The following is a 72,089-nucleotide window of genomic DNA, read 5'->3' as shown; positions in this document are numbered from 1 at the left end:
CCACATAAAAATCTGCCTCTGGGGACGGTTCAAACTAATGACTAATGTGGCAGGGGGACGGGGACCGATGCAGGAAATCGGAGGGAAATAAAGTTAATTTAGAAACAAAGGGAAAAGTGAAAGGTAGAGAAACCAATGTCAAAAATCAAAAAGTGCCACAGTACAGAGCACAAAGGCTGTGGAGAACTCAGTGAATGGGTCCAGTAAGGCTCAGAAATAAAACACAGAGTGTACAAAACACGGCCGGACAGATGGTCTGAGAAAGCAGGGCAGGCAGCAAGGGAAGTCTAGATTAAACTGCATTTATTTCAATGCAAGAGGCCTGATAGGAAAGGCAGATGATCTCAGGGCATGGATGGGTACATGGGACTGGGATATTAAAGCCATAACTGAAACATGGCTAAAGGAGGGGCAGGACTGGCAGCTCAATGTTCCAGGGTACAGATGCTAAAGAAAAGATAAAACAGGAGGTAAGAGAGGAGGGGAGTCGTGTTTTTGGTTTGGGAAAATATCACGGCAGTACTGAGAGTGGATATATCAGAGGGTCGGCCCACTGAGTCTATATGTGTAGAACTGAAAAATAAGAAGGGAGAGATCACTTTGATAGGATTGTACTGTCGGTCCCAAATGTTCAGTGAGAAATTGAGTAGCAAATATGTAAGGAGATTACAGACAGCTACAAGAAAAATAGGGTGGCAATAGTTGGGGACTTTAACTTTCCCAACATTGACTGGGGCAGCCATAGCATTAGGGTGTTGGATGGTGAGATATTTGTTGAGTGTATTCTGGAGGAATTTCTCACTCAGCATGTGGATGGTCCGACTAGAGAGGGGGCAAAACCTGACCTGCTCTTGGGAAATAAGAAAGGGCAATTTTGATGGTATTAGACAAAACTTTCAAAAGTCGATTGGTAGAGTTTATTGGGAGGTAAAGACTCAGCTGGTAAGTGGGAGGCTTTCAAAAGTGTGTTAACCAGGGTTCAGGGTAACCTTGTTCCTTTTAGAGTGAAGGGAAAGGCTGGTAGAAGTAGGGAACTCTGGATGACTCGGGATATTGAGGCCCTGGTCAAAAAGAAGAAGGGATAAGACATGCATTGCCATGATCGAGTGGATCCCTTGAAGAGATTAGAGGTTGTCGGAGTAGAGTTAATAGAGAAATCAGGAGGGCAGAAAGGGGACATGAGATTGCTTTGGCAGATAAGGCAAAGGAGAATCCAAAGAACTTCTACAAATACATAATTGGATTGGATTCGATTTGTTTATTGTCATGTAGATAGAGATAGAACAGTACAGCACAGAACAGGCCCTTCGGCCCTCGATGTTGTGCCGAGCCATGATCACCCTACTCAGACCCACGTATCCACCCTATACCCGTAACCCAACAACCCCCCCCCTTAACCTTACTTTTTAGGACACTACGGGCAATTTAGCATGGCCAATCCACCTAACCCGCACATCTTTGGACTGTGGGAGGAAACCGGAGCACCCGGAGGAAACCCACGCACACACGGGGAGGACGTGCAGACTCCGCACAGACAGTGACCCAGCCGGGAATCAAACCTGGGACCCTGGAGTTGTGAAGCATTTATGCTAACCACCATGCTACCGTGCTGTGTACCGCAGTACAGTGAAAAGTATTTTTCTGTGAGCAGCTCAACAGATCATTAAGTACATAGGAGGAAAAGGGAATAAAAGAAAATACATAATAGGGCAACACAAGATATTCAATGTAACTACATAAGCACCAGCATTGGATGAAGCATACAGGGTTTAGTGTTAAGGAGGTCAGTCCATAAAAGGGTCATTTAGGAGTCTGGTAATAGCGAGGAAGAAGCTGTTTTTGAGTCTGTTCGTGCGTGTTCTCAGACTTCTGTATCTCCTGCCCGATGGAAGAAGTTGGAAGAATGAGTAAGCCGGGTGGGAGGGATCTCTGATTACGCTGCCCGCATTCCCCAGGCAGCGGGAGGTGTAGATGGAGTCAATGGATGGGAGGCAGGTTCGTGTGATGAACTGGGCTGTGTTCACGACTCTCTGAGGTTTCTTGCTACTGTAGTCAGAAAATCGAGGATCCAGTTGCAGAGTGGAGAGCCAAGTCCTATGGTTTGGAGCTTTGATATGAGCTTGGCTGGGATTATGGTGTTGAAGGCGGAGCTGTAGTCAATAAATAGGAGTCTGATTTAGGAGTCCTTGTTTTCGAGATGCTCTAGGGATGAGTGTCGGGCCAGGGAAATGGGTGTGCAACGGTATGCGAATTGCAGTGGATCAAGGCGTTCTGGGAGTATGGAGGTGATGCGCTTCATGATCAACCTCTCGAAGCACTTCATTACAACTGAAGTCAGGGCCATCGGACGGTAGTCATTGAGGCACGTTGCCTGGTTCTTCTTTGGTACCGGTACGATGGTGGTTTTCTTGAAGCAGGTGGGACCCTCGGAGTGGAGTAGGGATAGGTTAAAGATGTCTGTGAATACCTCTGTCAGCTGGTCTGCGCAGGCTCTGAGTGCACGACCGGGGATCCCGTCCGGGCCCGTCGCCTTCCGCGGGTTCACTTTCAGGATGGCCGATCTGGCTTCGGAAGCTGTGATGGTGGGTATGGGTGAATTATGGGCTGCTGGGGCACTCGACAATGGATTGTTGGTTACCTGCTCGAACCGAGCATAGAATGCATTGAGTAAAGGGCGTAAAAGGACATAAAGGGCAAGGATCTACAAGGTCATCTTTGTGCAAATCCAAAAGAGATGGGCGAGATCCTAAATGAATATTTCTCATTGGTATTTACTGTTGAGAAAGGCATGTATGTTAGGAAACTGGGAAATAAATAGTGATGTCTTGAGGAGTGAACACCTTACAGGGAAGAAGGTACTGGAAGTCTTAAGACCATCAGACATAGGAGCAGAATTAAGCCACCTGGCCTATCGAGTCTGCTCCGCCATTCAATCATGGCTAATATTTTTCTCATCCCTGTCGTGTTATGTACTCTGGGATAACACAGGCTGCAACCGGATACAGCTTTAACCAAAAGATACTCCAGACCTTGAAGTTAGTTCAATCTGATTTATTGACCTAGTAGCACAGTTCTCTAGGAGTTCAACTCTCTGCTAACCTAAGTGTGGTTACTCTGTCTGACTAAATCAGACTAGCTCTTAGCCACGTGCTGGAGGTGTGATACTGTAAATACACCCTCACTCTGTAGATGTTCATCAGTAGAAAGATGCGAAGTGTGAGTGTCTCGTGCCTTTTATAGTGAGATACCACCCCTGAATGTCCTGCCTGCTCATTGGTCATGTCCTGTTCTCAGTGTTCATTAGCTGCTTGTCTGTATGTCATTATCTGCATATCTGCATATCAGGACAATCCCCATTCCCCTGCCTTTTCCCCATAACCCCAGATTCCCTTATTGATCAAAACTCTATCTATCTGTCTTAAAGACTTAAAGTGCATCAAGGTAGATAAATCCATGGGATCGATGAAATCTATCCTAGGCTGTTGTGGGAGGCTAGGGAGGAAATTGTGGGTCCCCTAGCAGAGATATCTGAGTCTTCGACAGCCGCAGGTGAGGTGTCTGAAGAGTGGAGGGTAGCAAATGTTGTGCCTTTGTTTAAGAAGAGCCGCAGGGAAAAGCCTGGGAACTACAGACTGGTGAGCAAGTTGTTGGAAGGTATTCTGAGAGACAGGATCTACAGACATTTAGAGAAGCAAGAACTGATTAGGGACAGTCAGCATGGCTTTGTGAGTGGAAAATCATTTCTCATGAATTTGATTTGAGTTTTTTGAAGGGGTAATCAAGGTAGATGCAGGTAGTGCAGTCAAAATGTCTACATGGTCTTTAGAAAGGACTTTGACAAGGTACCGCATGATAGGTTGTTGCATAAGGTTAAATAAGGGAGGCACGGTAGCACAATGGTTAGCACAGTTGCTTCACAGCTCCAGGGTCTCTTCTCAAGTTCAATTCCTGGCTTGGGTCACTGTTTGTGCGGAATCTGCACGTTCTCCCTGTGTCTGTGTGGGTTTCCTCCGCGTGCTCCGGTTTCCTCCCACAGTCCAAAGATGTGCAGGTTAGGTGGATTGGCCATGCTAAAATTGCCCTTCAGTTAGGTGGGGTTACTGGGTTACGGGGATAGGGTGGAGGTGTGGCCTTAAGTGGGGTGCTCTTTCCAAGACTCGATGGACCGAGTGGCCTCCTTCTTCACTGTAAGTTCCATGATTCTTTGATCTCATGGGATCCAGGGTGAGGTAACCAATTGAATACAAATTGGGTGTTGACAGAAGACAAAGGGTAGTTGTAGAAGGTTATTTTTCAAACTGGAAGCCTGTGACCAGCGGTGTGCCTCAGGGATCAGTGCTGAGTCCACTGTTATTTGTTATTTATATTAATGATTTGGATGAGAATTTAGGAGGCATGGTTAGTAAGTTTGCCAGAATTAGTGGCATAGTGGACAGTTAAGAAGGTTATCCAGGATTCCAACGGGATCGTGATCAATTGGACCAGTGGAACAATATGGAACAATGAATGGCAGATGGAGTTTAATTTAGATAAATGTGAGGTGATGCATTTTGGTAGATTGAATCGGGGCAGGACCTACTCGGTTAATGGTAGGGAGTTGGGAAGAGTTATAGAACAAAGAGATCTCGGAGTACAGATTCATAGCTCCTTGAAAGGGGAGTCACAGGTGGACAGGGTGGAGAAGAAGGCATTCGGCATGCTTGGTTTTATTGGTCAGAACACTGAATACAGGAGTTGGGACGTCTTGTACAAGACATGAGTGAGGCCGAACTTATAAAGGTCTATAAAATAACGAGGGGCATAGATAAAGCAGAGGGTCAACATCTTTCCCCAAAGGTAGAGGAGTCTAAAACTAGAGGGCATAGATTTAAGGTGAGAGGGGAGAGATACAAAAGGGTCCAGAGGGGCAATATTTTCACACAAAGGTTGATGAGTGTCTGGAATGAGCTGCCAGGGGCAGTAGTAGAGGCAGGTACAATTTTGTCTTTTAAAAAGCAATTTCAACAGTTATATGTGGAAGATGGGTAAAGAGGGATATGGGCCAAATTCAGGTAATTGGGACTAGCTTAGTGATAAAAACTGGGCAGCATAGACAAGTTGGGCCGAAGGGCCTGTTTCCATGCTGTAAACATCTATAACTCTATGACCTCTATGAGGTTAGGATGGATGATCATACGCCATGATCACAGTCACGGACAACATTTTATGGCTTGTTGTTTCAGTGCTGTGACGGGGATCAAAACCTGATTCAACAGGTTCAAATATGAAGTTACTGGGAACATCTGCACAGATTTGGGATGTAGCGACATCTTCAAAGACTTTGGAGAGAAAAATGAGACTAAGAAATGAAGCAATCCTTTACTAGGACACAGAGGATCAAAACTTTTTTTTGGTACTGTTCAAGTGGACAATTTTTCCTGGAGGATGGATGGGAGATTTAGCCATGGTGCAAATAAAATCAGTTGCCTGTGATAAACCACACCTGAACATCCTTTCCATCGGCTTCAACTACACGTGAACTTCCAATTATTCTCTCTTTGGCACTCCATTCACAACAACATTTCTGCGGCAGTTGATCTGCCCAATTATCTCCTTCATGGTGCCCTTGGCACCATTAAAATCCTCAAGGGGCCAAATGCGTAATGCTATTGACTGCACCACAAGCTTCATCCCCCACTTACTTCCCATCACAGTAGCCACATCTCTCACCTACTAACAATCTTTATCAATCAGAACTCATTTAAGGCCATTCGTATGCTTTACCTCACCTTCACGCATTTAGCACTATTGCAAGGCAACCCACATCTCAAAGCTTGCACACAACTGTTCATGATGACCATACCAACCAAACTTATTGCAACAGCACCCATGGAGACACTTTGCTCTTTATTTCAGTTGCAAGTGGCACACTACAGAATTCAGCAGCAACTAAAAGAGGGGGAGGATACGGACTTGCATGTTTTAATCCTCATTAAAGGAAGATGCTGCCATGACGGGAACGGTCATTGCTGAGGTGTGGTCATCAGCAAGGGTCACGAAGCAAGCTGATGTTATTTACGGGGGTATCCCAACTGGGAACTTTGGTTTGTGGGGATGTATCGTTGTGCATTGGTGTAAGGAGACAAGTAAAACCCCACTGAGAATAAATAGCCCAGTTGTCATGCAGCAATTACTTTGAAACATAAATAAAAACTAGAAGCAAAAAGCTGCCATTCGGCCCTTATAGCCTTCTCCGCCATTCATTGCAATCATGGCTGATCATCAAGGTTATTACCTCGATGCCGCCTTGCCCCCATATTCCTTGATCCCTTTAGCAAGAGCTGTATCTATGTATTGTTCTTGCTCTTTGTTCTAATTCCTTCTTGAAATTACACAAAGTTTTGGACTCAACAACTTTTTGTGGTCGTGAATTCCACAGATTTACCACTCTCTGGCTGAAGGAATTTCTCCTCACCTCAGTACTGAGAGGTTTACAACAAGGACCCCCGAAATCGCAAGACGTGCCGGGAACCCTGCCAGGTGCAACCACTTACCTTCCACAAGAACATGGATTCTCCCATCGGATCCCTGGACCACCCAGAAGCAGTCGTTGACCTGGGAAGCGAGGGAAACACGGCGGTGTGCAGGTGAGACTAAAACAATGCGATTTCAAGTCACCTCTACCAACATACTCCTGCCAAACATACTCCAAGTGATCGAAAACAAGCTGGACGAGTTTAACGCTAGACTTACCTCTCAGAGGGAAGTAAGAGACTGCTGTATGCTCTGTTTCACAGAGACATAGCTCACTGGACTGTGCAATACAATCTGACGACTTCTCAATACACCAGGTGGACCGCACGGCTTCATCGGGCAAAGCAACGAGTGGAGGGGTTTTCCTCCTCATCAACTCCTAGTGCTCGGACGTGGTGACCCTGGTGAACTACTGCTCCCCAGACCTGGAATACTTGACTGTAAAGTACCACCCATACTACCTTCCACGGAGTTTCACTTCTGGCATCATCAAGGCGGTCTACATCCCACCCCAGACGGAAGTGAAGACGACATTGGATGACTTGTACACTGCTATAAATAACAATGAAACAGAATACCCAGAGGCCTGGTTCATCATGGTCAGGGACTTCAACCAGGCCACCCTCAAAGAGTGTAGTATCAAAGTTCCACCAACGCATATCCTGTCCGACCAGGGGCCCCAACATCCTTGACCACTGCTACACAAACATCAAGGGCACCTACTGATCAATCCCCCGACTGCAATTCGGAAAATTGGACCACAAGATTTGCACCTTCTCCCGGCATATAAGCAGAAACTTAAGTGGGTGAATACAGTTAAGAAGGTTATGCAATGCTGGTCTGAGACAACAGAAGAGTTCCTACATGACTGCTTGGAGTCAGTGGACTGGTCCATATTCAAGAACTCAGAAGCCAACCTAAAAGAGTATGCCACCTCCGTCACAGACTTCATCAGTAAGTGTGTAGAAGATTAGGGGCAGCAGGGTAGCATGGTGGTTAGCATAAATGCTTCACAGCTCCAGGGTCCCAGGTTCGATTCCCGGCTGGGTCACTGTCTGTGTGGAGTCTGCACGTCCTCCCCCTGTGTGCGTGGGTTTCCTCCGGGTGCTCCGGTTTCCTCCCACAGTCCAAAGATGTGCGGGTTAGGTGGATTGGCCATGCTAAATTGCCCGTAGTGTCCTAATAAAAGTAAGGTTAAGGGGGGGGGGGTGTTGTTGGGTTACGGGTATAGGGTGGATACGTGGGTTTGAGTAGGGTGATCATGGCTCGGCACAACATTGAGGGCCGAAGGGCCTGTTCTGTGCTGTACTGTTCTATTACATGCCAAAGAAGGTAGTACATACTTTCCCAACCGGAAACATAGTTTAACCGGGAGATTCCCTCCCTACTGAAGACCAGGTCTGAGGTGTTAACCCTGACCCATACAAGAAATCTAGGTATGATCTCCACAAAGCCATCAGGGATGTCAAGAGACAATACAAGACTAAGCTAGAATCACAGACTAACGACAAAGACTCTCGTCGTTTGTGGCAAAGTTTAAACAATATAACGAGCAACAAAGCAAAGTCAAGTAGAATCTCTGGCAGCTAAGTACCCCTCCTTGATGAACTCAATGCATTTTACGCTTGTTTCAAGCATGAAATCAACAAACCATTGTCAACTGCCCCAACAACGTCGAATACCACCCATGACTACAGTCACAGCCTCAGAAGTCAGATTGGAAAGCAATGGGTCCTGACGCAATCCCTGGACGTGCACTCAAATCCTGTGCGGGCCAACTGGGGGCTGTGTTTGTGGACATCTTCAACCTCTCCCTACTCTGTTCTGAGGTTCCCAACTGCTTCAAGAAGACTACGATCATACCGGTGCCAACGATGTACCAGGCAATGTGACTCAACGACTACCATCCTGTGGCTTTGACATCGATCATTATGAAGTGCTTCAACAGGTTGGTCATGAGACACATCAACTCCATACTCCCAGAATGTCTTGATCCACTGCAATTTGCATGCCGCCACAACTGATGAAACTGGATTATCGACTTCCTGACCCATAGATCACAATCAGTAAGAATAAACAACAACACTTCCTCCACGATAGTTCTCAATACTAGGGCCCCATAAGGCTGCATACTTAGCCCCCTATTATACTCTCTATACACACATGATGTTGTAGCAACATTAAGCTCTAACTCCATCTACAAGTTGCTGATGACACAGCCGTAGTGGGTCGGATCTCAAACAACGATGAGTGATATCAGAATATCACCCTTCTCTATCAGGAAGTTGATAGAGAACCTAGTGGCATGGTGCAATGACAACAATCTTTTCCTCAATGTCAGCAAATCTAAGAAACTGGCCATTGACTTCTGGAAGCATAGTGTCGTACACGCCCCTGTCTGCATCAATGGGGCCGAGGTGGAGATGGTTGACAGCTTCAAATTCCTAGGTGTACTCATCACCAAAAATCTGTCCTGTTCTACCCATGTCAACGCTACAATCAAGAAAGCAAAACAGTGCCTATACTTCCTCAGGAAACTAAGAAAATTCGGCATGTCCACACTGACTCTTACTAATTTTTACAGATGCACCATAGAAATCATCCGATTTGACTGCATTACAGCCTGGTATGGCAACTGCTCAGCCCAAGATCATAAGAAACTACAGAGAATCGTGAACACAGCCCAGTCCATCATGCGAACACGCCTCCCATCTATTGACTGTGTCTACACCAGTGTTCTTCAAACTTTTGTTCCGGGGACCCATTTTTACCAACCGGCCAACCTTCGGGACCCAACCAGCCGACCTTCGCGACCCACGCCGGCCGCCCTGAGCAACCCACAAATTTCTCTTACCTTGTTTGCTGCTGACAAAAATGGAGGAAATGGTTTTGGGTCGCTTTGGCCCTCGTCCAATGGAACCCGTTGGATGAAGGTGAAGTCTTCCGGAGTCGGAAAGTATGGAGTCTCCATCTGTCCAAAGTTCTGCATTTCTCCCGTAAAATTTTATTGAATAAACCCCCCCCCCCGCCAAACTTGTAAAAAAAAATGAAAAAAATAAATATTAAATGAATAAAATAAATGAATAAAATGAATACCCCCCCCCCCGAACTTGTTAAAAATTTTTTTTTTTTTTTTTTTAAATTAAACGAATAAAATAAATGAATAAAAATGGTTACAGAGGTACAGTACACAGATGATCATGGAAATAACATTGTGAAAAAGGTAATGCAAGAATGAGTATGACTAATCATGATTTGCATTCCTTTTATTCTAATGTAGATGGAGACAGGAACATTACACACAAACTACTTACTTCATTGCACCTATTAAAATTACTCCACGTAATCAAGGAATTTAGAATTTAGAACAGTACAGCACAGAACAGGCCCTTCGGCCCTCGATGTTGTGCCGAGCAATGATCGCCCTACTCAAACTCACGTATCCACCCTATACCCGTTACCCAACAACCCCCCCCTGAACCTTACGTTTTAGGACACTACGGGCAATTTAGCATGGCCAATCCACCTAACCCGCACATCTTTGGACTGTGGGAGGAAACCGGAGCACCCGGAGGAAACCCACGCACACACGGGGAGGACGTGCAGACTCCAGACAGACAGTGACCCAGCCGGGAATCGAACCTGGGACCCTGGAGCTGTGAAGCATTGATGCTAACCACTATGCTACCGTGCTGCCCACGGAACAATGAAGTGAAATGATAAATTTTGCATGCACAAGTAAGCGATTAAGCTGAGACCATTTTTAAAAATAGAGGCTGCACTGCGCATATGTGCCCGATCATGGGCACACATGCGCATAGTTTTGCGCATGCGCGCCGATGATTGTGCGGCATGCGCAATGCGGCTGAATTTTCTTTACATGTTCGCGGCCATTTTAAAGGCCGCTTGCAGCCGGCGTTATGAAAAGCTGGCTGCTGCACGGGAATTTGCGCGATCTGGAGCTCACAGATCCGGGACACATCCGTGGCAGGGGGTCCACTCGAACTATATCAGGCAGCGCCTGCTGGAAAACGGGACCTCCGACCTGCGGGAAACGATAAAGTTAGCGACCTTGCTAGAGGTGCCCTACCAGAACCTCAGCGCGTTCCACGTGGGCCTGGCGAACCCCTCACGGACACCCTCATCGCGGCCCCCGTTGGACCCGACCACGTCGTAGGCCTGTGCCACGCGTCTGCCAGCCCAGCCCAGGGAACCGCAGTGCTACTTCTGCAGTCAGGGACAACACCCCCGGCAGCGCTGCCCAGCCCGCACAGCGACGTGTAGCGATTGTGGGAAAAAGGGGCACTTCACTAGAGTCTGTCTGGGCCGGCCTAAGGCCCAGAAATCGAAAACGCACCAGGCCCAACCCATGCACACTCAGCCCCGCTGACCCCACAATGTGGCTGAGTGCCTGCCCGGACCGCCCCCGTCAGATGCCTCATCGGCATTGTGCAACTCGTGGGGGCCGCCATCTTGGTCACCGGCCCCAATACTGACTGATATGTGCGACTCATGAGGGCCGCCATCTTGGCTGCCGGCCCCGACCAACACGTATGACCGATGGGGTGGCCATCTTGGTCACCAACTTCGCCCCAGCCCGACACGTGCAACTCATGGGGGCCACCATCTTGTGACTCCACCAACCACACAGACTACCCGCAGCTGGGCTCAGTCACCCTCGACCAGTCGCAGCCAAAACAGCTGAAGAACTCCATGATGGTCGACAGGGTCAATGGGCACGAGGCCTCCTATCTTTTCGACTCTGGGAGCACAGAGAGCTTTGTCCACTGCGACACGGTAAGGCGCTGCTCCCTCCACACCTACCCAACCTCCCAAACAATCTCCCTTGCCTCCGGGTCCCATTCGGTTCAGAACCGGGGGTACTGTATCTCGCGATGCAGGGCGCAGAGTATGCTCGTTTTAAGCTCTACGTCCTCCCCCACCACTGTTCCCCCTACTGCTCAGATTGGACTTTCAATGTAACCACCGAAGTCTGACCCTACAGTTCGGCGGGCCCTTGTCCCGCCCCACCTCATGGTGTGCAGCCTCGCGACCCTCAAGGTCTCCCCCCCTTCATTCTTTGCGAATCTCACTCCTAACTGTAAGAGTTCCTCAGAGTCCCCTTCGGCGTCACGAATGGAGTGTCGGTCTTTCAGAGAACGATGGACCGAATGATGGACCAGTATGGTTTGCGGGCTACATACCCGTACTTGTACAATGTGACTATCTGCGGCGTGACCAGCAGGACCATGTCGCCAACCTCCAGAGGTTCCTCCAGGCTGCCCAATCCCTCAATCTCACATACAACAAAGAAAAATGTGTCTTCCGTACTACCCGACTAGCCATCCTCGGCTATGTTGTTGAGAAAGGAGTCCTAGGGCCCAACCCCGACTGTCTGCGACCCCTCACAGAACCCCCCTCCCAGCCTCAAGGCCCTAAAACGATGCCTGGGGCTGTTCTCCTACTACACCCAGTGGGTCCCCAACTATGCGGACAAAGCCTGCTCACTTATTCAAACAACCAATTTTCCCCTGACGGATGAGGCCCGGGCGGCCTTCAGCCGCATCAAGGCTGATATCACCAAGGCCGCAATGCACGCAGGTGGATGAGTCCATCCCTTTTCAGGTAGAGAGCGACGCGTCAGACGTCGCACTGGGCTCCACACTCAACCAGGCGGCAGGCCAGTAGCATTCTTCTCTAGGACCCTCCACGCTTCCGAAATTCGACACCCATCAGTCGAGAAGGAAGCACAAGCCATAGGTCAAGGAGGTCAGGGACTGCCAAGTCTGTGCGGAGTGCAAACTGCACTTCTACCGGCCATGCAAGGCCCACCTGGTAAAGGCCTCCTGACCCTTTGAGCGCCTAAGCATTGACTTCAAAGGGCCCCTCCCCTCCACCAACCGGAATATATACTTTTGCACCGCCATTGATGAGTACTCCCACTTCCCATTCGCCGTCACCTGCCCCGACATGACCTCAGCCACCGTAATAAAGGCACTGCACAGCATCTTCACACTGTTCGGTTTCCCTGCCTACGTCCACAGCGACCAGGGCACATCGTTCATGAGTGATGAGCTGTGTCAGTACCTGCTCAACAAAGGCATCACCTCGCGCAGGACTAAGAGCTATAACCCGCAGGGAAACGGGCAGGTGGAGAGGGAGAACACAACGGTATGGAAGGCCGTTCTTCTGGCCCTTAGGCCGAGAAGTCTCCCAATCCCCCGTTGGTAGGAGGTCCTCCCTGACGCCCTCCACTCCATCAGATCGCTTCTCTGCACAGCCACGAACGAGACCCCTCACGATCGTTTGTTTATCTTCCCCAGGAAGTCCATCTCCGGGGACTCGCTTCCATCTTGGCCGATAACTCCGGGACCTGCCCTTCTCTGGAGGCGCATGAGGAGCCATAAGACTGACCCCCTGGTCGAGAGGGTCCAGCTGCTCCACGCTGACCCCCAGTAGGCCTACATCGCGCACCAGGACGGACGGCAAGATACGGTTTCCCTACGGGACCTGGCGCCAGCTGGTACCCCTGCCAACACGCCCCCCCCCACCCGTCTACATCCCCTCCTCCCCGCTGCCCGCCGCCACCCACAGTGCCCCGTACACTACCCATGGTCTCCTGTATTGTCCCGTGCCGACACTGCTGCCACCCATCCCCCCCCCCCCCCTACTCCCGCACCCGAACTGTCTCCGACAATCCGGACTGAGGCTCAAGCTCCAGACACAACGCCCCTGGAATCACCACCTGCGACAACTGTGCCCGCCGCACCGCCAGAGCTGAAGAGAACGATCCGGCCTCCAGATAGACTGAATATGTAATGACCCCACGTCACCCCCGCTGGACTTGATTTTTTTTTAACAGGGGGTGAATGTGGTGAATATATTGACCATAATGCATGCATGATACCATAACCTGTGACCTATGACCTGGAAGTGGTGATATGAACTGCTTTCAGGTACTGTACTGTACTGTAACCCCAGTGTAGCTCCCCTTCTGGCTCGGCCCATATATAGGCCGGCCTCTTGTGGGCAGCATTCTCTGTACTACTGACTCTGGTTAGGCAAGTTAGCCTACTGTTCACTCGCGCTCTCTGCCTCACTCTGAATTGAAGGTATATCACAGGGTTATATCAGTTACCCTCCAATCTGTAGCAACCATTCCAGAGTCCAACGAAGTTTGGAAAATGACCACCAAACTGGCAACTAAACTGCCATTCTTACCCCATTACTGGGAGAGACAAATACCAATTGAGGCCCTTTGACTACTGTCTGCTGCTGTCTCCCTGCAGAGTCATGACAAAAGGATGAAGATGAGGCTGTGTACCTGATCCTCCTTCTGTCAACCCTCCTCTTTCATCCCTTAATCTCTTCTGACTTCTAAGCTACAGTGAATTGGAAGCATCCACTTCTTATTTTCATCTCTTCCTTCATGACTATCCACCTCTTGACAGTTTGTTTTTATAACGATCAATGATAGTTTCATCATCACCATTACGGAGGCGAGCTTTACATTTCAAATCTTTTATTAATTCCATTTAAATTCCACCAGCTGCCTGGGCCTCTGGGTTACTAGTTCAGTGACAATAACCTTCTCCCACCATCTCCCTAAAGAATTGCACGCAAGCTTAGGGAGTCTATAGTTCCCCATTGCTTTCTCCATGCCAATGTCTCAGCCAATCAGACTTGCCAACCAATTAGCACCCTTTTCGCTTCTAGTATAAATTGTTCTGACTTCTAACTCTTAAGACTGTGAACCTGGCTGCTGTGACCTGGATCCCATGGAAATATAATGGATCCCGCTTGCCTCCTGCTTGGAAAAATAACAACTCGCTGGCAATTTGCAACTTTCTTTTTCTGCCATTTCCATAATTGTGGTCTCATTCTAGGCTTTCCACATCAGCTTACTACCTTTACTCAAAAGATCTTTCTGGATTTTATTGTTCTTGTGGCCTCCAACAAAACTGGCCCTAAGGTGGATTTCTAAGTTCTCACTGTACAAAATTTCTCCAACTTCGGGCAGGCCCAGAACATATGAACCATCCCCTCAAACAGTCGGCTCATCCTGACCTGCAGAACAAGTTAAGAATTAACAATTAACAATTTAAACTATGTGGAATTTTGATATTATTAGGGAAAATATTTCCGCATGTCAGTTAATAGGCAATTCAGAATACCTATATTTATGATTATCAGCAAAAGAACAAAGGGACAGGTTTTGAGAAATGTTTTTGCACAAGAGTTGTTAGTATATGGAATACTCTTACCAGAAACTATAGTGGAAACAGAATGCGCTTTGAAATAAAAGGATAAATATTTGAAAAAGTTAGAGCGCCTTGAAATCTCTTGCAATTTTATTTTTGTTTATCAATCAGTATCCTGCTGGACTAATTAGAGATGGCGGTTAATTACTGGGATTAGTTAATTCCATCATTATGGAATCATGTGACAATGGTAGGTGGCGAACAAGAGACACGCCTTGGACTAACAATGCTTTGTCCACTCCCAATTTGGGCTTTTGTTCAGTGCTATGGTTACTATGTTTCTAAATCTAAACTCAATCTATAAACCATTCTGCTGCTACTCCTAAATTACATCAACTGTGACAACATTTCTGTCGCCAAATACAATAGCCTCAATTTATTGAAGTTTTCTTCTTTTTTTTTAAAAAGGGACCATTCCCCCAGAAAAGGTCGCCACCTTGGGCAGCACGGTAGCATTGTGGATAGCACAATCGCTTCACAGCTCCAGAGTCCCAGGTTCGATTCCGGCTTGGGTCACTGTCTGTGCGGAGTCTGCACATCCTCCCCGTGTGTGCGTGGGTTTCCTCCGGGTGCTCCGGTTTCCTCCCACAGTCCAAAGATGTGCGGGTTAGGTGGATTGGCCATGATAAATTGCCCTTAGTATCCAAAATTGCCCTTAGTGTTGGGTGGGGTTACTGGGTAATGGGGATAGGGTGGAGGTGTTGACCTTGGATAGGGGGTAGGGTGCTCTTTCCAAGAGCCGGTGCAGACTCGATGGGCCGAATGGCCTCCTTCTGCACTGTAAATTCTATATCTATCTATGTAACCTGTTCAGGGTTTAAAGTGAGTAGGCTGATATTTTGAATGGGTGCTGGAATGTGTAAAGTTAACCATTTACAGTCTGACAAAATAGAAGTCGATGTTTTTTTAACGCCATTATCACAGTTACCCTCCTTGTCTACATTTTCCGGGGAGGAGATGAGCTGCCGTCTTTGGAAGTAGACAGTGGGTTAAATGATGATTACACTCGCGGGTTCCCGGGTGGAAAGTGTTAAAAGTGAAACTGCACAGCAGTGAGTGAGAGAGAGAGAGACCTGCAGTGTGCTGAGAGGCACTCACTCGCCTGGAGTGGCTCACTGGAGCCTTACCCTCCCCACCCAGGGCTATCCAAATGCGAAAGAAAGATAAGCACAGAGGGGGCTCCCTGGCCATCCATCGCCGCTCGGGTTCACTAGGCAGCAGCTGAAAGTAAAAGGAGAGTATTTTCTTTGCGGGAATGGAGACAAGGCAGAGCATCCAGGTTTGTTTCGTGACGCTGCTGCTGTTGATGGTGGCGGTGAGTTCCTACTGGTTTTATCGGATTCAATCCAATGGGAGTTGGTATAGATTCAAGATTCCCGACAGATCACTCCTTCCAGGAGACTCACCTGTCTGTGATTCCTTCTTCCAAGGGCAGAGGGTCTTCCTTTGGAAAGGGGCGCCCTCAGCAGCCCCCTTCCCGCCGGAGGGGGATTATTGCGGCCACTTGCGGGCGCTGCTTCACTACACCCGGAGCCCGCTGCTGGCTGAGGAGACCAGCTTCCCCCTGGCCTTCATCGTCACCGTGCACAAGGAGTTCGAGACCTTCGAGAGCCTCTTCAAGGCCATTTACCGACCGCACAACCTCTACTGCATCCATGTGGATGGCAAATCGCCCGCGCCCTTCCACGGCAAGCTGCAGCGGCTGCAGAGCTGCTTCGGCAACGTCTTCCTCGCCTCCAGGATGGAGCCCATCATCTACGGCGGCATGTCCCGGCTGGAGGCGGACATCAGCTGCCTGACCGACCTCTTCAAGCTCCGGAGCAGCTGGAAGTACGTTCTCAACCTCTGCGGCCAGGACTACCCCCTCAAGACCAACCTGGAGATCATTCGACACCTCAAGACGTTCAAAGGGAAGAACATTACCCCTGGCGTGTTGCCCCCAGCACATGCCAGAGACCGCACCAGGTTCGCGTACAAGCAGGTTTTGTCCGCCAGCCGATCCCACGTGGCCAGAACTAAGAAGCAGAAATCGCCCCCTCCCCACAACCTAACCATCTATTTTGGGTCCGCTTACTATGCTTTGACAATCGGATTCGTCGAATTTATTTTGAAAGACCAGCGGGCTTTGGATTTGTTAAACTGGTCTAAAGACACATACAGTCCTGATGAACACTACTGGGTAACATTAAACAGAATACCAGGTATGTGCAACATCTGCTATCTCCCAGGGAGAATGGAACTGTGCCTTCGATTCCAGCTTTCAAATTGTTTAATAATCTTTGGTATTGTTTAATAATCTTTGGCTCCAGCGAGAAGCCACCAATGTAGGTTGAGAGGCGGAAGATTTAGAACTGAGATGAGGAGGAACTACTTCTCGCAGAGGGTAGTGCATGTGTGGAACTCGCAGCCCCGTAGTGCAGTGGAGTCTGGGTCATTAAATGGTTTCAAGGAAGGATAGATACAGTTCTGATTTTTAAAAAATGCATTAAAGTGATATGGGAGGGCGGTGGATTTGAGACCAGGAAGCGATCAGCCATGATCTGATTGAATGGCGCAACCGGCTCGCGAGGCTGGTGGAGCAGGTCTGGCAGCATCTGTGGCGAAAGGAGTGAGTTCATATTTTGAGTCCATCTGGTGGCCCTTCAGAAATGAAGAGGGGTAGACATGTAATGGATTGTAACTGAGAGTGGGGTGGAGGAGATGGGATAGAGTAGTTGGTGGAGGAGGTAAGGAGAGATTGACAAAGATGTCATGGATACAAGGCAAGGGAGTGTTAATGGTAGCATTAAGGACTAAAGAAGTGCTGAGAGTGGGACAAAGGCGAGATCACAATGTGTTGTAGCAAAAATTGATGCCCAGTGAAAGCAAAACTGAAGAATAAATGACAGCTGGCCATGCAGGGAAGGGGTGGTGATGTATGTAATCTGCCCCTCTTCAGTTCTGAAGAATCAACTGAAATGTTAATCCTGTTTCTCTACAGATGCTGCCAGACCTGCTGAGTTTATCCAGCATTTTCTGTTTTATTTCAGATGTACAGTATCGGCACTATTTTGCTTTTATTTGACGTTTTTTGGGGGAAGTAGGTTCCAATTTAGGTTCTGTCACTCAGGCTTTAGGCAGGTCATCACATGGGCAGACTGATAGAAATTGAAGAGCCTATGGCATCCAAGGGCAAGTGGCAAAGTAGACCCAAAATTGGCTCAAGTGGTGGCAAGCAAAGAGGAGAGGTTGACAAGTGTTTTTGTGATTGGAAGGCTGTTTTCAGACCTATTCCTCAGAGTTCAGTAGTAGGTCCCTTGCTTGGGAGGCATGATTAAGAAGTTTGCAGATGATCGAGAAATTGGTTTTGTGATTGACATTAAGAAAAAAAAATACACCCAAGGAAGATATCAATGGACTGGGTCAGGTGAACAGCACAGTGGTTAGCACTGTTGCATCACAGCGCCAAGGTCCCAGGTTTGATTCCTGGCTTGGGTCTGTGTGGAGTCTCCACCTTCTCCTTGTGTCTATGTGGGTTTCTTCCGAGTGCTCCGGGTTCCTCCAACAAGTCTCAAGACTTGCTGTTAGGTGAATTGGACATTCTGAATTCTCCCGCTGTGTACCCGAACAGGCGTGTGGTGACCAGGAGCTTTTCACACCAACTTCATTGCAGAGTTAATGTAAGCCTACTTGTGACACTAATAATAATAATAATAATAATTATTATTATTATTATTATTATTATTATCATCATTATCAAGACAAGTAAATAAGTTGGTTAAGAAGACACATGGGACACTTCTTTACTAACTGAGGCATAAAGTGTGAGCAGGAAGATTATGATAGAACTGTAAAAAGTGCAAAGGGTGGATAGGATGCAGCTGGAGCAATAGTATGTTGAAGACCAAATGCCTAGGGGGTATCTATGTTCATGGAACTATAGTTTTCTTAAATTTAGAGTACCCAATTCATTTTTTCTAATTAAGGGGCAATTTAGCGTGGCCAATCCACCTACCCTGCACATCTTTCAGGGTTGTGGGAGCGAAACCCACGCAAACACTGGGAGAATGTGCAAAGTCCACACAGACAGTGACCCAGAGCCGGGATCGAACCTGGGACCTCGGCGCCGTGAGACAGCATTTGACTTGTGATCACCAACATGGTTACTGACAAATAACCTGGAAGTGGGGTTAGGCTCAGTAGCTCTTTTTTCAGTAGCAGGAAACCATAGACTTCCTTCTGCACTGTAATTTTGTTTCAAAAAGTGGCTACACTTCACAGCTGCTTGTGTCCCTTTTTAATGTTTCAGGATGTCTCGGGCTGTGAAAGTGCTATGCAAAAAGCTGCTTTATTTTGCCATCCGTTAATAGCTGGAACTTTAGAGGAATTTGCTTCTGAATCTATTGATGAGTGGTAAACACAAATTAATATGGCCCCTGAAGGGTAATTTGGCCCACAAGCTGTGGGGGTGGGTTAAAATGTGTTTCATCGATTAGCAAATCTTTGGATGAGGATTTACTGAATAAATTGAATCATTGCAGTTTTCAATGCAACCTCACAAGGTCTTACAATGTGCCCAGTATTCGAGATGATTGCTACTCTCTGGGGAAAGAGAACTACCTAACCTTTAGTCAATTCCTACGCTTATGTAGTTTAAATTTGTGCCTGCTGCTGAACCCTCATTCTCTCAAATTCTGCCTCGGTATATTTTTATTATGGGCAAAGCTTCCTTCTCATGTGTTCGGAAATTCCAATTTTGCCTGTTGCTTAGTTGTGAATCATTCTTTAACAGAAAGCTCCCAAGTATAAAATAAACAGAGCACTATACTGCGGGAGGACCATAATCTTACTGAGTTAGAAAAATATTAAAGGTCGCTTATTCTGTACACTGGGCCCTTTCCAAAAAAATGAATTACAGGTATCAATTGAATTTGAACACCAATAGCACCAGGTTTGTGTGTGTGTGGGGTGGGTGGGGGTGGGGGTGGGGGGGGGGACGGGACAATGTCTATTCATAAGGCACCAATCACAAATGTCTGGAGATTAGCAATGACACTTCATCCTGTATATTTGTAGCAGCATGCTTTGTTACTGCCTGGGCTTTATGTCTGTGATGCAGGGAGAGCATGCTCATTCTAGGGTGGAGTTTGTGATAAATTTCCTTACAGGCTTTATGCCTGGGCCACAGAACTAAATTCAGGCTTTATGCCTGGGCCACAGAAGTAAATTTGGGCTTTATTCCTCTGATGCAGGCTCAATTCGGGCTTTACGTGTGGGGCGCCGGCTCAATTCTGGCTTTATGCCTGATGTTCAGAAATGTGGAATTCAGTGCCTTAAAAATCCCAGATAGAGAGGCGATGGCCCAAGCCGGAACGAATCTTCAGATGAGCAATTTCATTCTCGTGTTCGCCAAGGGTAATTCTAACTAGTCTCCTATACATGTTAAAAGCAGCTAGCTAGCAAATTAAAATCCAATATCCTGGGTATGCGAGAACACTACTTTCAATCCAGCCTACAAAAGGTAAAAAGTACCTCCTATCCACGCACAGAATCTTGTCCACCAGCCTTGCCATCTCCGCTAGTTTCACCTTGTCCCTATGTGCCCGGATCAATATAAACTCCCCGCTGAGCACTGCCTTAAGCGCCTACCAGAGAGTGGCGGCAGAAACCTCACCCATATCATTCAGTTCCTCATACCCCCGGATAATGGCCCTCACCCACTCACACAACACCTCGTCTGCCAACAACCCCACATCCAACCTCCGCTGTGGGTGTTTGCCCCCCCCCCCCCCCACCCCACCGCCCAGTTCCACCTGCAAGTCCACCTAGTGCGGCGCGTGGTCAGAGACCACAATCGCTGAATACCACGAGTTGACCACCACTGCCAGCAGCATCTTGTCCATCACAGAATAATCGATCCGCAAGTACACCCTATGCTCGTGGAAGAAACGTCTTCGCCCTCAGCCTCATAAACCTCCATGGGTCCGCCCTCCCTGCGCTCTATGAACCCCTTCAGTTCCTTCGCCACTGCGGGCTCGGCCAGTCCCAACCTGGTTCAATGACCGTGTTAAAATCCCCTCCCATAATCAACCGGTGCGAGTCCAGGTCTGGGATGTTCCCCAGCACCCGCTTCATGAATTCTATATCTTCTCAGTTTGGGGCATAGACATTCACCAAGACCATTGGCATCCATAATACCATAAGACATAGGAGCAGAATTAGGCCACTTGGCCCATTGAGTCTGCGCCACCATTCAGTCATGGCTGATAATTTTTTTCATCCCCATTCTCCTGCCGTCTCCCCATAACTCCAGATCCCCTTATTAATCAAAAACCTATCTATCTCTGTCTTAAAGATACTCGGCATCCACAACCTTCTGCGGCAAAGAGTTCCACAGATTCACCACCCTCTGGCTGAAGAAATTCCTCCTCATCTCTGTTTTAAAGGTTCGATCCTTTAGTCTGAGATGGTGTCCTCTGATTCTAGTTTTTCCTGCCAGTGAAAACATCCTCTCCATGTCCTACTAGTGGAAACATCCTCTCCACATCCACTCTATCCAGGTCACGCAGTATCTTGTAAGTTTCAATAAGATTCCCCCCATATCCTTCTAAACTCCAATGAGTACAGCCGCAGAGTCCTCAACCGTTCCTCATACGACAAGCTGTTCATTCCAGGGATCATTCTTGTGAACCTCCTCTGGACCCGTTCCAAGGCCAGCACATCCATCCTTGGATACAGGGCCCAAAACTGCTCACAATACTCCAAATGGGGTCTGCCCAGAGCCTTGTATAGCCTCAGAAGTACATCCCTGTCTTTTATTCTAGCCCTCTTGACATGAATGCTAACATTGCATTTGCCTTCCTAACTGCCGACTGAACCTGCACGTTAACCTTAAGCGAATTGTGAACAAGGACTCCCAGGTCCCGTTGTGCTTCTGATTTCTGAAGCATCTTCCCATTTAGAGAATGTGCAGACTCCGCACAGACAGTGATCCAAGTGGGAACCGGTGAGAAAGGAAGGGGTGCCAACAACAACACCCTCGAGCTGGTTCCCCTACACGAAGCCGCCTCCACACCAACCCCGTTTCCTAACCATTGCGACGTTTGCAACCCAGTAGTAATTCAACAAGCTTGGCAAAGCCAGCTCTCTTTCCTCCTCCTCTATTTCTCCCCTCTCTTCCCCCCCCCCCCCAACTCGTTGATCCCTCTCCAGAAACATCACCCTCTCCCACAGAGCCTTTTCACCCAAGCAAACCTCAAATCAGCCCATTCACCTTTATAAAGAAGGACTTGCGAACAAAAATGGGGAGATTCTGAAATACAAACAAACTTTGGAAGCACCGTCATTTTCACTGTCTGTCACGGTAGCACCGTGGTTACTACTGTTGCTTCACAGCATTCGATTCCCACTTGGATCACTGTCTGTGCGGAGTCCACATGTTCTCCCCGTGTCTGCGTGGGTTACCTCCGGGTGCTCCGGTTTCCTCCCACAAGTCCCGAAAGATGTGCTTGTTAGGTGAATTTGGACATTCTGAATTCCCCCTCGGTGTACCCGAACAGGCGCCGGAATGTGGCGACTAAAGGTTCGTTGCAGTGTTAATGTGAGTCTACTTGTGATACTAATAAAGATATTAGGGCGGCACGGTGGCCCAGTGCTTAGCACTGCTGCCTCACGGCGCCGAGGTCCCAGGTTCGTGTCCGTGTGGAATTTGCACATTCTCCCCGTGTCTGCGTGGGTCTCAACCCCACAACCCTGAAAGATGTGCAGGTTAGGTGGATCGGCCACGCTAAATTGACCCTAATTTGGAACAAAAAATAATCGGATAGTCTAAATTTAAAAAATAAAGTTTAAAAATGTTTTTTTTTTAAAAATTCATTATTATGTGTGTGTCTCACCAAAGATGATGGTAGCACATCCCACCTCCTGAAATCCTGCTTCATTCCCTCCACCAACCAGCCAAGTACAGTTCATGCAACTGGGCCCAACTCCACGCCACCTGTATCCCAAGATAGTGAAAGCTCGCCTCCACCACCCAAAATGGCAATTCTCCCCGCTGCCGCCTGTCCTCGAGCATTAATTGGGAATATCTTGCTTTTCCCCATATCCCAGAAACCACTAAATCCACCCGGGATCCCAATGGTCCTATCAAAACTCCCAACTGGGTCTCCCAGTGTAGCCCTAAGTACTCGTGAACTAATCTTGTTTGTCCGAACATTAGCCTTGGGCGCCTTGTACAGCAGCTCAACCCAATCCACAAACCCGAACTGATCCAACACGTCGAACACATACGCCCATTCAACCCGATCGGGACGCCTTATCCGCATCCATTGCCACCACCACTTCCACTTCCCAACTCTTCGAGGACGTCATAATGACATTAAGCAGCCTCTGTACATTCACCGACAGCTGCCGTCCCTTCACAAACCCCGTCTGGTCCTCTCCTATCACTCCCCAGCACAGAATTCTCTATCCATGACGGCAACACCTTTGCATTCATATTCAACAGTGAAATAGGGCGGTTTGATCCGTGCTACTCCGGGGCCGGGATTCTACCCTACCAGGCGTCCCGGCGTGTTGGAGTGGCGGGAAGCACTCCGGCGTGGGCCTAGCCCCTCAATGTGAGGGCTTGGGGCCCTAAGGGTGCGGAAGTCTCCACACCTTTAGGGGCCAAGCCCTCACATTGAAGGACTAGGCCCATGCCGGAGTGTTTCCCGCTCCACCAGCTGGCGTGAACGGCCTTTGGCGCCACGCCAGCTGACCGAAAGGACTTCGCCGGCCGGCGTAAGTCCGCGCATGCGCCGGAGCGTCAGCGGCTGCTGACATCATCCCGGCGCATGTGCAGGGGAGGGGGTCACTTCCGCCTCCCCCATGGCGAAGGCGGAAGAAAAAGAATGCCCCCATGGCACAGGCCCGCCCGCCGATCGGTGGGCCCCGATCGCGGGCCAGGCCACCGTGGGGGCACCCCCCCGGGATCGGATCGCCCCGCGCACATCCGCGCCGCCTGCTCCCGCCGGTAAGGTAGGTGGTTTGATCCACGCCGGCGGGAGAAGCATGACAGCGGCGGGACTTCGGCCCATCGTTGGCCGGAGAATCGCCGCGGGGGGCCCGCTGATCGGCGCGGTGCGATTCCCGCCCCCGCCGAATCTTTGGTGGCGGAGAATTCGGGACACAGCGGGGGCGGGATTGACGCCGGACCCGGGCGATTCTCCGACCCGGCGGGGGATCGGAGAATCCCGCCCCAGGTCTTTATACTCCTTTAAAATGAGCGATATAGAGGCCTGCGACATCTTGTTTGGGGGGGGGGGGGGGGGGGGGGGGGGGCTGTAAATTTTCAACTGTCTCGCCCATTTCATTATCTTCTCCTTGTCGAGAAAACGATACAACCTACCCACCATCGCCCTCGACGGATCCCCGCCTTTGGCCTCCTCCTGCGTGTCAATGACCCCGTCCCCTACCAACTTCTCCATAATATTTGCCACATACTTTGTGGCCTGCGTTCCTTCAGTCCCCTCGGGCAGCCCCACGATCCTGAGATTCTGCCACCTGAAACGGCTTTCGAGGTTCTCCACCTTCTCCATCCACCTCTTTTGGCTGTTCGCACAAGCACCATCTCCACCTCTAACAAGGCTAGCCGGTCCCCATGCTCCCTCATTGACTCCTCCACCTTCTAGACTGCCAGACCTGCGCCTCCAGCCTCTGCTCCACTCTCTCGATAGCCGCCCAAAGCGGCCCCACCACCTTTGCCAGGACTTCTTGAGGCCTCCTTCCTCTGCTCGAATGTAGAGTTCACAGGCTGTTCGGTAGACCACTGGGCGGGCAATGACCCCCAAGCACCCTTCGCCATCTTTTCCTGTGTCGCACCTCTTTGTCAATCTGCTGCCATTTACTTGTTACACTCCTCGTCTAGCAAGCCATAAACTGGCCCACCGGTGGAGTAGAGCTCATGCACCTCACACCAGCAAACACCCCCTCAATTGGGTGGGGTAAGGACTAAAAACCTGCAACTCAACCTCGACCTGCTGCCAGAATGGTGGGACCAACAAATCCAGTCAACCCTGGATGTCAAGGGATATACAGCATTGGATAAAGGGGGAAAAAAGGGGAGGCTTAAGGCAGATATCGAGGGCTCAAGGGCTCAAAAAGCAGAAGCCCTAGAGGCGTATAGAAAGTTGAAGAGGGAACTTAGAAAGGAAATTAGGAGTACATAAAGGGGGATATAAAAAGATTTTCTCTTAGTTGTTTTACAAGTACATTAAGGGTAAATAGATGACGAGTGAATGAGTAGGGTCCATTAAGAACCACAGTGGTAATTTGTGTGGAGCTGGAGGATGGAGGTAGGGATTGATGTTGCTGTATAATAATGTTGGTGAACCACAAGCCTTCCCTTATATCGATCAAATGACCACACAACCAGTTAGTTCATTCAAAAGATTATTTACATAAGAGTTATCTGGACATGAAAACACAATCTACTACGAGTTAAACTACACCTATCAGCTACAATAACCTATACTTCTTCAGGGCGACTGGCACTGTGCAAATGGATACGTCATTTATCTAGATTTCACTTGGCTGGTTCGAAGAAAGTGACTCTGTGTCTGCCGGGCTCATCCATCAGGTAGCGATCGTTGGTCTTGAACTTGGCTGGCTGTTCCTGCTACAATTGGGTTGGCAATGGCCGGATCCAATAAGAGACAGAACACATGGCTGTGCTCTCTTTTATCCCTCTGACATTTCGTGCTCTTTATGACGGTCCTTAACCTTGGACCCAATAGTTTGACAGGGCTCTGATCACTGTCTTTGATTTCGGCCAATAAATGGGCGGGTCCTTAGCAGTCATTGATCTTGGCAGTTGTGCTTTCTGAGTAAGGGGAGTGGCACCGATCAGTCTGTGGCTGTACCGGTTGCTTGATTGGAGTTCTATTGTCCTGGGAAAATGGGCCATTAAAATACAAACGAGCGGGCGGGGTTTTCGATCAGGTCTGGTTACCTGTGTTGCAGATACACATAGGCTTTGTATCTGTCTGAGTCCTGGGTTGGCCATAATTCCCATGGTCCTTTGCAGGTGGCCATCTTAGATGGCTACATCTAAATGAATACTTAGTATCAATGTTCACTTGTGAGAGGGACAGTGTGGATATAGAAATCAGGGATAAGGACTGTAATAGAGGTGGTTCTGAGTTGCTTAAAAGTAGACAAATTTCCAGGGCCAGATGAAATTTATCCTCGGCTTCTGAGTGAGGCAAGGGAGGAAATGGAGGCACTGGCAATAATTTTCAATTCCTCTCTGGCCACAGGAGTGCTGGCAGAGAACTGGAGGATAGCCCATGTGGTACCATTATTCAAGAAGGGCACTGTCTACAGGCCAGTCAGTCTAATCTCTGTGGTGGGGAAACCAATGAAAGCAATTCTGAGTGTCAGAATTAACCTGCATTCGTAGAGGCAGGGATTAATCCAAATAAGTCAGCATGGCTTTATTAAGGGGAGGTCATGTCTGACCAACTTGATTGAATTTTCGAAGAGGTGACAATTTGTGTCGATGAGGGAAATGCATTTAATGTAGTCTACTTGGATTTCAGCAAGGCTTTTAATCGGGTCCCAAATGGGAGACTGACAGTGGAAGGTAAAAGGCCATGGGATCCAAGGAGATTTGGCAAATTAGATCCAAATTGACTGAGTGGCAGGAAGCAGAGGGTGATAGTCGAGGGGTGTTTCTCTGATTGGAAGTCTATGTCCAGTGGGGCCCTGCAGTTGGGGTGGTAAACAGTGAGGGGGAGAGCCTTACATTACAGGGAGATATAGGTGGGCTAGTCAGATGGGTTGCTCAGTGGCAAATGGAATTCAATCTGGATAAGTGTTGAGGTGATGCCCTTGGACAGGACAAACAAGGCAAGGGAATACATGATGAGCAACAGGGCACTGAAAAGCACAAAGGATCAGCGGGATCTTGACGTACATGTACACTGGTCCCTTAAGGTAGCAGAGCAGGTAAGTACAGTGGTTAAGAAGACATTTGGTATACTTTAAAAAAAATAAAATAATATATTCAGGCATTTAAATAGACAACAAACAAAAATAGAGAAGAAGCAAAATTGCACAACATAATAAATAACCAACACCCACTCTTATTTTTATTTCGCCCCCCCGCCTTTCCGTCTGCTAAGTCAATGAACGGCTTCCACCTCTAAGCGAACCCAACGACCGACCCCCTTAAGGCAAAGTTGATTTTTTTTTTCCAACCTCAGGAATTCTGCCAGGTCACTCACCTACCCCTCTTCTTCAACCCCCCCCCCCAGCTCCTCCCTACCACTTTTGTTTAACGTCTCCCTTTAGGGCTCCCTCCCAGTCCATCACCTTGTAAACCTCGGACTCCTTCCCCACCCTGCTCCCTCCCTCGATAATACCTTTTCTTGCAGCCACAGAGGGGGTAACACAGGGAAGGAAGGCACCTATCGCCTCTCGCAATCCCGCACCTGGAAGTACCTAAAACCATTCCTCTGGGCAGCTCCTATTCCTCCTCCAGGTCCTCTAATTTCGCAAAGCTGCCCCCTATGAACAGATCCCCAAACCGCTCAATCCCCGCCTGCTGCCACTCCCGAAAGCTCGCATTCAGCCCCCTCTGGCACAAACCACATGGTTATCACAAATTGGTGCCCACAGCGAGCACCCTCCAGTCTCAAATGCTGCTGCACTGCCCCCATACCTTCAAGGCCAGCACCACCACTGGGCTCAGAGTACCTGGCAGACGAGAAGTCAACAATGCCCCTAAACGCGTTCCCCTGCAAGAATCCGCCTCTATCCGCCCCTAGACTGACCACCTCCCCCACTATCCATTTCCTGACCATAAAGATGTTAACCGCCCAGTAGTATTTCATTATATTTGGCAATGCCAACCCTACCCGCTCAAAGAAAACCGCCTTGACCCACAGGGTCTTCCCCACCCGAAACCCCCCCAAATCAACGCATTGACCTTTTTTAAAGAATAACTTCAGAACGAAGATCGGGAGGTTCTGAAATATAATCAGGAACCTTGGCAGCACCATTACATTCACTGTCTGCACCCATCCCGCTAATGATAGTGGCAGCACATCCCACCTCTTAAAATCCCCCTTCATCAGCTCCACCTACCGAGCTAAATTAAACTAATGCAGCTGTGCCCAATCCCGTGCCACCTGGATGCCCAAGTACCTGAAACTCATCTCCTCCATCTTAAATGCAGCTCCCCCAACCTCCTGTCCTGCCCTCTGGTCTCATTTGGGAACACCTCGCTCTTTCCTTATCCAGCTTGGATCCGGAGAACTGACCAAACTCCGCCAAAACCCCACCACCGATCTGCACTCCCTCAGGAAACAAAGGAACAGAAAAAGGTGCCCTCGCCCTTAATGCTCCCCAAGCACTCCTCCACCAAGCCCAACAAACCATCTTAACGGAGAAACAACTCGCCAACAACCACCAAATGGAAACACCTCCACCAAAGTTCAATGTCCTCCTTTTCTTGCCAGTCCGTTGTCTCTCAAAAATTCCGTCACCCTCTCTTGCAGACCAAAATGATATTCTCTGTTCTGGAAAGTCATCCAGAGACAGGCTGGATACATCACTCCAAACTTCACCCCCCCCCCGCCCCCATCTTCGCCAGCTCCGCGCCCAGGTCCTGGTACATCCGCAGCTCGTTCCACTCCCAGTTGCACTTCCTCATCTGCTTTGCCCGCCGCAGAATCTTCTCCTTGTCCAAGAAGCAGTGCAATCGCACCACCATTGCCCTTGGCGACTCACCTGTCTGCAGCCTCATCAGCACCCTGTGAACTCGGTCGACCTTCGGGCATCCCACGATGCGCATGTTTTGCCCGCTGTAGCGATTCTCCAGATACTCCACCTGCTCCTTCAACCTCTTTTGTATTTCCCGCATCATCCCCATCTCGGCTGCTAACGAGGCGAGCTGGTCCTTGTGTTTCCCCCCATCGCCTCCTCCATTTTATGGATCACCTGGCCCTGGGACTCCAGCCACTGCTTCACACGATCAATCCCTGTCTTGAGCAGCTCTACCACCCTGGCTAGGTCCTCCAGGGCTTTCCTTCCCTGCTGGATGAACTTCTCATTTAAGAAGTCCACCAGCTGTTCCGTTGACCACTTGGTGTGCAGAACAGGCCCTTTGCCTCTGCCATCTTGACCTGTGGCACAGAGATTCTCTTGCTCCACCAGCTCTCTTCTTGACCCACTCCTGGTCCACTCCAGCCACGCCAGAGGAGTCACGCCTTCTCCTAGCACTCCTACACCTCTTTCCATCTGAACTTCCACCTTGCGAATGGGGAAAGGACTGAAACAATCCACCTTGAGCGGGAGCTACCAAATGTGTGACCGCCACCAGAAATCCTCGGCATTTGGTATGCTTGCCTTTATTAGCCAAGGCATAAGAGCAGGTGATGCTGGAACTGTATAAAACGTTGGTTAGGCCACAGCTGGAGTATTGCTGGAATCCACAATACAAGAGGGATGTAATAGCACTGGAAAGGGTGCAGAGGAGATTAATCAGGACGTTGCCTGGGCTGGAGAGTGTTAGTTATGAAGAGAGATTGAATAGACTTGGATTGTTTTCCTTGGAGCAGAGGAGACTGAGGGGGGAGGGGGCACGATTGAGATATATAAAATTGAGGGGGTATCGATAGGGTAGACGGGAACAAAGATTTCCCTTTCGTGGTGGGGTCAATGACCAGGGGACATAAACTTAAGGTAAAGGAAAGGAAGTTTAGAGGGGCTGTGAGGAAAAACCTTTTTGCCCAGAGGGTGGTAGGAGTAGGAATTTGCTGTTTGAAAGGGTGGTGGATGCAGCGACCCTCATCATATTTAAGTATTTAGATGTGCAAGGCTATGGGTCAAGTGCTGGAAAATGGGATTAGAATGGTTAGGTGGTTGTTTTTGACCAGCGCTGATTGCTGGGTTCTTTGTGCTGTATGATTCTAATTACATTCCACCCACCCCCTCCATCCCAGAGGTTGCAAGATCTTTGTGGGTAGCTTCCTTCGAAATCGACAGCAAGTACCCTTGCCTCACCACGACCTGCAGAATCTGGAGTTCAATGGTTCGAAACCATTCCTTGAGAGACATTTGGAAGATTTCCAATTCATTTATCAACATTGCACAATTATAGGCTACTATGCCCATCATTAAACTGAATGGAAATTAAGCAAAGAATTAAGCAGCTTTGCTGTATTATTGATTAAAGCATGAAACGCAAGGTTCTTTTTAAACACAGGTTCATTTAAATTATTTTGTTATCGGTGTTAATGCTAGATATCCATCTTTCAGGTGTACCTGGTTCAATGCCATCAGCAGCCTGGGAAGGGAACTTGCGTGCCATAAAATGGAGTGATCAGAAAGACCATGATGGTTGCCACGGTAATTTATTTAAATTTAAGCTTTGAACCCTACTGCACGCAGTTTGACTATTTGGGCAAAATTTACTTTTAAATGTTATTCTCGTACTGTATTGTTGGTAATATCGCTCTGCTTCACAGTGTAACTGCATCTGTTGATTGTATTGAACACTATCTCACTTAGGGGCTGTTTAGCACAGGGCTAAATCGCTGGCTTTGACAGCAGACCAAGGCAGGCCAGCAGATAGGTTCAATTCCCGTACCAGCCTCCCCGAACAGGCGCCGGAATATGGCGACTAGGGGCTTTTCACAGTAACTTCATTGAAGCCTACTCGTGACAATAAGCGATTTTCTTTTCATTTCATTTCATTTCATTTCTTTGAGTGATGTTTTTTCCTGTTGGTTGCGTTATGGTAGTGAAAACTGTCGTTTCCTTTTGTATTGATTTGCACATGACACCTGCTTTCCTACACCTGCCTTTTATTATGAAACATATAAAAAGTAACAGGGTGAGCTATCGAGAGCTGGGTCAGAATGCTCAATAATTGCAGGAAATTCTAGTGTAGTTTCTGATCAGACATGGGAAACAATGGCCTAGTGGTAGTCACTGGACAAGAAAGGGCCCAGGTTAATAATATTCTGGAGCCAAAGATTTAACTTCCATTATGGCAGATGGTGGAGTTTAAATTCAATTAAGTCTTAAAGTCCAGTCTTTACATTGAGGGTACCCTTCATTATGTTGTGTGGTACTAGCACCCAGCCGGGGGGCCGGTTTAGCTCAATTGGCTGCACAGTGGATGCAGAACAAGGCCAACTTGAAGTGTGGATTCAATTCCTGTACTGGCTGAGGTTATTCATGAAGGCCCCACCTTCTCAACCTTGCCCCTCGCCTGAGAAGCAGTGATCCGCAGGTCAAATCACCGCAGGTCAAATCACCGCAGGTCAGCTCTCCTCCTCAACTAGGAATGCAGCCTGTGGTCATCTGGGACTATGGCTACTTTACCATGCCACAGCACTAAATTGGATAGATTTCGAACAGATTTAGCAACTCTACACTGGGTGTCTATAAAGCACTGTAGGCAAAGAGCGGCAGGATTGTATTCAACCAAAATCTATAACCTCATGGCCTGGCATATCCCCCACTATTACATTCCAAACAGAGGGTTCATCGACAGTGCTGTCAAACAGCACTTATTTAATAATAACGTGCTCAGTTTGGGTTATGCTGGGGCCACTCAGCTCCTGATTTCATTACAGCCTGGACAACATGGACAAAGAGCTGTAATCGAGGTGAGCTGGAAGTAACTGCACTTGACGTCAAGGCAGCGTTGAGTGTAGGAGCAAGGAACCCCAGCAAAACTGGAGTCAATGGGAATCGGGGGGGGGGGGGGGGGTGGGGGGGGGGGGGGGGGGAACTCTCTGCTGGTCAGAGTTAATGCTAGCAAAACGAAAGATGATTGTAGTTGATGGATGTCAATCATCTCCGTATCAGGACATTACTACTGCAGCTCCTCCAGGTAGTGTCCTAGGCCCAACCACCTTTGCTGCTTCATCATATGGAGGGGATGTTCGCTGATGACTGCACAGTGGCAGCAGTATGTGTCATCTACAAGCAACTGCTGTGACTCCCCAAATCTCCTTCAATAGAACCTTCCAAATGTGTGACTTGTACTGCAGGATAAGGGCAGCATACTCTGAGAACACCATTCCCCCCTCCCCCCAGCCACAAACCATCCAGACTTGGAACTATATCACCCACCCTTCATTGTGGCTAGGTCAAAATCCAGGAACTCCCATCCTAAAAGCACTGTAGGTGTATCTATGCCACATGGACTACAGTGATTTAAGAAAGCCGCTCACAACTTGCTCAAGAACAGTTAGAATCATAAGACTTTACAGTGTAGAAGAAGGTCATTCAGCCCATCCAGTTTGCACCGGCCCTTGGAAAGAGCCGCCTACTTAAGGTCACACCTGCTCCCTATTCCCATAACCCCACCTAAACTTTTGGACACTAAGGCCAATTTATCATGGCCAACCCTCCTAACCTGCACATCTTTGGAGTTTGGGAGGAAACCGGAGCACCCGGAGGAAACCCACGCAGACACTGTTTGTGTGTAGTTTGCACTTTTTCCCAGTTACCCGAGGTCGGAATTGAACCCAGGTCGCTGGAGCTGAGGCAACAGTGCTAACCATTGTGCCATCCTGCCCCACCAGTTAAGGATGGTCAATAAATGTTGGCCTAGCTGGCAGCGCACGCATCCCAAGAATTACTCCGTTCTTTAAAAAAAAATCTGTGTGGATGTATGCCTAAGTTTTTCCTACTTCTGTTGGCATTATATTTTCAGTCAGGCTGTTAAACATTTGGCATTGAGGCCAGAATTTTTCATTTGTGAAATCAAATGTTCCCACAAACAGGACTGAATAGCGTGCATTTCGCACTTCCGTTCGGGACGCTATTTGGTAAGTGAGTCAGGAAATGCAAATTGGCCAGCACTCTGCCGGTGTGAATTGAGCGGAATTCCTGGCCTAGTGGGCAGTACTGTAACCGCTGGGGCCAAAATTAGCGGTAAAGAGCCCGATAGCTGAAGCTGTTTTTAAGTGCGCCACTTATACTTGTCATAGTCACAAAGATGGGAAGACCTGACCAGCCCCCCCCCCCCCCCCCCCCCCCCCAAAGCTTTGGGAATCTGAGATGGACCTGTGAGGAGAGGGACACTCTCTTCTCCATGGTGGGACACCGACTCGAGCCTGCCCTGATCTGATATGATGATCCTCAACTCCAATTCGTCACCATATCCCTTAATTCCGTTTTGATTTAAAAATCTATCTCTGCCTTGAACATAAATAATGACCCAGCCTCTTCAGCCCTTTGAGAGAGAATTCCACCGATTCACTACCCTCTGAGAATAAATTCCTCCATCTCTGAGTTAAATGGGTGACTCCTTACTCTGTGAGACTATACCCTCTGGTCCTAGACTCACCCATAAGGAGAAAACCTTCCCCGGATCCTGTCAAGCTGCCTGAGAATCCAATATGTCTCCATAAGGTCGCCTCTCATTCTTCTAAACTCCAGTGAGTACAGGCCCAACCAACTCAACCGCTCCTCGTAAGACGATCCCTCCATACCTGTGATCGACCTCATGCTGATCAAAAAGGATGATAAATGGCCCAGATGTTTGAGCTTTGCAGATTTAGCTGTTTTCCCATATTGTTATAACTAGTTGGGGCAGCAGGGTAGCATGGTGGTTAGCATAAATGCTTCACAGCTCCAGGGTCCCAGGTTCGATTCCCGGCTGGGTCACTGTCTGTGTGGAGTCTGCACGTCCTCCCCTTGTGTGCGTGGGTTTCCACCGGGTGCTCCGGTTTCCTCCCACAGTCCAAAGATGTGCGGGTTAGGTGGATTGGCCATGCTAAATTGCCCGTAGTGTCCTAATAAAAGTAAGGTTAAGGGGGGGGGTTGTTGGGTTACGGGTATAGTGTGGATACGTGGGTTTGAGTAGGGTGATCATGGCTCGGCACAACATTGAGGGCCGAAGGGCCTGTTCTGTGCTGTACTGTTCTATGTTCTAGTCCCCAGTCTCACATCTTCCTAAGCATGAATCTGACTGGTGTTGCAGAATCAGCCCAGGCCCAATGGCCAGTGCTACTTTAAACTTATTAAACTTGCTTAACCGACCCAGGCTAAAGTATAATCATTTTATTAGTGTCACAAGTAGGCGTGCATCAACACTGCAGTGAAGTTACTGTGAAAATCCCCTAGTCGCCACACTATGTTGCCTGTTCGGTACACCGAGGGAGAACTCACCAGTTCATCTAACAAGCACATCTTTCGGGACTTGTGGGAGGAAACCAGAGCACCCGGAGGAAACGCACACAAACACCGTGAGAACCTGCAGACAGTGACCCAAACCAGTAATCAAACTATGTCCCTGGTGCTGTGAAGCTTGATTTCTCATTATAATGTAGTATGTTTTGGTGGGTTTCGGGGTAGTCTGCTTGGCTCCTTCCTAGTTCAATGCATACTTATACAAACACTTAATTCAGCCACTGGTTTCTACTTTTTAATATTTACTTTTCTAATGTAGTTTTTGATTGATCAATACATCAATTCGATTCCCGGCTGGGTCACTGTCTGTGCGGAGTCTGCACGTCCTCCCCGTGTGTGCGTGGGTTTCCTCCGGGCATTCCGGTTTCCTCCCACAGTCCAAAGATGTGCGGGTTAGGTGGATTGGCCATGCTAAATTGCCCGTAGTGTCCTTAAAAGTAAGGTTAAGGGGGGTGTTGTTGGGTTACGGGTATAGGGTGGATACGTGGGTTTGAGTAGGGTGATCATTGCTCGGCACAACATCGAGGGCCGAAGGGCCTGTTCTGTGCTGTACTGTTCTATGTTCTAATACATCTTGTACGCATATGTGATGTTTTTTCATTATCGTCCCTGATTTCGAATTGCATTACGTTTTCAGGATCTGTAAGCTCTGTTCACCATAGCAATTGTGCAATAATTATTACAAACTACTCCAGGCTTGTGGAAAACATCTCTCAAGATACTGATTTCTGGTTACAGAGTTAATGATGAACCGTTCCAATCCTGTTCCATGATCTAGAGAATGCACTGAATTTCTGTAAAGCGTAGCATAGCTTGGCTGATTTTAAACCTGACAAAGTAAGGAAGTATGAAGATGGGAAATCAGGATGAAGAGATTGAGAAAATGTGACTTGTCTTCTCCAGAAGCATAACCCCATTGAGGTTTTAGGGGCCCATTTCTAGAATATGGAGAGAGGGACATAACCCAAATCAAAAAGTACATCAGTTAGATTAGGAGGGTAGTTGGAGGAGTGGAAGGTAAGAAGAGCACTTGACCATGGTACTGTTTGCACCAATGCTGTGTCATTTATTAGTAATTAAAGTAACCAACTCCACTAATAAATACAATTGAATGAGGATTTGTCCGTATGTCTTTCATTGCATTTGAGAATTGTAATCTGCCGATCAAAATGACTAAGCTTTTCTTTAAGCCACCCCCTTTTTTCTTTCAAAGCACAATATTGTTGGTTTTGTTACTAGTGACACTGTGATCAGGGCAGCGTTAAACAATTCTAGTCCCCGGACTGATTAAAGTTTCAGTAATCTGAGGTGCATTCTATTCGTCTCCTCCCTGGACTAACCCAAGTAAGCGGCAACAATCACAGGATGTTCTCCATGACGCCCTGGAAGCCTAACATGTTGCTAAGGATACACCAAACGGGAGCTGGGTAAGCCCCTTGTGCGTGTTAACCATGACATACTTCCATGAAGATTTATCAAGTTCCAGCTGTAGATGTGAATGTACAGCCACCGGCCAATGTTGTATATAAATCTCTGTGCGGTAAAGGGTGAGGTTAAATGCACATAGGCGTATCTATGAATAACTGTACATAGTTGCACCAATGTATATATTTGTATATAGCAGCACCAGTGTACATAGCCACTGATCAATACATGTAATAATGGGAGAGTCCCATCTCTCCTTAGCTTCACAGTAACATAGACATAATTGTTTGTACATAGAATTGCATGGTTACCATCCGGTGTGTCAAGTATGAGGGACTACAGCACTGAGGACCCGAGTTTGAATCCCGGCCCTGGGTCACTGTCCGTGTGGAGTTTGCACATTCATAGAAATTACAGTGCAGAAGGAGGTCATTCGGCCCATCGAGTCTGCACCGGCTCTTTGAAACAGCACCCTACCGAAGCCCACACCTCCACCCTATCCCCATAATCCAGTAACCCCACCCACCACTAAGGGTAATTTTGGACACTACGGGCAATTTATCATGACCAATCCACCTAACCTGCACATCTTTGGACTGTGGGAGGAAACCGGAGCACCCGGAGGAAACCCATGCACACACGGGGAGAACACACTGTGTAGACTCCACACAGACAGTGATCCAAGCCGGGTATCAAACCTGGGACCCTGGATCTGTGAAGCAATTGTGCTAATCACTATGCTAGTGTGCTGCCCCAAATTCTCCCCATGTCTGCATGCGTTTCACCCCCACAACCCAAAGATATGCAGGTTAGGTGGATTGGCCACGCTAAATTGCCCCCCTAATTGGAAAAAAAAACCAATTGGGTACTCTACATTTTTTTAAAAAGGAAGAATACTTATTGCAATCACATCTTGTTCTGTGTGTGCCTTCATAATCAGGGGGCGCCATAGAACACAACAAAGGGTAATAGTCTAATCTTGCAGCCATGTTCACTGTCCTTAGTTCTGTTCACTGTCCTTTACATTTCTGCAGAGGTGGACTATTGTATCTGGCTTCATTACGGGGACCACCGGCGCTGCCCATTCCCAAAATTTCTAAACACCGAAGTTCGGTCTCTCCCTTTTCCACTATAGCATAGGGAACCAGGTGGGCACAAAAACATGGGGCTGGGCTTCATGATCTCAGATCCACCTGGATTTTGGGCAGGTCCCTTTAATGGTACACAAGTTGGACTGGAAAACCTCCAGAAATTTGCTCAGTGGTGCACACAGGCCGCCAGATCCCACTTGGAGGATATGCTCTCAATCCAACTGTAGCCAATCGCGGCCCAACAGGCAAGGGATGTTTCCTTGCACAACAATGAGGGAAGATGCACTGAATGGCACCCATAAACCACCAGAGTATGTGTGTGGAACCCATGATTTGTAGCCGTTCCCCTGTATAAAAGTGGTCAAACGAGCCACCGTGTTAGCTAAAGACAAAGTAAGCTCTCCTTGTTTGATCAGATCAAAAGTGTCCTGTACCACCACAGAAAAGGCTGTTCCCGTATCCAGCTCCATTTCGAGAAATGATCATTCACTTGTATCAGAACACGAATAGGGACCACGTGGGGCGCTGCCAAACAGTTCCGTTTCATCTCTGCCTCATCCTTTGCCTCTTCAAGGTCATCCTGATGCAAGGTCCAGCCCTGGGCTGATGTCTACCTCGACCAGGGTGCCTGGAGCACTGGCCCTCCTGCCTGCGGGTACACCTAGACCGGTGTCCCGTGCCTCACAAGGCCGGAATTGCCTATAGCCGAGACCGGGGACGTTGCACATCTCGGAGGCCAGAGTCGCAGAAACATTCGGTCTGGGTCATGGGGATACTATGGGAGGGATGAACGTTTTGGGGCGTCCATCTCCTCTGGGTGATTTATCCACCTTCAGACCTTACACCAGCACCTTCTCCTTCGTGATGGCCACCACACTCTACTCTTTTCCCCCACACCCACCCTGACTCTGTTCTGTTCTGCCACTGGTGTCTTCCACTGTGAAGACTGATCACAGAGCATATTGAGCAAAACCGTTCAAAACTCTCAAAACTTGGCTATCTTCAGCCGAGTGACGGACTCGGCAGTGGACCTCTCCGCTGTACTAAACCAGTATCGTTGAACGATTATCAATGGAGTTGGGTTAAATAGTGTCATGAGTTAGTTGAGTGATTTGCGTATCTGGTGTCTTCAAGTACGTGACACTCCAGATTACCCCGAATGTATGCGGTCCACAGGCCAACAATAGTATGACCATCTGGGGCTCGTTCAACGGACGGTGCGGTGGTGAGCACTCCAGCGACCCGAGGTCAATTCTGGCCTCGGATGACTGTCTGTGTGGAGTTTGCACTTCCTCCCCGTGTCTGCGTGGGTTTCCTCGAGGTGCTCTGATATCCCCCCACGGCCCAAAAGATGTGCAGATTAGGTAAATTGCCCCTTTATTTCCAAAAGGTTAGGTGAGGTAACTGGGCTACAGAGATAGGGATGAGGCATGGGCTGAAATGGGGTGCTCTTTCCAACAGCTGATGAAGACTCGATGGGCCAAATGGCCTCCTGCACTGGAAATTCTATGATTCTATATTGTTGGCCTGGAAGAAATAATGCATGAGTTCATCATATTGGTTCCAGTCATCGATGTCAAATGCATCTTGCTGCCCAAACAGAGGCATGGTGAATCAATAAAAACCAAACATGGGTCCAGAAAATCAGGGAAATCAGGGAGGTGGCTCAATTGAGTAGGTCACAGTGTCCACAGTGAACAAGTTTACTTGTTGCCAGTTTAATAAGGACACTGGCAGTAATTGATGTACCCCGCCCCTAGTAGGGGATCTCATACTCCACAAGGAGCATGGGAAAGACCTGGGGTGGGATACTCCGCGGCGGGATTCTCTGTGTTTCTGGTGCCTGGGGGTTTCCCGACGGCGTGGAGCTGCCCCATAGTGGGAAACCCCATTGACCGGGCGGTGTAACAGAGAATCCCGCTGGCGGGTCGAGGCAGAAATGTGGCGGGGCAGAGGATCCAGCCCCAGAATTCCCATCCTGTAGGTCCTGTGCAGCATATTATCATAGAATTAATAGTGCAACAGGAGGCCAATCGGCCCATCGAGTCTGCACCGGCCCTTGGAAAAAACACCCTACCTAAGCCCATCCTATCCCAGTAACCCAACCTAACCATTTTGGACACTTGAGGGCAAATTAGCATGGCCAATCCACCTAACCTGCACATCTTTGGACTATGGGAGGAAACCCACGCAGACACTGGGAGAACGTGCAGACTCCTCACGGACAGTCACCCAAGCCGTGAATCGAACCTGGGACCCTGGAGCTGTGAAGCAACTAGGCTAATCATTGTGCTACCGTGGTGCCCTAATGTCAAATGCCCTAATGTTATGGGTGGGTTTACCCCTCAACTCTCCCACTGGTTTACATTCCAGTTTTGAGGTTAATCTTGTAACATTTTCAGGTCTATAACCATTCATAAGTACTATCACCTTAAGACCTTTCGTACAACATCTTGACATATTCCTCACCCAGCCCAAATCTCCGCAATGTGTAAATTAAGTACTTCCTCTCCACTCTTATCAAAAGCTTTCTTTTGCATCCAAGGATATCACTAACCCATCCAACACCCACTTCTGGAAAAATTGGATTACGTTCAGCAGCCTCCTGGCACTATTACTGGAAAACGAACCCTTTATGAACCCAGTCTGGACCTCCCAGATGATCATCGAGAGAATTCCCTCCAACTGATGTGTAACGCCTTAGACAGCACTTTTGAATCAACAATCAAAAGTGACAGTGGCCTATGGGAGGCATTCATCCAGATACTTGCCTGCCTTCAAAATTAGTGAAATAGTCACTTCCCAGAGCATTGGTGGTAGCAGACCTGTCTCGAAAGAATGGTAGAACATTCCAAATAATGGATCAGTTCACAAGTCCTTAAATTCCCTGTAAACGTCATCCCCAAAACTATCTGGCGCAGGGGTCTTGCCACCTCACTTTTAGAAATAGGTGCATTAAGGACTGATCGTTGATCCTCTGAAGCCACAGGTAGCTTGAGGGAAGAGATTAGGTGCTCCATACATATCAACACATCTCCAGACTGGCCTGACATGTACAGTTCATCTTAAAAATCCCTAATTGCCCTATTAATGTCTTTGGTTTTAATTAATCTACTAGAATTGACACAGAGCAGGATAGCCCGAGAAACAGCCTTCTTCTTGGTCAAAATAGCAAAGTATCTGCTTGGCTTGTTCCCAGATTCGAACAGTCTTTGCTTCACCATTTTAAAACTCCTCTCGACCTGCTGGGTCAGCAAGGAATCGAGTGCCTCCTGAGCTGCAACCTTCCAACAACTACTGGCGAGGATTTCTCCCAAGTTGCTCCTCTTCAGCTAATTTGGCCTCCAATTAATCTTTCAAAAAATAATCTTTATTGTCACAAGTAGGCTTACATTAACACTGCAATGGAAGTTACTGTGAAAAGCCCCTAGTCGGCGCCTGTTTGGGTATACGGAGAGAGAATTCAGAATGTCCAAATTACCTAACGAGCACGTCTTTCAGGACTTGTGGGAGGAAATCTAGCACCCGGAGGAAACCCACGCAGACAAGTGGAGAACGTGCTGTCTCCACTCAGACAGTGACCCAAACCGGGAATCAAACCTGGGACCCTGGCGTTGTGAAGCAACAGTGCTAGCTACTGTGCCACCCAATTGATGCTGCCTTTCCAGCATTTGATGCCTTTTGTTCACTGTAGTAAATAACCAATCCCCCCTAGCATATAAGCCTTAAAGGTCTCTTGCAAAATAGAGGAGATCACATCAGGAAGGGAATTGACTTGAGAAAAGAGCTCAAACTCCTCCTTACAGTAAAGAATTTATCCCGAAGGAGGGATGCATCAAAATGCCATGACTTAGATTGGGGTGGATCAAGAACTCACTGAAGACAGGAGAATGATCAGGCAACATGATGCTACTCATATAACAGTAAGATAGCAGATGTAGGATTGCTCTAGGCACAAAGAAGTAGTCCATTATAGTCTGACATTGAGTGGTTGAGGAAAATGTAAATCCCTCATCTCTGAGATGTAAAGTCCTCCACAGTCTAGGTATCCCACCACCTTGCATACTGACGCCAATGGCCTTGGCTGTAGGGTGGGGGGATTTCTGGTTACTGGGAGCTTGTCCATCAAGGGATTCAAATGACAAGTAACGTCCCTGCCCATGAAAGGATTGGTTGAAGCCAGTTCTGCAAAGTCCATGAAGACTTTAATACCAAACTCCGGGGAGTGATTAGGAGGGCAATTCCCATTCATTATCCAGGCAAATTCTCCATATACGAGCCCCTTAATCACATTTTAAAAAAAATGTAAGTGCCCAATTCTTTGCTTTTCCAATTAAGGGACCATTTGGTGTGGCCAGTCCACCTACCTTGCACATCTTTATTGTGGGGGTGAGACCCACACACACACTGGGAGAATGTGCAAACTCCACATGGACAGTGGGCTGGGATCGCACTGGGTCCTCGACACCGTGAGGCAGCAGTGCTAACCACTGCGCCGTCATGCCGCCCTCCCTTAATCACATTTTTACACCTCTTTTACTTCACACAATTTTCCACCTTAAAAGAAACATTTTTATTGCCAAAATTACTACTCCCCTGCAAACAAAACAAAAAACCTGCCCCACCTAATAGCTCTTTAACTTTAAGTGCTCCTTCTGTAACTAAGGCTATACCCATTTTCTCTTTCCTTTTAATGGGATGATACGTTCCAGGAACATAATTTAAAATTAGCTACCGCCATTGTACAGCCCACCCGAAGACGAATAGGAAAGCAATTTCCTGCCACATTGGGCTGCACCAAAATACAACCCCAATACCTCCCCCCTCTTGAACTGCACCAGAGGCAACGGAATATCCATAAAACATTATTTTCTTGGATTAAAAAACCTGGCCGGGATTCTCCGAGCCCATGCCGGCTCGGAGAATAGGAGTTGACGCTGTGACGGCCCGCGACGCCGGGACGTGATTCTCCAGCGACCGGAGAATCGGTGCCAGTCGCGCATGCGGTCAACGTGCCGCGGGTCGGGGGCTGTTGTAAGTGCCCCCCGCGGCGATTCTCTGTGGTCGACCGGCTGAGTTCCCACCGGCATGGTTCACTTATGGTTCCACCCGGCGGGAGCTCGGCATCACGGCTGCGGTGGCCATCCTAGGGGAAGTGCGGCCTCCACGACGGCCAGGCCTGCGATCAGGGGCCACCGTTTGGCGGAATCTAGTGGGGGGGCCTACCTTCTTCCGTGCCGGTCCGCTGTGTGGCTACGCCATGTTGCGCAGCGCCGGCGCACATGCGCGGACCCGCGGCCGGCCGCCGAGCAGTGCAGGGCCGTGGACTGCAGCTGGAGCAGCGCGGAGCACTCTGGCTCCATGCTGGCCCCCTGTGAGCAACATAATCACTAGGCCAAGAGGCCCTTCGACGTCGGCGTGAAACACTCCGGTATTTACTCCGGGGTCAACACTTAGTCGTGTTTTAGAGAATCCCAGCCCCTGTCTTTAACATGGGAGGATTCAGTCAACATCTCACAACCCGCAACACAACATAAGTACATAACATCCCGACCTCAATAGTTCCAAGGGGATATTTATCGACGTAAGTGAGTAACCCTACAGCCATACCATCACTACCATCAGGAGCCATACATCTCAAAAGAGGGAAGAAAAGAGCCAACAAGGGAATGAGCTCCAAATGTCCCTCCCACATTTTCCCAGCACTCAATTCTATCATGATTAAAGAAAGGATATAATACAACCAGTATTACCATCAAAGATATGGATTAGAAGAGGAGATGAATAATTAACACACAGTAACGTTGCCATGAATAAAAGTCTCTTGAGATTCTTAAGACTAACGCATTCAATTATAGCATTCAAATGTCATCACTTCTCAATAAACTGGATACATGACCAGATAATAAAACAATATAGCAGGGAGAATGTCCAAATCAATTGCAGATTGTCAGTCCAAGTCCTCGCTTTCTATGAACTTTACGAGGCCAAGGCACTAACCGGATTATCGAAAGACTTTAACCGGGTAGTTGGATGTCACCTCGGGCTCGCAGGATAAAGCTGGGTGTAATTCACTCCAGCTGCTTTGAGCTATTTCCTAACTTCCTCGACGCCTCTACACTTCAGCTGTGTCGCCGCTGAGAAGCCCTGGTGAAAAAGAGATCCTCGATCCTCGTGGTGCCAGGTCCAGCCACGCCTTGCCGCATCCCGAATTTTCTGCTGATCGCTGAAGTTAGGAAAGTGAATAATTGCAGGCCTGCGACGTTCATAGAATTTACAGTGCCGAAGGAGGCCATTCGGCCCATCGAGTCTGCACCGGCTCTTGGGAAAGAGCACCCTACCCAAGGTCAACACCTCCCCCTATCCCAATGACCCAGTAACCCCACCCAACACTAAGGGCAATTTTGGACACTAAGGGCAATTTACCATGGCCAATCCACCTAACCTGCACATCTTTGGACTGTGGGAGGAAACCGGAGCACCCGGAGGAAACCCACGCACACACTGGGAGGATGTGCAGACTCTGCACAGACAGTGACCCAAGCCGGAATCGAACCTGGGACCCTGGAGCTGTGAAGCCATTGTGCTATCCACAATGCTACCGTGCTGCCCAAGGCCTCCCGAGACCTCAAAGACAGGACACGGTGTGCCCTTTCCAATTTGAAACGCCCAGCCTTCACATCCAGCTTAAGGAAAAGTGGTAGCCAGCTCTCAAAAAAACTTAACAGAAGTCTTGCTGTCAACTCCTTCTTGCAGACCGGCGACCCAGGCATTCTTTCTCTGGCCTTGGTTCTCCAAACCCTCCAGGATTTTCGGCATGCCACACAGCTGGTTTTCCAAAGATTGCGCAGAGGAAGCAACATTTTCGACGCTCAGGATTCTTTCCTCCGTTTCATCAAACACTTTATTAGTATTCTGCAGTTGGCCTCATGAGCGCTTAGATTCTGTGTCAATACGCCGAGTCTGTCATCAAGTACTCTGATATTGGTGATAATGTTCGCAGTTGTCATTTGCAGCCCCCTAGCAAGCTTTGGGTCAACAGCCTGCTCGAGGATCCGGTCACTGTATTGAAAAGACAGCTCCACCCCATTTGCATCCGACTGCTCACTTTTTATCGCCAGATTTTTCAACATTGTTTTGCCAACATTCCTCCAAAAATCTTCTAGGGACATATTACAGAGTATTAACTCCCAGATTAGGCAAACATGTGTCGCCTAAACAGGATAAAAGAAGGGTTACAAAAGGAACGTGGCGACAGAGCCTGCAGATAAGCTGCTAGTTCCATGCCCACATTACCTGGTCCCCTGCAGACTGAGTTTTGCAATTAATTAGGCCAAATCTTGGCAAGTAACCAACTGATAGTTTATTTAGATAAATAGGTAAATGAACAGTGTAAAACAGTGAATTACACACTTCACTATCCTCCTCCATAAATAGAAAGAAAACACTAGCTTTTCATACTCTTGGGATCTCCCAAAGCAGTTTACAGCCAATTAATTACTTTTGACGTGTAGCTGCTGCTATAATATGGGAAGCATAATAGGCAATTTGCATGTAAGGAAGTCCCACAAACATTAATGTCATAAAACAAAATAACCTATTTTAATAACGTTACTTGTGGTATGAAATTAGCCAGTTCACCAGGAGAATATAACTGCTCATCTTTGAAATAATGCCTCGGGTTCATTTAATTCAAGCTGAGGGGGAAGGGGGTTGGTTGGGGGTGGAGTTTAATGTCTCATCTGGACCCCAGACAGTGTGGCACTCCCTATGTACAGCACTTGAGTGTGAGCCTGGATTATAGGCTTAACTCCCTGAAATTGGGCTTGAACCAGTGACTCTGTGGCAAAGTGCTGCCACCGAGCCACAGCTGACACCAGTGAAGGAAAAGTATATGGGAACATAGGAACAGGAAAAGGCCATTCAGCCCCTCTAGCCTGCCCTGCCAGATGGTGGCTGATTTCCAACGAACTCCAAAAACCTGCCATTGGCCCATATCCCTTCATATCTTTGCTTAACAAAAATCTATGTCAGATTTAAAATTAACACCATGTCTAGCTTCAATTGCTGTCTGTGGGAGAGAGTTCCAAACTTCTACCCCCCCCCCCCCTCCCCTTTAAGTGAAGAAGTTCTTCCCAACATCTCTCCTGATTGGTCTGGCCCTAATTGTTAGACTATGCCCCCTAACTTTAGAATCGCCAACCAGTGGAAATAGTTTATCTTTATCTACCCTAACTTTCCCTGTTAATATCTTAAATACTTTGATCAGAGCACCCCTTAATCTTCTAACGTCTAGCAAAATACCAGTCTAATTTGAGGATACTCTTCGTAACACAACTCGTGCAATCCAGGTATCATTTTTGTAAATCTGCAAGTAATAGGATAGATCCAGATGAATGGGATAGATACAAAGACCAGCAAAGGGTCATAAAGCAGCTTATTAGAACGACTAAAAGGGATTATGAAAGGAAACTTGCAAGGTGTGATGTATGCATAAAGCAATTCTGTATATAATATTATACACTACCTCCGACCACCAGGTGGCAGTGTAAACCTACCACGTGACTGTGCCTTCGGGAGTTGGGAATAAGTCGTGTTGGTGGATAGACATATTTTGCAGTAGCTCTACAATAGTTAGTCAATGTCAGTTATTTAGCTATTCCAGTTATCTTTACCACGCAGTTGTTTCATAATAAATTATTTAAACTAGATGTTCTGTAATGCATCATTCACATCGACCAGTCTACAGAACATGACACAAGGGACATCAAAATCAATAAGAAATGCAATCCAGGTATTTTTTACGTTGCACACCCTCCAAGGCCAAAATATCCTTCCTAAGATGTGGTGCCCAGAGCTGCTCATGGTATTCCATTGGGGGTCCAACCAGGGTTTTGTACAGCTGCAGCGTAACCCCTGTGTCTTTATATTCCAGTCCTCTAGATATAAAGGCTAGTATGCCATTAGCCTGTTGTATTTTATATTTTCCCTGCGTCTTGACTGTGATAGAGAAATTCAAACAGCATTCATTAGGTAAGAAAAACTGAACTTTATTCACTCATTAGAACTGACTGCTAGCAGTAAATGGCTGATACTTGGAGTCGGAAAGCAGTCAATTACAAACTGCTGAGTCCGTCCCAAGTCTGCGATAGTACAGAAAAGAAGGCGATTCTTATACATTATAGGATCAAGATGACATGAATACAGCTTGGTCAGGAATTTGATTGAAAGTAAAACATAAGTAATAATCGTTACAATGGCATCACCTTGCTGACCTTTAGGGGACTGGAGTCTCATATCATTTTCTTGTCTTTGTTTTAAGAACTGGACAAACTTGTTTACATACAGGCCGAGACAGTTGTTCAGCTTGTTATTTATTGAGACTGCTTCTAGGTTGATGACGAACATTTTGTATTTTGTATCTGTGTCTTAGGTTAAATTCAATTGTACCAAGAAGACTTGACTAGTTTTCCCATCATGCCATTATTTGCTTCACACAATACCACAGCCTTATTGATTATTTTCTGCACTTGTTCCTGGCATTTTAAGGACCTGTGCACCTGAACCCCCAAGTGACTTTGACATCCACTGGACCTAACCTCTTTCCATTTAGAACGTACTCTGTTCTATCAATTATTTGGTCCAAAATGGATGACTTCACACTTGCTTACATAAATTCCATCTGCCACAAATTTGCCCATTCAACTAGTCCGTCAATATCCCCTTGCAATTTATGCTATCATCTGGGCTGTCTACAATGCCACCTAACATTGTATCATCTGCAAATTTGGATATATGATTTTCTATGCCATTATCCAAGTCATTAATGAATAATGTGAATAATTGAGGTCCCAATACAGATCCCTGTGGTACACTACTAGTCACCTCATGCTAATTATAGTAATTACCCATTAATGTCGGCTGACTCTCAACCAATTTCCTAACCATGTCAATAATTTGCCCTCGACTCTGTGGGCTTCCACCTTAGTTAACAGTTTCTTGTGTGGGACTTTATCAAATGCCTTCTGGAAGTCCATCTAAATGACATCCATAGACATTTCCTTATCCACTACCTTAGTCACCTCTTCAAAGATTTCAATAAGATTAGTTAGACATGACCTTTCCTTCACTAATCCATGTTGGCGCTCCCTGTTCGACCAACATTTTTCAAGGTGTTCAGTTACCCCATCCCTAATAATACTCCATCAATTTCCCATCACTGATGTTAGACTAACTGGTCTGTAATTCCCTGGTTTCCCCCTTTCACTCTTAAAAAGTGGAGTGATATGTTCAATTTTCCAATCCAGAGGGACCACACCTGAATCTAGGGAACACTGGAAGATTAGTTTGGGCATCTACAATATGCTCCCCTACTTCTTTTAACACCCTTGGATGGAAACCATTAGACCTAGGGATTTGTCATTCTTTAGTTCCATTAATTTCTGAGTTACTGATGCGGTACTTACATTAATTGTATTCAGTCCCTGTCCTCTATTAGTTATCCTCCTTTTTTATTGTAAATACTGAGGCAAAGTAATTGTTCAACATTGAATCAGAGAAGCCCTACAGTGCAGACGAAGGCCATTCGGACCATTAAGTCTGCACCAGCCCTTGGAAAGAGCACCCTACCTCGGCCACGCCCACCCTATCGGCAAAACCCAGTAATCCCACCGAACCTTTTTTTGTTTGGACACTTGAGGGGAAATTTAGCCAATCTACCTAATACATCTCTGGATTGTGGGAGGAAACCGGAGCATCGGAGGAAACCCATGAAAGCGCAGGGAGAAGGTGTGAACTCCACACAGTCACCCAAGGTCTCAATTAAACCCGGGTCCCTGATGCTGTGAGGCAGCAGTGCTAACCACTGTGCCACAGTGCTGCCCATGTCTGCCATTTCCTCATTATCACTGACAATATATCCATTTTCAGCTTTTAGTGGGCCAGTATTGTTCTTCAACACCCGCTTTCCCTTTATATAACTATTATTCTTACTGATTTTGATGTCTCTTGCAAGTTTCCTTTCATAATCCTTTTTAGTAGCTCTTATAAGCTGCTTTGTGACCCGTTGCTGGTCCTTGTACCTATCCCAATCATCTGGATTTGTGCTATGTCTAGCATTTTTGTAAGCCCTTTCTTTTAGTTTTATGCTGTCCCTAACCTCTTTAGTTGTCCATGGCTGTTTTCTTTGTGAAGTGGAATGAAGTTATTATCCCATCTTCGTTTCTAGCAAAAAAAAAGAAAATGTGATCATTCAGAAAATATATCTTTGTATCTACCTTAAAGTGTGCTGTGGGTAAAGAGGAACCAGTGGATATACTGATTTCCAAAAGGCATTTGATAAGGTGTCAGACACATCAAAGGAAGATAAAAGCTCATGGCATACAGGGTAACACATTGACATGGATAGACCAGCTGGATAACAGAAGGCAGAGAGACAATGTTTTTTTTCTGGTTGGCAGGATGTAATGAACAGTGTGCTACAGGGACCAGTGTTGGGGCTCCTAAATAATTTGGATGAAGGCACAGTTTGGTATGGTTGCTGAGTTTGCTAGTGATACAAAGGTAGGAAAGTAAGTTGTGAAGAGGACCTAGGAGACTACAAAGGATATAATGAAATAGCCTGCTTTGGCAGGAAGAATAAAAAAACATATGATCTAAAGGGTGAGATATTGCAGAGCTCTGAGATTCAAAGGGATCTGGATGCCCTGGTGCATTATTCACGAAAAGGATACTATGGCAGTACAGCAAGTAAGTAGTAAAGCTAATGGAATATTATCATTTATTGTGAGGGGAATTGATTACAAGAATAGGGAGGTTATACTTCAATTGTAGAGGGCACTGGTGTGACCACACTTTGTACAATATTGGTCTCCTTTTTAAGGAAATACATAAATACGTTAAAAGCAGTTCAGATAAGGTTGCGAGACTAATAGGACAGGTTAGGCTTGTATCCTTTGGAGTTTAGAAGAACAAGAGGTGGCTTGATTGAAACATTACATTTTAAGATCCTGAAGGGAATTGACAGGGTGGATCTGGAGGGGATATTTCCTCTTGTGGGAGAGTCTCGAACAAGGTCGATGTTATAAAATAAGGGGTCGCGCATAGACCAAGTTGAGGAGAAATTTTTTCGCGGAGGTTTGCTTCTTTGGAACTCTCTTCCTTCAAAAGACAGTGAAAGCAAAATCTTTAAATATTTTTAAGGCAGAGCTAGATAGATTTTTGATTAACAAGGGGGGTGAAAGCTTAACAGAGATAGGTGGCACTGTATAATTGAGCTATCAATCAGATCAGCCATGATTCTATTGAATGGCGGAGCAGACTTGGAAGGGCCAAGTGGCCTATTCCTGCTTCTAATGCAGGAGTTTTTGAAGTGTGAGTCGTGACCCATGTGTGGGTGTCAAAAGGGTGGCGGTGTAGAGGTTTGCAGTGTTCTGTGCACATCAGCCTATGATGCAGTTTCACAATGGCAACATTCAGAAATCTTCAGGGTACATCCTGCCTTCAGTGTCAATGTTCTCTTGCACAGTGGTTCCCAAGCTTGAAAGTGTCCTCAGTCTGCTGCTGGAATGTTTTGGAGAGTGCAGGACTGGCAGGAGAGGGCTGGAACTAGAGCAGCTGCCAGCCACTCTCACTTTAATTGTGTATTTCAAGGATTTTTTTAAACGAGCAGCATTTATGTGGTCACGCATCAGTGGTAATCCTTTCCTCTTGCTAACATCACTGAAACTGTAATGTTAACTGAAGAAAACGCAAGTCTTGGCTCAGGGGGGGGTAAACCGGGAAACACATCTGCAAAACCTGGGTTTTTACCTAATTTTAGAATTTTAGAGAGACAATTTGATTGTGTCAGAGGTTCAGTTAGCTAAGCAGGACCAAGACTTTCTTAGATGCAGACAAAAGCTCTGCACCTTGTTCTTTCTAATGCCTCTGGGGGAGTAAGTTTAAAAATGAGAGGCACCTTCACCTCCGGCTGTCCCTATGTGTTTCAAAAAATGATTTGTTTTCTCTGATTTTGGGCACATCATTATAGAAGTTGAAATCCCTGTTTTGTAATTCCCAGAGGTGAGCATTGACTGCATTAACTCCAAATGAGAAGCTTCCATTGTCTTGTGCTGCCTTAAGGTGAGGAAAATGGTGAATATGTGGTGGGACTCCTGTTTGAACCCAGGCGCTGCCCCTCATTAGATTTAAGTTAACCTGCCCCCTGCAATTCCAACACCTTCAGCTTGCGTTTCTGATTCGCATTTTGCTTTTCATCCGAGGAGTTTTGCAATGGGCTTTTGTTTTCATAAAAGATCGCAACAAGGAATGGAAACATTTATTTCTGGGAGTTTGGTTTGGAATGGGAGAAGTGGTGGGAAGGGAGCGTGGATCCTCCTTGGAGATCCTCTTAACCTGAGAAACTTCCAACTGGTAAATGACCAGGTCCCTTTTGCAAAAGGTCATCGTGGAACTGAGCAATAGGCGAGGATACTTGGGAAGTGAGAATAACCGAGCCAGCCTGAAGTTTCTTTGGTGGTGGAGTACCAGAATAGTTACGTATTTTACATTTTTAGTTCAGCGTCACACGCAGATCTTTTTATAAATTTTTCCCAATTTGTTGTTTCCAATTAAAGGGCAATTTAGGGTGGCCAATCCACCTACCCTGCACATCTTTGGGTTGTGGGGGCGAAACCCATGAAAATACGGGGAGACTGTGCAAACTCCACACAAACCCTGACCCAGAGCTGGGATTGACCTGGGACCTTGGCGCCATGAAGCTGCAGTGCTAACCCACTGCACCACCGTGCTGCCCTAACACGCAGATCTTTTGGCAGCACCAGGATGAGACGCCTGCTAGAACAGGAAAACTAAATGATTTCCTTTCCCTCCCTTGCCTGGAGAAAGAAAACTTTACCTTCGGGATAGACTGGGTGAACGAATGTGGCATGGCTCCTGAAGGTCAGATGGCATGGGCCCCAAAGATCGGCCCGTTGGCAAAAGTGGGTTAGGGGGGAAAAAATGTTAGGAAACACTGTTCTAATGATTATGCTTGTAAAAGCGTACAACATGGAGTTGGAAAGGTTTTGTTTGTTAATATCGGGATAACAATTTCAGTCTCTGAGGCATGTGATATCAGTCATTCCCTTGAGTGCAAGCTTTATCCCCTATGTGTTTGTTTCCCAGTCTTGTACCTTCTGGGAAAATTCAGTTGGCTGGTATCCGGTATCTCAAAGGAAATCTGTAATTTTGAGGTGGCTCTCCTATAAACAACTATTTGAGACCTCTGCCTGGTTTGTTGCATGTTGGTATCTGATCTATTTATAAGCTACAGTCTGTGTGAATCACTAATGCAGAGATTTGCTTCATCATAAGTTAGGTATTGATGTATTATATCAGATGTTAATTTTAAAAGGGAATCTTTTATACACTTGAGCAATTTGGTCTGCGTGGTCGAGGGTTTTTGGTCTGCGTGACAATTTGAAGACTCGCAAGGGGAGATCATTCTGCCCCCTGTGCCTATGCTAGAACTATCCAATTGATCTCACTCACCATTGCCCTGTGGCCTTGTAATTTTTATTTCTATTCAAGTATTTCTCCAATCCCCCTTTTAAAGGTTTCTCCTGAATCTGCTTCTACCACCATTTGGCAACATTACAGTCTGTATGGTGTTTCTACTCTTGTCACCTCTGGCTCTTACAGTCACCTTAAATCCGTGTCCTCTGGTTACCAACCCTTCTGCACCTGGGAACAGAGTGACCAAGTGAAGAGGGCACTCAGCAGAGCGCACACTTTCACCAAACTCTGTCAACTCAATATTATTACAATTATGCAGCTCTACTTTGAGACTTTTCCCTGCCTGGTTGATGTTCTGTAATTACAAAGGTAAAAAAATGAAATAATTTGGGTCACTGTCTGTGCAGAGTCTGCATGTTCTCCCCATGTCTGCGTGGGGTTCCTCCCACAGTCCAAAGATGTGCAGGTTAGGTGGATTGGCCATGATAAATTGGCATTAGTGTCCAAAAAAGGTTGGTTGGGGTTGCGGGGATGGGGTGGAGGTGTGGGCTTAGGTAGGGTGCTCTTTCCAAGGGCTGGTGCAGACTCGATGGGCCAAGTGGCCTCTTCTGCACTGTAAATTCTATGATTTCTATCAAGTACTTCTTTCTCACTGAGCAAGCTTCAGGCTAATCCACCTCCAACAACCTGCTTTGAAAACTCTGTCTCACAGCTGTCATAAAGTGAGCAATCAACAGCATTTCAAATGAAACAACCCACAGCATTCTTTTTTTTTTTTAAAGTCATTTTGCCCCATCGCCACATGTTATTGAACCTTGTAAAACATTCCAGGATCTGAAGTCAGATCTGCATCTTCGCCAAAATGAATCCATAAAATCCATTCAATAGTTTTTGTGATACATTGTTTACTGGCAAAGAGGCTAACAAGGGCCGAAACATGAAACCTGCCCAGTTTCAGGGTAGATGTAAACTATCAAAACCATTGATGATTTGAGCAACTCCCCTAAATCTCTCGACTGCCTTCTCTGTTTTAAGGAAAGCAATCCCAGCTTCTCCAATCTCTCCACATAACTGGAGTCCCTCTTCCCTGGTACTATTCATATAAATTCCTGCATGCTCTCAATGCTCTTGACATCTTTCTCAAGATTCGGTGCCAGAATAGCACCATGCTACCTACAATTCTGTCCTTTCGTGTTTAATACTGTTCCGCTATTAATCACAATGGAGTCACTTTGGAAGTTTTATTTTCCATTTCAAACTTCCATTTGTTCAACTCCAGCAAAAGCCTAATTTGGGTAGTGGTTGTCTTCGATGTAGTACCACAAAAGGTTCACGCATTTTACTGACCCTGAATGACCACGTTGTTAAAGCTGTCCTCCTTGTCTCTAATTGAGTCAGCATAGTACTTTTGGCACCAACCTTGATTCAATGGTAACACGTGTGTCTGAAACGGTCATGAGTTCAAAGTCTCATCTGCAGGGAATTGAACAAATAATTTGGGATGTCACTTCAGTGCAGTTCAGGGAGCTTCTGTTTTTTTGGATGAGATGTTGTGCCTGCTCAGCTGTAAGTGAAGGATCCCAAGACACAATTCGGAGAGAGTGGGTGAGTTCTCCCCAGTGTACTACTGAAGTTTATCCCTTATGTAACATCACTTGGTAATAATTATCCAGTCATATATCTCATTGCTACAGTGCCTTGCTGTGAGCAAATTGGATTCTATATATCCTGACATTACAACATTGATCAAACTTCAAAGAATTCTCAATTTGCTGTACATTGGCTTAATTTGCAACAGTGACCATAATTAAATTGGCTTTGAAGCACTGTGGGGCATCCTGATGACGTGGAAGATTCTTGCTCTTAATGTTGGATAGATCTAATATTTGGCAGTTGAGTAGGGCAGTATTTCCAAAAGATGCATCATATTTTGTATTTTACCAAAAATAGCAAACCGGGTCATTGAGCCATTTCGTTTTCTATAACTAGTCAGAAATCGCAGGGGAAAGGTACATACCCTTCATTCCATTGTGTTGTAATTAGTTCATAAATATTAAGAAGAGTGACGTATTGCCTTTGTTCCCTATCACAAACTGCGTTCCCTAGCTACACACCCCGTCCACCCCCTGGACACTGAACCAAAGCTGAACCAGACTGTTTGCAATCGTGACATGCTATTTGTCCCTGATCTGAGCTGCTGACCCCATGTCGTATCCAACATCAAGACTGCCTACTCTGTAATATCAACAAACAAATTTTATTTGATAGCGCTGCTGTGAAACATCGTTGGAAGTTAAAGGCACGATATAAATGCAACTTATTTTTTATGTAGCTGGGTGTTATAAATACAGATACATGTCATTTAGCCAACAGATCCATCTTTATGCTCTGCACAAGTCTCCTGCCACCCGTTATCACCTATATTCATAAACCTATAATTCTATTTATTTCTCCCTCGTGCATGTTTAACTTCACCCTATAGTATTAAGTAATTTTGCTTCAACCACCCCTTGGGGCAGTGAGTTCCACATTCTAACCACTCTCTCTGGGTAAGGATGTTTCTTCTGAATTCCTTGATGGATTTGTGATAATCTTATAATTATGGCACCCAAGTCTGGTTTCACTTGCAAATGGAAATATCGTCTCCATGTCTACCTGACCTTTGTTGAACCAGTCTTCAAACTTCAACATATTCAATGATCCAACCTCCACTGCTTTCTTGGGGAAGAGAATTCCAAAGACTATAGATCCCCTGAGAGAGAAAATGTCTCTTCATCTCAGTCTTAAATGGGAGACCTCTTATTTTGAATCTGTGCCCCTAATTCCCAAGAGGAGAAACATCCTCTCAGCATCTACCATAAGACATAGGCGCAGAATTAGGCCACTCGGCCCATCGAGTCTGCTCCGCCATTCAATCATGACTGATATTTTTTTCATCCCCATTCTCTTGCCTTCTCCCTATAACGCATGATCCCCTTATTAATCAAGAACCTGTCTCTCTCTGTCTTAAAGACACAGTGATTTGGCGTCAACAGCCTTCTGCCGCAAAGAGTTCCACAGAGTCACCATTCTGGTGAAGAAATTCCTCCTCATCTCCGTTTTAAAGGATTGTCTCTTTAGTCTGAGATTGTGCCCTCTGGTTCTAGTTTTTCCTACAAGTGGAAACATCCTCTCTAAGTTCACTCTATCCAGGCCTTGCAGTATCCTGTACATTTCAATAAGATTCCCACTTCATCCTTCTAAACTCCCAACGAGTACAGACCCAGATACCTCAACCGTTCCTCATACTACAAGCTCTTCATTCCAGGGATTATTTTTGTGAACCTCCTCTGGACCCTTTCCAACGCCAGCACGTCCTCCCTTAGATATGTGGCCCAAAACTGCTCACAATACTCCAAATGGGGTCTGACCAGAGCCTTGCATAGCCTCAGAAGTACATTCCTGGTCTTGTATTCTAGCCCTCTCAACATAAATGCTAATATTGCATTTGCCTTCCTAACTGTCGACAGAACCTGCATATTAACCTTAGGAGAATCCTGAACAAGGATGCCCAAGTCCCTTTGTGCTTCTGATTTCCTAGGCATTTCCCATTTAGAAAATAGTCTCTGCCTCCATTCCTCCTTCCAAAGTGCTTAACCTCACACTTTTCCATTTTGTATTCCAGCTGCCACTTTGCCCACTACTAACCTGTCCAAGTCCTTCTGCAGCCCTCCCGCTGCCTCAATATTATCTGTCCCTCTTTGTATTGTGTCGAGCCCCCTCAGAATTGTGTATGCTTCAATAAAATTAACTTTCATTCTTCTAAATTCCAATGAGTATAGGTCCAACCTGCTTTACCATTCTTCAGAGTCAAACCCTTCATCCAAGGAATCGGCCTGTTGAACCTTCTTTGAACTGCTTCCAATCTTCCAATGCAAGTATATCTCTCCTTCAGTAAGGAGACTAAAACTCTACATAGTACTCGAGATAGTGGTCTCACCAAATCCCTATGTAGTTGCAGCAAGACTTCCCTACTTTTTATTCCATCCCTTTGCAATAAAGACCACAATTCCATGGCTTTCTAATTACTTACTGTACCTGTATGCTAACATTTAAGAATAATAATCACTTATTGTCACAAGTAGGCTTCATTTGACAGATCCTATGCAAGGAAACCCAGATCCATTTGTACTATAGCATTCTTCCTGCCAAAATGGACAACCTCACATTTTCCTATATTATACTTCATTTGCCATTTTTCTGCCCACTCCATTAACTTATCTATCACCATTTGCGCTCATCATATTGTCATGTGCGAGTACCTTTTAAGAAATGGGTGTTTACCGAATAGCTGTTGTGGGTCTACCTTAAGAAATGGGTGTTAGTCAGATAGCTGCAGTGATGTCAGAATTGGTGGAGCTGCGCTGTCTGTTTTTCACTTTCGTTTTTGAGCAGGCAGCTACAGTGTGTTTTAGTTTCATTTTGAGAGCTGGATAGCTGCATGCAAAGCAAACCGCTGTCTAAGGATCTCTTTCTGCAATCTAAAGACTGTCTCCAAATCATTTGAGGATTTTACGGTGATAACTGCTCTCAATAGTGAATTTAAACCTGATCTCTGTGTTAATAAGGATCTTTTGTCTTATGGATGTTGTAAGGAAAGATTAAGGGTTACTTATAGAATATTGTATCTGTGGGGATGATTGGTGTTGTTGGTTATTAAGATGTTTACTGTGGGTTTATAAAGTGTTAACTGGTTTCAGAAATAAACATTGTTTTAATTTAAAAGTACTTTAACTCTGTTGCACCTGTAACTGCACTCTATTAAAAGTTGTGGGTCAGGTGAACTCCATGATACACTTTGGGGTTCTCTAAACCCTGGCCCATAACAATATCCTCCTCACAACTTTTTCCTGCCTATCTTTGTATTGTTAGCAAATTTGGTTATGTACATTCAGTCTCTTTATCCATAGATTGTAAAACATTGAACCCCAGCACTGATATTGCATTGCACTAATTATAGTTGGCCATCCTGTAAATGACCCACTTATCCTGATTCTTTTCAGTTGGTTAGCTGACCCTCTCCTTATGCTAATATATCATCCTCAGAACATTAGCTCTTATCTTGCTCAGAAACCTTTTTGTGTGGCACTTTATCGAATGCTTTTTGGAAATCCAAATACATTGGGTGCGATTCACCGCTCCCACGCCGGGGTGGGAGAATCGCGGGAGGGCCGCACTGGCACCCCCCGCCCCAAATGTCGCGTTTTGCGACACGCCGCTCAGTGAATCACGGGCCGCCGTTTTTCACGGCGGCCCGTGATTCTCCGACCCGGATGGGCCGAACGACCGGCCGTTCACGACCGGTTCATGACGGCGGCAACCACACCTGGTTGCTGCCGGCGTAAACATGGTGCCAGTAGCTGTTTTGAGGCTTGTGGGGGGCGGAGAGGGGAGTGAGCACCACGTCCGTGCTCGGGAGGGGACTGGCCCATGATCGGTGCCCACCGAACGTCGGGCTGGCGTCTCAACGGGATGCACTCTTTCCCATCCAACGCCCCGCAAGATCAAGCCGCCACGTGTTGCGGGGCAGTGGAGGGGAAGACGCCAACCGCGCATGCGCGGGTTTGCCGTCAGCCGTCGTGACGCCAGCCGCGCATGCACGGGTTGGAGCCGGCCAATCCACGCATGCGCGACTGATGTCATTAGGCGCGTCGGCCGCATCATGCTCGGCGCACGGGCCTTGAAGCCAGCAACAAGGCCCGGCGGCCGAGATTCACGGCGTGCCCTCCGATGCCGTCGTGAACTTCTCCGGGTTTCACGACGGCGTCGGGCCTGGCGGAGAATTCCGCCCATTATATCCCCTTTATCTACCCTGCCTGTTAATGTCTTCCAAAAGTTCAAATAAATTTGTCGAACATAATGTCCCTTTCACAATACCATGCTGACCCTTCCCCTTGTATTAGGATTTTTAAAATGTCCTACTCCTGGATTTCCTTAATAATCTATTCCAGAATTTTCCAAATGGCAGATGTTAGACTACCTGGCCTATAATTTCCATTTCCTATCTCTCTCCTTTCTTGAATAAAGGTGCTGTGATGTTGGTTTTCAGTTGGCTGGAACCTTTCCTAAAATTTGGGAATTTTGGAAGATCACAACCAAAGCATCCACTATTTCTGGAGCCACTTCTTTTAAGACCCTAGGATGCAAGCCATCAGGTCCAGGGAACTTGTTTGTCTTTGGCCCATTAGTTTTCATAGAGCAATCACTATCACTGGTGAAAATAGTATGTTCCTCCCTCCCCTTTTGCCACTTGGATTTTCTCCTATTTTTTTTGTGTCTTCGACTGTAAATTCAGATATAAAATACTTGTTCAAAGCCTCTCCTTGTTTCCCATTATTACTGATTTGTGTCTCTGCTTGGCTTCCCACTGGTACAGGGTGGCATCACGCACATAGCAATCAGTTTTTGATCAGTCCCATGCGGTATTACCTAATGCAGCTGGTGTGCAACCACAAGAAGGTGTTTGCCAGATTTCCTGGAAGCTGTCACAATGCTTTCACACTGAAGCAGCCCAACATCCCAGACCATTTTGTCCCAGGAGAATAAAGAGCACTGGTTCTCACGAGACCAGGAATGCTAACTTCAAACATGGTTCATTTCACATTTGAGGAGTCCCATCAATGACGTGTGGGAGTTATACAAGAATCACATGACTACCACTGGCATCATCAAGCAAGTCATTGGAATGTTGATGAGCGACAGGCACATAAATCCAGAGGTGTCTTTCAGTCCAGAATGATGGTGGTATGTGCAACCTGGGTGGCATTTGAAGTGGAGAATATGATAGATGGAGGAGGACAAAGGGGCTCTTCAGGCATCTTTTGATGAGGAGGAATAGGAAGTCAGCCACGCCATCAGCTATCTACGTTGCTGCCACAAATACTCTTGGGTAGCTATGCTTTAGTTAATTATTGTAACTAAAAAAAATACCAACCAACTAGCCCACTTCTCCAAATGACCCTGTGCATGACCTGTGACACTGCTCTACCCATGACAGCTCCTGAAGATAAAAAATAGCTATGATTGCTATGGCAAAATAACTATCTAAAATCATTGCCATACTTGGTCTTCTTTCATTGATTAAATAAAGTCGGCATGCATATCAGATGTTTTACATCTATCACCAGCTATCTGTGAAATCCCTGTCTCTCCATCAACTGAGAAGGACACAGATGTGCCTCTTCTCTCCAGGGCCGCCTCTTCTGCATCAGTGAGCTGAAATATTTGTGTGGTCCACTTGCAGTCATCTCTCTCCCCTCTCTCGTGTTTTCCACTCTCTTCTCCTACCAGAGGTAAAAATAAACAGACCTGTAAGTGACTGAAGGCCATGTATTCACCCACTGGATGCAATGCATTTGGTGCAAGTGACTGAGATGAATGTATCTCAGACTTCAGGGTGGGGCTGCATTCCAGCAGTGGCTAGACATGTAAGAAATTACGCAGAAGCGAAAGATGGAGGTTGCCAAACGTGCCTGGGTATGAGGATTGATGTAATGGCCTATGTTTGGCAAGACAAAGAGAGGGAGAATGGGGTTTATATCACATGATAGGGGGCAGCAGGGTAGCACGGTGGTTAGCATAAATGCTTCACAGCTCCAGGGTCCCAGGTTCGATTCCCGGCTGGGTCACTGTCTGTGTGGAGTCTGCACGTCCTCCCCCTGTGTGCGTGGGTTTCCTCCGGGTGCTCCGGTTTCCTCCCACAGTCCAAAGATGTGCGGGTTAGGTGGATTGGCCATGCTAAATTGCCCGTAGTGTCCTAATAAAAGTAAGGTTAAGGGGGGGATTGTTGGGTTACGGGTATAGGGTGGATGAGTAGGGTGATCATTGTTCGGCACAACATTGAGGGCCGAAGGGCCTGTTCTGTGCTGTACTGTTCTATGTTCTATGTTCTATCTGGGAGAATTAGCAAAATATTAACATTTCTTGAACTGGTTAGGGCATTGTGCCCAAAAGCAGGGCACAATGCCCCTGTTGCTCACCTCAGCCACTTCTAGCCGGACCTTCTTGATGACAGCAGCAGATGTCACCTTAACATTACTGGAGAAAATGTTTCCCTTCTCTTCCTGACTGCACCCAGCTAATTCCAGTGAGCCATTATAAAATCTGGTTGGTACCCGTAATCTACCGTTCAGTTTACTCTAGGTTTAAAATGTTGATGCAAAGTAAGCGACCTTCAGATGTGTGTTTTGACTGTTTGCAAAGCAGCTCTCAAGCTCTGCTATCTCCTACAATTGTGACATCTAGCTCTACACGTGCATACCTTAGAATAGTGAAGGAATTCCTATGAGACACCTTGCTATTGCTGCTTCTCTTTAGTTGATTTTCTTTTTAGAACAAATTGCCAAGAATGAATTGATGGCAGAATGAAAACTCGTTAAGGTACACTAAGTTAATGTTGTTTGGTGTAGAACCAGTATAGACATGACATGAAACCATTTAATTTAAAGAAAGTTCCTCCTACCCTGATAAATATTCTAAACTAGAGTTACAAGCTCTGGTTAGCTTTATTGCTGGAGGGTCCAACACTTAACCAGTTGCCCACCTTTATTTTTAGAGCTAATCCGCAATATTTTTATTATTATTAGTAACTATTATCAAACATTTCCAAAGAAAACATTTTTAAAATTTTCCTTTTTAAAACTTATTTCCGTAAAGTTGCTCATAGCAATGTACAAGTGAATAATCTTGCATTACAAGTAGCACCAGAGCAAGAATGGAGGGTTGGTAACCCTACCTTGAACCCATACCTTTTTATGAAGTTTTATTTGAGACTAAGCACTGTTAGACCTAATATGGAGCATTCTGTATTATCAGAAGTTGACTTTTTTATTTCTGATGGCCCAAACATTCCTGGAACTGGTCGATTAAAAGTGCTTCTGCACACGCTGGATGCTCATCGGCTTCCCTCGTGTAGTCCCTGGCTCAGCGATCGCATATTCACAATTGATGGGACTGTCCGTTTCAGCAGCCCGAACCCATCTGGACAGCAGCTAGTCCCTGGGGTTGGCCCGCCCTCCGACTGTCCGCCCCCTCAGGTGTTCCTATCTCCACCTGATGTACAGGAGCAGCTGCCTGGCGCACAGCAGAGGGTGTCCCAGGAGCCTCTTCGCTAAAGTGCCCAACCGAGGTGTGTGCCTCTGGGGTGGTGGGTTGTGTTGGAGACCGCTATTATGGGAAGCCGCTGTAGTCCCCAGACTCTAGCTCCAGGGTGTCCTAGGTTTTGGGTCGCGGGCCCCAAACTGCTGTCCTCATCGTTGGTCGGTACACGGTGGGGCTGCGGCACGGCTGGGGACGGGGGGGTACGACAATGTCAGACAGTCTGACGCATGCAGCCCAGGGGCCATGATGGCCAGTATGCATACTGGCATGTGGTGCAGGGTGGGAGTTCGGCTGCTCTCCTGGTAGGGGGGCATCCCGGGTGTGTGGGACAGGGATTGGTGTCAGGGGCACAGTGTTGCCTATTCACGGCACTGCAGGCTGGTCAGGACGGTGTGGCTCATGGCGCTGACCGTCTCTGCCATCTGCGCCCAGGCACAGCATCTCGGCCAGGTTACAGGATGGCCTGCCTCCTCCACCGCGTCCAAGAGGGTCTTCAGCTGCCCCACCTCCACCCACATAGCTGAGTGGCAGTCATCTGTCAATCTTCTGTCGCCTGATTGGGAGACAAAAGGTGTAAATTGTTGTTTTTCAAATCTTAACTGATGTGTGAGTCATAACAGTCCAGCTCAGCTCTGTATATGAAAGAGCTTCAAGCACACGCAGTGAGCTTGTACACGCACAGTGGGGATACAAAAGGAGGGGACACAGCTGGTGTGAGACAGCCAGAGTGAAGTCAAGCCTTGGGAATTTGAAGCAGAGCGGGAATTCGGTGCAGACTGGAAAGAGGAGCTTTTTCCATTACTTCTCCTTCTGTTTTGCAACTTTAACATCAGCAGGGAGAAAGCCAGGGAGCATCTTGGGAAGGTAGGTGATATAAAAACCTACCTTGGTATCTGTGGTGAAAGTGAAGGTAAGTGGTATGTGAGGGTAAGAATTTAAAGTTTAGAACATAAAGTTTAAAAACCAAAATGGTACAATAAGGAGAGATATAAAAACAAGTTTTTAAAAAAATAATCACGATAATATACAAGTTAATTTAAGGGTTAAGGCATGTCAGGAGAACTCCGACCCGTTGGTCACACCGCAGGTGAAAATTACTGAGCAAGATAGAAAGTGGGTGACCAAAAGACGTGGCAAGACAAGGAAGGCAGTGCAGGTGACCCCTTGGTCATCTCCCTGCAACATAGATATACTGTTTTGTAAACTGTTGAGGGAGATGGCTCACCAGGGGAAGGCAGCAGCAGCCAGTTTCAAGGCACCGTGTCTGGCTCTGCTGCGCAGGGGGGCAGGAAGAAGAATGGGAAAGCTATAGTGATAGGGGACTCAACCGTAAGGGAAATAGACAGGCGGTTCTGTGGACGCAATCGAGACTCCAAGATGGTATGTTGCCTCCCTGGTACAAAGGTCAAGGATGTCTCGGAGCGGCTGCAGGATATTCTTTGTGGGGGGGGGGGGAAGAGAGGGTGAACAGCGGGCTGTCGTGTTGCACATAGGCACCAATGATGTAGGCATAAAACGGGATGAGGTCCTTCAAGCTGAATTCACGGAGTTGGGAGTTAAACTAAAAAGTAGGATCTCAAAGGTAGTAATCTCAGCATTGCTACCAGTGCCAGGAGCTAGTCAGAGTAGGAATGTCAGTACATATAGGATGAATGGATGGTTCGCGAGATGGTGCAAGAGGGAGGGATTCAAATTCCTGGGGCATTGGAATTCCTGGGGAGGTGGGACCAGTACAAACCGGACAGTCTGCACCTGGGCAGGACTGGAACCAACGTCCGGGGGGGGGGGGGGGGGGGGGGGGGTTTGCTAGTGATGTTGGGGAGGGTTTAAACTAATGTGGCAGGGGGATGGGAACCGATGCAGGAAGTCGGAGGGCAGGAAGTTGGAGAAAAGTAAGATGGGGACGGAAATAAAAGGCAGTAAGGGGGGAAAGTGTAAGGCAGAGAAGCCATAGTCAAAAATCAAAAAGGGCCACAGTACAGGGTATAGTGACTGAGGAGAGTTCAGTGAATAGGCCCAGTAATACTAAGAGGAATAAAATGGGAAGTTAAAAACATAAATGGAAAGCTAAGCAGCAGGTTATTACATGAAGATATGGGTTCAACAATAAGGAAAATTAGGAGAAAAGTTGAAAGGAAGAATAACTTGGGAGAGGTTACAGATGGAGATGTTAAGATTCAAAATGGAGGTATAAAAGCCAACATAAGTGTACTTTACCTGAATGCTCGTAGTATTCGGAATAAGGTAAATGAGTTCATGGCACAAATCATCGTGAATGACTATGATTTAGTGGCCATTACTGAAACATGGTTAAAGGATGGTCACAACTGGCCACTAAATGTCCAAGGGTATCAAACTATTCAGAAAGACAAAGTGGATGGTAAGGGAGGTGGTTATTTAAGGATGACATCCGGGCAGTAATGAGGTATGACATTGGTGCTATGGAGGATAAGATTGAATCCATTTGGGTGGAAATCAAGAATAGTAAGGTGAAAAAGTCACTGATAGGAGTAGTCTATAGGCCACCAAATGGTAACATTATGGTGGGACGGGCAATTAACAAATAAATAACTGATGCATGTAGAAATGGTACAGCAGTCATCATGGGGGATTTTAATCTGCATGTCGATTGATTTAACCAGATCGGTCAAGGCAGCCTTCAGGAGGAGTTTATAGAATGTATCTGCGATAGTATGTAATGGAACCTGCAAGGGAACAAGTGATCCCAGATCTGGTCCTGTGTAATGAGACAGGATTGATTAATGATCTCGTTGTTAGGGATCCTCTCGGAAGGAGCGATCACAATATAGTGGAATTTAAAATGCAGATGGAGGGTGACCAGGTAGAATTAAACACTAGTGTTTTGTGCTTAAACAAAGGAGATTACAATAAACAAAGGAGATTACAATGGGATGAGAGAAGAGCTGGCTAAGGTAGACTGAAAACAAAGACTTTATGGTGAAACAGTTGAGGAACAGTGGAGAACCTTCCAAGCGATTTTTCAGTGCTCAGCAAATGTTTATACCAACAAAAAGGAAGGACGGTAGAAAGAGGGAAAATTGACTGGATATCTAAGGAAATAAGGGAGAGTATCAAATTGAAAGAAAAAGCATGGTACAGCAGTCATCATGTACAAAGTGGCAAAGATTAGTGGGAGACTAGAGGATTGGGAAATCTTTCGGGGGCAACAGCTAAAAGAGCTATAAAGAAGAGCAAGATAGATTATGAGAGTAAACTTGCTCAGAATATAAAAACAGATAGAAACATTTGCTACAAATATATAAAACAGAGTGGCGAAGGTAAATGTTGGTCCTTTAGAGGATGAGAAGGGAGATTTAATAATGGAAGATGAGGAAATGGCTGAGGAACTGAACAGGTTTTTTGGCTCGGTCTTCATAGTGGAAGACACAAATAACATGCCAGCGACTGATAGAAATGAGGCTATGATAGGTGAGGACCTTGAGACAATTGTGTATCACTAAGGAGGTAGTGATGGGCAAGCTAATGGCCCTCCTGGCCCTAATGGAATGCATCCCAGGGTACTGAAAGAGATGGCTAGGGAAATTGCAAATGCACTCGTGATAAGTTACCAAAATACGCGAGACTCTGGGGTGGTCCCGGCGGATTTGAAATTAGCAAACATGACACCACTATTTAAAAAAGGAGTTAGGCAGAAAGCGGGTAATTATAGGCCAGTTAGCTTAATTTCGGTAGTAGGGAAGATGCTGGAATCGATCATCAAGGAAGAAATAGCAAGACATCTGGATGGAAATTGTCCCATTGATCAGACGCAGCATGGGTTCATAAAGGGCAGGTCGTGCCCAACTAATTTAGTGGAATTTTTTGAGGACATTACTGGAGCGGTAGACAATGGGGAGGCGATGGATGTGGTATATCTGGATTTCCAGAAAGTTTTGACAAGGTCCCACACAAAAGGTTGCTGCAAAAGATAATGATGCATGGCGTTACGGGTAAATAGTAGCATGGCAGCATGGATAGAGGATTGGTTAATTAAGGGAAAGCAAAGAGTGGGGATTAATGGGTGTTTCTCTGGTTGGCAATCAGTAGATAGTGGTGTCCCTCAGGGAACAGTATTGGGCCCACAATTGTTCACAATTTACATAGATGATTTGGAGTTGGGGACCAAGGACAATGTGTCCAAGTTTGCAGACGACACTAAAATGAGTGGTAAAGCGAAAAGTGCAGAGGATACTGGAAGTCTGCAGAGGGATTTGGATAGGTTAAGTGAATAGGCTAGGGTCTGGCAGATGGAATACAATGTTGACAAATGTGAGGTTATCCATTTTGGTAGGAATAACAGCAAAAAGGATTATTATTTAAATGATAAAATATTAAAACATGCTGCTGTGCAGAGGGACCTGGGTGTCCTAGTGCATGAGTCTCAAAAAGTTGTTCTACAGGTGCAGCAGGTGATGAAGAAGACGAATGGAGTTTTGTCCTTCATTGCTAGAGGGATGGAGTTTAAGACTAGGGAGGTTATGCTGCAACTGTATGAGGTGTTAGTGAGGCCACACCTGGAGCATTGTGTTCAGTTTTGGTCTCCTTCCTGAGAAAGGATGTACTGGCGCTAGAGGTTGCGCAGCGGAGATTCACTAAATTAATCCCAGAGTTGAGGGGGTTGGATTACGAGGAGAGGTTGAGTTGACTGGGACTGTACTCGGAATTTAGAAGGGGGGAGGAGGGGGGAAATCTTAAAGAAGCATATAAAATTATGAAGGGAATAGATAGGATGGATGCGGGCAGGTTGTTTCCACTGGCGGGTGAAAGCAAAACTCAGGGGCATAGCGGCAAAATAAGGGGAAGTAGATTTAGGACTGAGCTTGGGAGGAACTTCTTCACCCAAAGGGTTGTGAATCTATGGAATTCCTTGCCCAGTGAATCAGTTAGGGCTTCTTCATTAAATGTTTTCGAGATAAAGATAGTTTTTTTTTTGAAGAATAAAGGAATAAAGGGTTATGGTGTTCGGGTGGGAAAGTGGTGCTGAGTCCACAAAAGATCAGCCATGATCTAATTGAATGGCGGAGCAGGCTCGAAGGGCCAGATGGCCTACTCCTGCTCCTAGTTCTTATGTTCAGCTTGACCTGTGAACCGTGGTGCCGCGCATCCTCCTGCCATCGTGTTGGCTGGGATGATGTGGGTGTTCCTACCTCCACCTGATGTGTATCAGCAACTGTGTGGTGCTCACCAGAATGTGCCCCAGAAGCCTGTCCACTACTGTTGCCCTCCGAGGTATGTTTCTCTGCACCGGTGGAGGGTGTGGATGACAGCTGTGCCATGAATATGGTGGTCTCTTCTCCGTTCCGAGGTGTTCTTATGGAAGGGAAGAGATCCTGTGGAAGAAATGGGCATCTGGTCAGTGGAAGGGATGGGTCAGTCTCTATGGCATTAACAGCTCGTGTATGAGAGGTCATCTGGGTGGCGGCCGGTAGATCTTCACCACTGCGCTGTATGCAAACCTCAACATCAGTGACCAATCTGTCCTCAGCCAGCCCCACGACCTCTATGGGGTGGGTGTTCTGATGTCTGGCGCCCCGCCGCCCCTCTGGCCCTCTCCCGCCTGTTGTAGGCCAACCTCTCCTGTGGGGACGCAGAGGGTGCACCGTGAGCGACTCGCTTCATCGCAGGGCTTGGGGGGGGGGGGGGGGATTGGGGGATCGAGGGAGGGTTTAAGGGGGTGGGGGCGGATGGGGAATTGGGGGATTGAGGGAGGCAATGTGGACATGGGTGGGCCAGGGCATGTTGAGGTGCTGGGTGGGGACGGTGCCAGGTGCATGCTTGTGTGCGGGTGCGAGTTTAGCAAGTGGGGGCGGTGCCAGTCAGCCGGTGCCAACCCACCCATGCAGCCCGGTGGAGGTCGTTGATCATCTTACAGCACTGGGTGTCGGTCCTCCTGGTGGTCGCTGCCACTTCTCCTAGGCCGCACTAGCTGCCCAGTGGCTGACCCTCCAAGCCCCTGGGGGAAACAGAGCATTCCATATGGTCTCGACCGTGCCCAACAATCTGGCCATGTCGGCATCCCCAAATCATGGGGCTGGTCTCCTCAATGGCATGGCTGCCAGCTGCGTGGGTTTTCTGCAGGATCGGTTTCAAGTGCTGCTCCCCTTGTTCGTGTGGAGCTGGTGAACACGATCCCGGCAAATGTGCCGGTGGGACCATCATTTGTGGTGTGAAGCCCATGGGGCCTCATTAAGTGGATCAATTAACTTTTGATACTGGTGATGGCCTCGCAGTTCCGAGCATCGGGAAGCTCATGGCAGTTCCCACTCACTACCCCACTCACTACCACATTTAGAAATGTTTCCATTAAATTGTGCCCCAACAAATTCATAGAATGTTATCAGGATAATTTCTTCGATCAACACGTTCTGGAACCAATAGTTGGCAATACCATACCTGGTATTGTGCAGTGAGATAGGATGAGTTAATGAACTCTCAGTAAAGATGCCAGTGATCACTGTGATTGAATTGTACATTCAGTTTGAGGCAAAGAAGAGCAAACCTCAGACTAATATTTTTAACTTGAATGTGGGCAATGATGAGGACATGAAAGCTGAACTGGCAATTTAGCTTAAGGTCTTGCCAATAGAGATGCAGTGGCAGGCATTTAAGAGGATATTTCAGAACATACAGAATAGCTAGATTCCAATCAGAAAGAAAGATTTCAAGGGGAGGACCCACTATCTGTAGTTAGCACAAAAAAAATTAAATTTAGCGTCCCATTTAAAGAAAAAGCTTATCTGTGCAAAAGATTGGTGGCAGGTCAAAGAATTGGACAGAATGTAATGAACCACAAAGGATGGCTAAAGATTAAAAATTAGGGAAAAATTATAGTGTGAGAGAAAACTAGCTAGAAAAATAAAGACAGATGATAATGGTTTCTACATGTATTTTTAAAGTGTTAACAAAGAACATTGGTCCTATAGAAAGTAAGAGTTGATAATGGAAAATGGAGATGGCAGATGAATTGAACAGGTATTGTTCAAATATTGTTCGCTATAGGGGATATAAGTAACATCACAGAAATCACTGTAAATCAGTAATTAGGAGCGAGGAAGGAACTCGGGGAAAATCACAAATGGTACTGAGTAAATTGTTGGAATTGCGGGATTACAAGTCCCTGGACCTTGATGGATTTTATCCTAGGGTCTTAAAAGAAGTGGCGAGTGAGATATTTGATGGATTGGTATTAATTTTCCAAAATTCACCCGATTTTGTTCCATTAGATTGACAGTAGCTGATGTAACACCTTTATTCAAAAAGGGCGACCGAAAGCAGGAAACAATAGGCCTGTGATAGCTTAACATCTGACATAGGGAAAATGTTGGTAGCTATTATTAAAAACATCATAGTAGGGCACTTAAATAAATTCAAAGTAATCAGGCAGAGTCAACATGGTTTTGTGAAAGGAAAATCATGTTTAACCAATTTATTTGAAGTAACCAATGCTGTGGCTAAGGGCGAATCGATTGAATTTTCAGAAATCTTTTGGTAAGATGCCACATCAAAGGTTATTGCGGAAAATAAAAATCATGGAGTTGGGGAGGTGGGGGACAGATTGCCAACTAATAGGAAACGAGAGGCAAAAATTGTTTATTTTTCTGGTTGGCAATATCTGATGAGTAGTGTGCCACAGGAATCAGTTCTGTGTCCTCAACTCTTTACAATTTATTTTAATGATTTGGATGAAGGCAAAGATGGCACAGTTATTAAATTTGCTGACAACACAAAGAAAGGTAGGAAAGTACGTTGTGAAGAGGAACATATAACATAGAACTGTACAGCACAGTACAGGCCCTTCGGCCCACGATGTTGTGCCAAACAAGTCTGAAACTAAGATCAAATCAACCTACTCCCAATCAATATAGTGCACTCCATTATTGTTATGTTAATTCCACCGTGGCAGCAGGGCAGATTAAATCCAGTTTATTAATTATAAAAAAAATTTGGAATAAAAAGCTAATATCAATACTAATGCTGACCATAAAACTATTGCATTGTCATAAAAACCCTTCTGGCAAGTAAGAAGGCTACAAAAGGATGTAGACCGCCTCCAGGCGCAGGATCCAGCCACCACCCCCACCCCCACCCCCGCCATGCCTCTGTCTCCAGCCTCCAAATTCTCCAGTCTCCCTCCAACGTCAATCCAGTCTTCCCTGGCCCTCCCGTCCGGCCTTTCTGCCTTCCCAGCTTTCCCCCTCTAAATTCTGCCCACCCTCCAGTTGCTCCCCGCCTCCCACTCCAAACTTCCCCCATCTCTTCTAAATGCTCTTTCAGGCTCTTCAGTCTCCAGACATTGGGTCTTGCTGGCCTTTGTGCTAGCTGACTGTGCCAGCACATGGTTGCAGTATGGGTGGGGTGGTTTAGTCCGATCGGGGCCGTGGGGTGGGGAGAGGCAGCCGATTGTGCTCGGCGTTGCAGTGCAGTGGTGCAGTGGTGTGGTGGGGTGGTTGGTGGTGGGGGGGGGGGGGGGGGGGGAGCGGTTTGTTGAGGGGCAGGAGGAGTTTGGCACTACACACCACATACTTGTTAGCTTGGAATTTGGAAACTTTTGGCTGTGTCTGTGAACGCATTTGGTTGTGATTGCTGCAGGACAGCAATTGATGATGATAATGTCAGCTGATAACGACCATTTGACATCACCGGTATGGTTCTGAGTGAAAATGAAATAGATTGATAACCAGAAGATTGCAAATGATTGCACAATGTTTGTAATTGAATGCAGATTACTGATGTGCCATCAATTAACACAAGACGAGTAGTGAACGAAACTGAGGCTTTAATAAGCTAAACAGGAAGCCTCCTGGCCACTGATCCCGAACTGGGGCAGGGCCGGAGGTCAGCCACCTTTATACCGAGCCTGAGGGGACAAGCCATCAGGCAATGGTTTAGCACAATACATGTAGTACAGTAACAGTTTACCACAATACATATAATACACTAAGTGGTTTACCACAATTACGTCAAATGAAAGCAAAATTGAAAGCAAATTATATTTAAAATGCCGGGTAGGGCCTACCAAGATATTGCACGATTGCGTGATAAAGGTTTTTCTAATGTAGTTGCAAGAGTCACTATCAATTATATACATTGGACTTTTTTGTCTTGCAGGTCACTATGTCAGAAATATTTGTATTTACGGACTTGAAGATTTGAAGTGGTTGAGTGAAAAAGACTGCTTGTTTGCTAATAAATTTGAACTCCATGCCTATCCACCAACTCTAGAATGCCTTGAATACCGGATCCTCAAGAGAGCTCAGAATCAGAGTATCATTGCTTCGCAAACGGGTTTGTGACTTACTTCGAATGGATTGTAAGCGTCGCAGGATACAAAAACACAAAGAACAATCTGGGATATACTTGATTTTTCACACTTTTCTAACGGCCTGAATGTGCTTTTGTTTAAATGTGTTATGTTCCATTCATTTTTTTTCTTTCTGCACCATGGAAATTTTAAGCATGCCCCTAAAAGGTCTGTGTAGGGACAAATTTCGCAGTATGAGAGCATTCCCCTACAATCCATATTTGTTTTGGGTGACAGTAACCAATTCCTTCACCCTCCCCACACTTATTTAAGTGGGGAAGAGAGGTAACTAGACAATTTGGGTTAGATGGAACTTGAACATTTAAACTTCACGTACTGTAAGAGTTGCCAGTTAGTTGCACACGAGCTGCATTTGCACTTTCCATGCTCAACGATTTGTGTAAACTGCATGAAAACGTTTTGAGATCTTTCAAATGAAAGCCACCACCTATATTATATTGGACGGGAAGACCTTTTTACAAGGCTCTGATGATAGCATAAAGAGCATTGAAGGATGCGAGCACCGCCTGGAAATAGGGCCTGTGACTTTCCCTAGCCTTGCTCTCCTCTCGTGAAGCTCATTCCAGGACATCCCATCATTACCCCCTTAACTGCCCCTGTTTTTTCTTTAATTGATTTGTGAATTGAAGAACTGTAACAGAATGAAGGTGTCTGGAAGTAAAACGGCTGCCCTGCTTCTTGCATTTTTGGGCATTTAAAATTCACTGACCAGTTCAGGTGAATTACATTTCTTAATATGAAAAGGGGCCAGGGGACTCTTGGAAATATCCTCATGTTTTATTTTTCTAGAAGAGTTCTAAAAGTCAACAGTGATCAAAGAAGCTGGATATGCATATGTTAAATTTCCGGACAGTCAGTAGCTGAAGGATAGTATTTTAACTGTAACACAGAGTGCGAATGAAGTGTTCTACCTGAAGCATTGGCCAGCTCTCGTCAGAATGGTGACCCGTGGTGTAATTCGAAGGATATTCTATTATCACGGAATTAAATCCATCTTTGTTTTTTGGTTCCGTCAAATATTGCACTGGTGTAATTTTCAGGTTTGCAGCTACCAACAATGGTTACAAAGCAAGAAGGCCTTATTACATAGCAAATTGCTAAGTGCAAGATAAAGGCAATTTCTTCATGAGGTAGAATAATTTAGACATTACAGAAATAAACAACAGTAAGGACAGGGACCAATGTAGTGCATTATTGAATTCCAATGTGCAATGACTCTTTCTCCTGGATGTTTGTAATACTTTTAAGATTATAAATCTGACGACCTTTGTAATTATCTTTTTGTATTACAGCCATCATACTTACCTCATTGTTAATGGAGCTGATTTCATTTTACGATATAGATATATTCATGTTTCATTTGGGTGCAATATTCATGGTTCATTTAAGGTGCATTGGTTACAGTGGTCCCTCTAAGAAATAAAAATATGGCTCAGGAATTTAGAATGGGTTTTAACTGTATATATTCACTATCCATTCATTCTTTCAGCAATAAACTTTTTCAGTAAAGTCTTCCCCAAAGTTTGTTACATGAATGACCAACGTTCCAGTTTTGCTAATTTTAGTGCAAAGGCAATTGGAGATTTTGTAACACAAGTGTCCACCAATCATTCATCTACATTCAGGGTTGACTTCAGAATTTGCCCGTGTCTTAAAGTTAATGGGAAGATGCAGAACGTTGCTCAAGATGGCTGTTAATGAAGAGCTTGGACAGCATCCCATAACTACAAAATTGACATAAACAATGAATATGTTACCTCAGGCTTATCTAATGTTGGTTTCTTGCAGTAAAGTTCAAGTAACCATGTGGAGTCTTATTTTAATCTGAACGTCTTTCGTCAGTATCTCCATGATATTACTGTACTGTGGACAACTACATTTATATTGTGCCAGAAATTTATCCTTTTAAAAGGACTTCCCCTCAACATTGCCCTTCATGTCGTCTCTACCCACATTGTTTTCTTTTTTTTTGAAAAACATTTTATTGAGGTATTACTATATATATACCTAACACAACCATAAAAAAGCAAGCAAACAAGAATACAAATAATCAAAACAAATAAATGTCTAACACCTTTCTTAACCCCCCACCCCCCCCCCCCCCCCCCCCCCCCCCGCCCCCTTCCCCAACTGCTGACATCTTAAACTATTTTCAAAGAGGTAGATGATCGGCTGCCATCTCGGCAAACCCCTCCACAGACCCTCTCAAGGCGAGCTTTATCTTCTCCAGCCTGAGGAACTCTGTCAGGTCGCTCTGGTTTTGGTGGCTCCAGGTCCCGCCATTCCAATAAGATCAGTCTCCGGGCTACCAGGGTGACAAAGGCCAGGACATCGGCCTCTCTTGCCCCTGGACACGTGGGTCTTCTGACACTCCAAAGATCTCCACTTCCGGACTCGGGACTACCCACATGGTCTTCCTTGTATCCTTCGCCAACCAGAGCATCCTACCCTCCTCCAACCCCATATCCTTCTGCATCCATCCTGAGAACAAACCCTTGGGTCTATCTTGCTCTGGTCGAGCCAGGCTGTTTACAACTTCCACATTTTATTTGCTTTTGACCCAATGTCTTCTCCGTCATGCAGACTACCTATTCCGATTTTCATGACATTGTCCATCTCTGCTCAGTTGTTGCTGAAGTCCTCATC

General features: G+C 46.6%; 1 protein-coding gene across 1 annotated transcript; it reads left to right on the top strand.

Moving 5' to 3' along the window:
* The first annotated feature begins 15,788 nt into the window (after positions 1 to 15,788).
* On the top strand, positions 15,789 to 70,957 carry LOC119965958 (N-acetyllactosaminide beta-1,6-N-acetylglucosaminyl-transferase-like). Its single transcript, XM_038796997.1, has 3 exons — positions 15,789 to 16,975; positions 30,057 to 30,146; positions 69,230 to 70,957. Exons 1-3 carry the CDS (start codon positions 16,030 to 16,032, stop codon positions 69,412 to 69,414), a joined length of 1,221 nt encoding a protein of 406 aa, XP_038652925.1. The 5' UTR covers positions 15,789 to 16,029; the 3' UTR covers positions 69,415 to 70,957.
* The last annotated feature ends 1,132 nt before the right edge of the window (positions 70,958 to 72,089 follow it).

The sequence above is a fragment of the Scyliorhinus canicula genome, chromosome 5 (genome assembly GCF_902713615.1).
Source record: "Scyliorhinus canicula chromosome 5, sScyCan1.1, whole genome shotgun sequence".
NCBI lineage: Eukaryota > Metazoa > Chordata > Chondrichthyes > Carcharhiniformes > Scyliorhinidae > Scyliorhinus > Scyliorhinus canicula.
Note: the sequence above shows the minus strand (reverse complement) of the source record. Positions and strands in the feature narration are given on the sequence as shown.

What these genes read in the sequence shown, in the direction of transcription:
- LOC119965958 (XM_038796997.1), top strand. Translation starts at nt 16,030, where the DNA reads ATGGAGACAAGGCAGAGCATCCAGGTTTGTTTCGTGACGCTGCTGCTG. An exon ending in AACATTAAACAGAATACCAG is followed by an intron (nt 16,976 to 30,056) that starts GTATGTGCAACA and finishes TCCATCTTTCAG; the next exon opens with GTGTACCTGGTTCAATGCCA. An exon ending in AGACCATGATGGTTGCCACG is followed by an intron (nt 30,147 to 69,229) that starts GTAATTTATTTA and finishes TTTGTCTTGCAG; the next exon opens with GTCACTATGTCAGAAATATT.